This window comes from Henckelia pumila, chromosome 2 (assembly GCF_033568475.1).
Source record: "Henckelia pumila isolate YLH828 chromosome 2, ASM3356847v2, whole genome shotgun sequence".
Taxonomy (NCBI): domain Eukaryota; kingdom Viridiplantae; phylum Streptophyta; class Magnoliopsida; order Lamiales; family Gesneriaceae; genus Henckelia; species Henckelia pumila.
The window spans coordinates 107,494,151-107,555,098 of NC_133121.1; the positions used below are offsets into that span (position 1 = coordinate 107,494,151).

Sequence of the window (60,948 nt, forward strand, 5' to 3'; positions counted from 1 at the left end):
TTTTCAGGCATATGGATTATTGTGCTTATCTAATCGAGTGGTTGTACCTGATGTTGCGGAACTCAGGAACGATATTCTTTCTCAGGCTCACAGGAGTCGATTATCAGTTCATTCTGGAAGCATGAAAATGTATAAGGACTTGCGTGTTGGAAAACCGTGTTAAGATCAATTGAATCAATACCCGGTGCAGCGGAAGTTTAAAAATTTTATTTTTCTTTGATATGAAACAATTTCATATCATGGGTATCAAAACGTTTAACGATTAAATCACACAAGTAAAATAAATAATAATTAATTAAATATTTTACCTCCAATCTCGAAGCGAGATTATGGACACCAACAGAATTTAATCTGCTCTTCTTGTATATCCCGGGAACCGATGGCGTCACGATCAATCACCGGAATAAGGTCCACGAACAGAAAACAGAAACCCTCTGATTGACTGCACTAGAAATCAATCAGAAGTTTTGCGTAGAGAATAAACAGATATGATCTGTTAATTCAGAATTGTAATTTTTCACAAAAATCACAAGTCTGAATTTTCTTCGGGAGGGACAAGGATTTCGAAAAACCCTTAGAATATTTATATTGTAATTTCGAAAATTATAAGACACACACGTGTTTGATTTTCGAATCCAACACCTCTATTTATAGATAATTTCTAGTTATAATTGTATCAGGACTCTAACTCCTTAAAGCCCACAATCCATAACTTAAGCCCAACAAGCCAAGCCCGTTGTTATAGAAATTAATATAAAATTCATCGTGACTCCGATTGATAAACTGATTTTACCAATGTGCACAGAAACCATTTCTGCATCTTTTAGAGTCAAGATAATTTTTCTGAATCCGAATTCAGTGATTTCCAAAAATGCCCATCACTATGTCATTTTAGGAAATTCCACTCTCTTTAGTTGAGAAATCCAATTTCTCTTTCATTAAATTTAACTCTTTAAATTTAACTATCTCTACGGGGTTTTAGTAATCCATTACTTGTGTAACCCTCAATGGTTCAGGAATACAGCTAGCCGTGGGCTCACAACTCCTTGTGACTCGGAACAACAATTTTCGACTTACCCAACGAATCATGGTAAGAGCGTCTAGCAACATCGCCCCATGATTCCCTAGGTATTGCTGATAGTGCCTGCAAGAACCAGTAGATTTTGGTTAGCGTACAGTACGGTCTCTTCAACCAAATATCCCGATCGAATCAACAACCATTGGTACATCGATAGTCGTTCGAGATTCGATAACTATGCATAACATCTTGGAGATCTATTAGTGACATCGCATGTGTTACTAGGATAACCATTAACCTAAAATACATCATGTACTCTGGCCAGAGATTCGTCACACTAATATCTCCTCAGATCGCATAGGATATCCACACTCGCAAGTATGTGGTGAATCCTTGACAACAAAGCATTGACTCCTATATGCGTCGTAACTGTACCCAATCCCGACACCTGATGACCCCCATAGAGTCGGTAAACGAGTCAAAGCACAGTACTAGCATATAGAGTCTCAATGATGTTTCAAGTAATAAGGACTAATGGTATACAACCAAAACCGCGGACTTTATCCACTCGATAAGTGATAACCACTTGGAAAGTCCGAATAGGGTAGTTCGATCATTCATCATATGAATATCCATTTGCATGCTTCGAACATCTCTATGTTCCTTACCAATGAAACGTGGTACTCTGCATCGCAAATGCTAGTCTCAAACTCGAGCGATCCTTATTCTTATTTTCGGACGGCTCAATCGACTAGGAACTGTTTAGAATATACAGTGACTATAAGATGTGTTTCATGATAGTCATCCCCATGTACTACCACATCTTACATACACTATAGTATATTCAAGGTCTTTATCAAAACAACAATAGTATATCACAATATAACAATATGAAGAAAGATAAAGTCATTGCCATTAATAAAATGTAAATTATATTAAACAAAGATTGTTTACACAAAGAGTCATAAAAGCCCTTAGCCACAAGTTGGCTATCCGGGCACCCACTCTTTCAATCTCCCACTTGCCCTAAAGCCAACTATTCATATTACGTAATCTCATTGCTTCGCGATGTTTGTCAAACAATGGTCCTGGCAAGGGCTTCGTAAGCGGATCAGCGATATTGTCTGCAGAGGCCACTCTCTCGACTGTAATGTCTCCTCTTTCCACGATCTCCCGGATGATGTGGTATTTCCTCAGTATGTGTTTGGATCTTTGATGAGACCTTGGTTCCTTTGCCTAAGCAAAGGCACCAGTGTTGTCGCAGTACACCGGGACTGGACCAACAGATTCTGGAATCACACCCAACTCTTGGATGAATTTCCTCATCCAAACCGCCTCTTTAGCAGCAGCTGATGCTGCAATGTATTCTGCCTCAGTGGTGGAATCCGTTGTGGTGTCTTGCTTGGAACTCTTCCAAGAGACAGCACCGCCATTGAGCACGAATACAAATCCAGAGGTTGATTTCGAGTCATCCATGTCACTTTGGAATCTAGAGTCGGTGTAGCCTTCCAACTTCAATTCTCTTCCACCATAAACCATGAATATATTCTTAGTTCTTCTCAAGTACTTAAGAATATCCTTCACGGCTTTCCAATGCATTTGACCTGGATTGGCTTGATATCTGCTCGTGACGCTCAGAGCATAGGCCACATCCGGTCTAGTAGATATCATCTCATACATGATACTACCTATGGCTGACGCATATGGTATATGTGTCATTTTCTCTATCTCTTCGTCAGTCTTGGGACACATAGACTTGGATAGAGAAACTCCATGACACATAGGTAGATGTCCTCTCTTGGACTCATCCATTGAAAACTTTTTCAATATAGTGTCGATGTAGGTTGCTTGAGTGAGTCCTATCATTCTCTTAGATCTATCTCTATAGATCTGTATCCCTAAAATATAGGATGCCTCACCCAAATCCTTCATCGAGAATCTACCTGATAACCATATCTTTGTTGACTGCAACATCCCTACGTCATTCCCAATGAGTAGGATGTCATCAACATAAAGTACTAAGAATGTTACCGCATCCTTAACTACTTTCTTGTACACGCATGGTTCCTCCGGGTTCTTGATGAAACCAAAATCCTTTATTGTTTCATCAAATTTCTGGTTCCAACTTCTTGATGCTTGTTTTAGACCATAAATTGATCTCTGAAGCTTGCATACCTTATGCTCGCTTCCCATGGAGGTGAATCCTTCAGGCTGCATCATATAGATTTCTTCCTTAATGTTTCCATTAAGAAATGCAGTCTTCACATCCATTTGCCATATCTCATAGTCATACCACGCTGCTATGGCAATTAGGATTCTTATGGACTTGAACATTGCGACTGATGAAAAGGTTTCATCATAGTCAACTCCTTGTCTTTGAGTATAACCTTTTGCAACCAATCGTGCCTTATAGGTCAACACCTTGCCATCAGGCCCAATTTTTCTTTTGTAAATCCATTTACATCCTATTGGAACAATTCCATCAGGAGGATCTACTAAAGACCAAACTTGGTTTGAATGCATCGAGTCTATTTCCGACTGCATTTCTTCAAGCCATAAATTAGAATCCGCATCAGAAATTGCTTCCTTGAAGTTTCTTGGATCACATCCAATATCGGGTTCACTTTGATCTCCTTCAAGAAGAAGAACATATCTAACAGGAGGCCTAGAAGTCCTCTCGGATCTTCTAGCAATAGGCGTGTTTTGTGATGATTCTTGAGGTGTAGGATCGTTAATTTGTATTTCGGGTTCTTCTCGAATTTCTTCGAGTTCCATCATCTTGCCTTTCTTATCCAATAAGAATTCCTTCTCCAAGAAGGTGGCATTCCTTGAAACAAACAACTTTGTTTCAGCAGGATGATAGAAATAATATCCGATTGAATTCTTCGGATACCCCACAAAATAACATAAGATGGATCGACTATCCAACTTATCTCCCACTGTCTGCTTCACGTAAGCAGAACATCCCCAAATCCTCAAGTACGAATACTTAGGAGCTTTGCCATTCCATAACTCGTATGGTGTTTTATCTACTGCTTTAGTGTGAACGTTGTTCAACAACAAAACCGCCGTTTCAAGCGCGTAGCCCCAAAACGATGGTGGGAGCTCAGTGAAGCTCATCATGGATCGAACCATGTCCAACAAGGTTCTATTACGACGCTCCGAAACACCATTCAGCTGTGGTGTCATAGGAGGAGTCCACTGAGAGAGAATCCCATTCTCTTTTAGATAGTCCAAAAACTCGGCACTTAAGTATTCTCCACCACGATCCGATCGAAGTGCCTTAATACTTTTGCCTAGTTTGTTTTCTACTTCAGCCTTGAATTCTTTGAACTTTTCAAATGCTTCAGACTTATATTTCATTAAATATAAATACACATACCTTGAATAATCATCAGTAAAGGTAATGAAGTAGGTGTGGCCAAATTGAGTACCAATTCTAAATGGACCACAAACATTTGTATGGATCAAATCCAACAGATTTTGACTACGCTCAGGTTTCCCCTTGAATGGAGATTTAGTCATTTTTCCTTTTAGGCAGGATTCACAAGTAGGTAGAGAGTTAATATCAGACATATCAAACATGCCCTCTCCCACTAGCTTGTTCATCCTCCTTGAGGAAATATGACCTAGCCTAGCATGCCAAAGATTTGCCGGGTTTTGACTATCGTTTTTCCTTTTATTTGTTGTTACCGGTTTATCGACATAATTCATTGAAACGTCTTTTAATTTTAAGTTATATAGATCGTTTTCAAGTTGTCCATTTCCAATCAAACATTCATTCTTGTAAATATTGCAAATCTCATTCACAAAATTGCAAGAATAACCATCTCTATCAAGCATAGAAATAGAAATAATGTTTTTGACCAAATCCGGAACATACAAAACATCTCTCAAAAATAACTTAAAATTGTTTTGCAAAATTAAATAAATGTCTCCTATCGCTTTGGCTTCGACTCTTGAACCATTCCCGAGTCTCAGTTGGGTCTCACCCATCCTTAGCTTACGACTTCTTATCATCACCTGCAAATCATTGCAAATGTGAGATCCACATCCGGTATCCAATACCCAAGAAGAAGTATTAAGAGAAACATTTATTTCAATGTAAAACATACCCTTTTCAGTTCGCAACTGATCGAGGTATTCCTTGCAGTTACGTTTCCAATGACCGGGCTTCTTGCAGTAATGGCAAACATTTTCATCCTTCTTCTCATATGAAACCTTGGCCTTCCCCTTCTTATTCGGTACACTCTTCTTGGGCGGGGCAGAACGCTTCTTACCCTTTCCACTTGGCCCCTTCTTCGAGTTAGAAGAGGACCCAACCAAGAGTACCGGTTTATCCTTCTTTAGTGTGGCTTCATATGTGACAAGCATATTGACCATCTCTTCAAGGGTGGCCTCTATCTTGTTCATGTTGAAGTTCACCACAAAACCGTCATACGATGAAGGAAGTGAAAGGAGTAACAAGTCCAAGCTGAGTTCATGCTCCAAAGTCAAGTCGAGTGTTACCAACTTTTCAATGAGCCCAATCATGTGCACCCCATGCTCACGGACAGAAGTCCCCTCTCGCATGCGGCTTGTCATGAGCTCTCTGACAGTGGCATACCTCTCTGACCTTGACTGAGCTCCAAATAGCTCCTTGAGTGCTTTGTGAATGTCAGCAGCATTCACGGCATCCTCAAATCGCCTCTGGAGTTCATCAGACATCGAAGCCTGCATGTAGCATTTGGCCTTGATATCATGGTCCCACCATAAATCAAGTTTGGCCAACTCTTCCGGACTTGTATTAGCCGGGGCTTCCTTCGGGGGCGGCTTCTCTAACACGTAGAAAGCCTTTTTCGAAGTGAGAATAATCTTTAACTTACGGAACCATTCCGTATAGTTTGCGCCAGTGAGTTTGTTTTGTTCGAGAATTGCAAATAGTGGATTACGCGAATTCATTGTAACGATATACTGAAAAGGAAACAGACAATAATCAGTGATTGTTTAATTAATTTACTAAGACATAAAATATGGCGAATTTTAATTTTATGAATTACACTCCCACTATTTTAACGATTTCACCACCCTCTAGTGAAAACGGGAAACTTTTTCCTTAGTGAGAACATGGAGTCCAATTGACAAATCATAGTCTCGAATAATATCAGCCAACCATAATTTTCAAAAGATAGAGCCCAATTACTTCCAAAGTAACCCCCATGTATTTACCTCATGTCCAATAAGGGCCCAATAATATGACGCCGTTTATTGTGACATGTCAAGATGACCCATCAATATTAAGTTGTGATGGACGGTCGCCATGTGGATCCCCCAATAATATGAGCCGATCCCATGGGAGTTCCACCCAACTTACAACATTTGTCGATCCAATGTACAGCTTTTCGACGAACGGGCCCCCCCAATAATATGAGCCGGACCATATCCGCGGGTAGCATCTCATACATTGATCGTTGATGGAAGGTAGGAAAATTTAAACAATATTTAAATTCTCTTTTATTAATCTTGATATAAATTTTAAATCATATTTAAAATGAGGGATTTTTAATTTTGAAAATTTGTCTCATCATTCATTTTTATGTATGCTTGCGGGATTCATACAATTTGTTCTAAACATGCATACATCAATAATATCATATATTATTTAAGGATGATCGATCCCATTATCTATTCGACCTGTGGTTGCCAATCACGAGTCTAAGTCCAATCCTAGGTAATATGCAGGTATGCAATGCAATCCTATTACATTGAGCTTCCAATTTACATTTCTTCAGTCTTCATTGTCTGCTGGGCCCACCATTTCTTCAAATCTTTGTCTCCCACTAAGTCTAATAAATTTACAATAAATTTTGATGACAAATATGGGATACATTTGTAGGGGTGGAAACGGGCCATAAACCAGGCCCACTTTTATTACATATGACAATCATATTGGGCTATAAACCAAGCCTATTAATAAACACCAATAACAATAAGACAAATGTAAATTCCTAACATACACCTACAAAATTGGTTATGGCAATCGATCATCCCATTATCCAATTTTAAATTCAAAATTTAAATAATTGGATAAACATGCTGTGGCATCATAATTTAAAAGATAAAATCATATTTTCTCTTATCCATCCATAAGATCACATCTTATCATCAATTGTACCAAAATAATCAATTTTCAAAATTCAATTTAACGGATAAAATATTTAAATTTTCCAAAAATTCAAATTTATCCAAAAATCAATTTTAAAAATTTCGAACTCGAACAATTCGATCCGATGCCTCGTGATCTTATCAAAAACATTTTTCGATCGGATCAAACACTAGAATTTCAAAAATTCAAAATTTTCAAAAATCAATTTTTAATTTTTCCGGGCTGCCCGGGACAATCCCGGGCAGCTCGTGCCCTGACCGGGCGCGGGCTGGGCAGCCCGCCGCTGCCCTTGGATCGCTGCCCTTTTTCTTGCCCGTCAGAAAAATAAAATTTTTGATTTTTAAAAATATGTTTTGTTTCAAAAACCCGAGGCCAAAAAATTTTTGTACAATCGATTAATTTAATCGTTTGATCTGAGCAACCTGGCTCTGATACCACTGTTGGAAAACCGTGTTCAGATCAATTGAATCGATACCCGGTGCAGCGGAAGTTTAAAAATTTTATTTTTCTTTGATATGAAACAATTTCATATCATGAGTATCAAAACGTTTAACGATTAAATCACACAAGTAAAATAAATAATAATTAATTAAATATTTTACCTCCAATCTCGAAGCGAGATTATGGACAACAACAGAATTTAATCTGCTCTTCTTGTATATCACGGGAACCGATGGCGTCACGATCAATCACCGGAATAAGGTCCACGAACAGAAAACAGAAACCCTCTGATTGACTGCACTAGAAATCAATCAGAAGTTTTGCGTAGAGAATAAACAGATATGATCTGTTAATTCAGAATTGTAATTTTTCACAAAAATCACAAGTCTGAATTTTCTCCGGGAGGGACAAGGATTTCGAAAAACCCTTAGAATATTTATATTGTAATTTCGAAAATTATAAGACACACACGTGTTTGATTTTCGAATCCAACACCTCTATTTATAGATAATTTCTAGTTATAATTGTATCAGAACTCTAACTCCTTAAAGCCCACAATCCATAACTTAAGCCCAACAAGCCAAGCCCGTTGTTATAGAAATTAATATAAAATTCATCGTGACTCCGATTGACAAACTGATTTCACCAATGTGCACAGAAACCATTTCTGCATCTTTTAGAGTCAAGATAATTTTTCTGAATCCGAATTCAGTGATTTCCAAAAATGCCCATCACTATGTCATTTTAGGAAATTCCACTCCCTTTAGTTGAGAAATCCAATTTCTCTTTCATTAAATTTAACTCTTTAAATTTAACTATCTCTACGGGGTTTTAGTAATCCATTACTTGTGTAACCCTCAATGGTTCAGGAATACAGCTAGCCGTGGGCTCACAACTCCCTGTGATTCGGAACAACAATTTCCGACTTACCCAACGAATCATGGTAAGAGCGTCTAGCAACATCGCCCCATGATTCCCTAGGTATTGCTGATAGTGCCTGCAAGAACCAGTAGATTTTGGTTAGCGTATAATACGGTCCCTTCAACCAAATATCCCGATCGAATCAACAATCATTGGTACATCGAGAGTCGTTCGAGATTCGATAACTATGCATAACATCTTGGAGATCTATTAGTGACATCGCATGTGTTACTAGGATAACCATTAACCTAAAACACATCATGTACTCTGGCCAGAGATTCGTCACACTAATATCTCCTCAGATCGCATAGGATATCCACACTCGCAAGTATGTGGTGAATTCTTGACAACAAAGCATTGACTCCTATATGCGTCGTAACTGTACCCAATCCCGACACCTGATGACCCCCATAGAGTCGGTAAACGAGTCAAAGCACAGTACTAGCATATAGAGTCTCAATGATGTTTCAAGTAATAAGGACTAATGATGTACAACCAAAACCGCGGACTTTATCCACTCGATAAGTGATAACCACTTGGAAAGTCCGAATAGGGTAGTTCGATCATTCATCATATGAATATCCATTTGCATGCTTCGAACATCTCTATGTTCCTTACCAATGAAACGTGGTACTCTGCATCGCAAATGCTAGTCTCAAACTCGAGCGATCCTTATCCTTATTTTCGGACGGCTCAATCGACTAGGAACTGTTTAGAATATACAGTGACTATAAGATGTGTTTCATGATAGTCATCCCCATGTACTACCACATCTTACATATACTATAGTATATTCAAGGTCTTTATCAAAACAACAATAGTATATCACAATATAACAATATGAAGAAAGATAAAGTCATTGCCATTAATAAAATGTAAATTATATTAAACAAAGATTGTTTACACAAAGAGTCATAAAAGCCCTTAGCCACAAGTTGGCTATCCGGGCACCCACTTTTCATTGCGAACTAGTTTCTGGTGGAAAGGGATGAAGCAGAGTGTGTATCAATTTGTTTCGAGATGTTTGGTTTGTCAACAGGTCAAGGCTGAACACCGACGACCAGGTGGATTACTGCAGAATCTTGAGATTCCCGAATGGAAGTGGGAGCACGTGACTATGGATTTTGTCACCCACTTGCCTATGACGTCATGTCAGTGTGATGCTATCTGGGTCGTTGTTGACCGTTTGACGAAATCAGCACACTTTATTCCTTACAACTGTGAGTATTCTTATGATCGCATGTCACGCTTATATGTCCAGAAGATAGTGCTATTGCATGGAATTCCAGTGAGCATAGTCAGTGATAGAGACCCGCGATTTACCTCATGTTTCTGGGGTAGTTTTCAGCATGTGTTGGGTACCACTCTGAGTTTGAGCACTGCATATCATCCGGAGACTAATGGGCAGTCAGAGCGGACGATTCGTACATTAGAGGATATGCTACGTTCTTCTGTCATGGACTTTGGCTTATCTTGGCAGGATCAGTTACCTTTGATTGAATTTGCCTACAATAACAGTTATCATCGTAGTATTGATATGGCACCTTTCGAGGCATTGTATGGTCGATGGTGTCATACTTCGTTATTCTGGGATGAAATAGGAGAACGACAAGTCGAGGGTCCTGAGTTGGTGCAGCAGATTGTAGACAAGGTAAATTTGATCAAGCGGAGGATCAAAACTGCTCAAGATAGACAAGCCAGTTATGCTAATATTCATCGCAGGCCATTGCAGTTTGATCCTGGTGAATATGTGTTCTTGCGAGTATCACCTTTCAGGAAGGTGATGAGATTCGATGTGAAAGGCAAGTTATCACCTCGTTTCATTGGGCCTTTTCAGATACTGGAGAAGATTGAAGATGTTACTTATCGTTTGGCGTTACCGCCATCTCTTTCCAGTATACATAATGTTTTTCATGTGTCGCTACTTCGACAGTACATAGCTGATGAATCTCATATTATCCAGCATACTGATATTCAGCTAGAACCAAATATGTCTTTTGTTGAACGACCACTCCATATCCTAGACAGGAAGGAGAAAATTCTTCAGAACAAGACTATACCACTTGTGATGGTACAGTGGCAGCGCCGAGGCGTTGAAGAAGCAACTTGGGAAACCGAGAGCTATATGCGGGCTGCATATCCTGAGTTGTTTGCTTTGTACTTTTGATTACCATGTAAAGACGTAATTACAGTTGTTGTAATAAAACATGGTTTGATGTTTCATATTGTTATCTTGATTTGTCTTTGGATTTTATTTCGCGGACGAAATATCTAAAGGTGGGGAGAATGTAGTAACCCATAACCCATTTTAAGATAATAATATATTAAACATGATTAAGGGTTAATATTTAACTAATTCGAGGCTTAATTGGACTTCAGAATTACCAGATGGATCGCTACATCTAAAGGTAGTAGCCAAGTTCCACTTTACATGCTATGATATGACATATAATTTTAAAAGTGGCAAAACATGATTAAGGAGTTCTTATTTGGTGAAAATAAGTGGAAAATCAGCTCCGGAACGTCCGAAAATGGTAGAAAGGGTACCGGGGGTCTCGGACAGTTCGGAGGCACCAAAATGAATTCGGACCATCCGAACTCAAATACCAAGTTCGGACCATCCAAACCTGGGTTCGGAGGATCCGAACCCAGCTCTTAGGAGGCTCCGAACTCAGCTAGTTCGAAGGCTCCGAACCCAGTTCAGAGGCTCCGAACTCCCCCAGACAGCAATGCTAGATGACTAATCCGCGATTTTTGACAAGTGTCGGGCATGCAGGTTTGGAGGGCCCGAACCCCAGTTCGGAGGCTCCGAACTCCGGCAGATTTTGCCTATAAATAGGGCCATTCGGACGAGAAATTAGATATAAATCAAGTATTCCGAGTGTTCAGTTTATAGTAAGCGTTATACAGAGGACCCTATCGGTAAAAGTGAGATTCTGGAATAACAAAGAAGTTGTTATAGTCATTCAGAGTCAGCGACATCAAAGGGCTTACTACGGACGAAGGTATGGTCCGGGAATCTGTTTAAGTTTTGGGAGTACTTATTAGCTTAGTTAAGACTTATAGAACTTGTGTAGTGATACGGTGAACTTCTGAATATAGGCTTGGAACCTAGGATCCTACTATACTTGAACTAGCTTAGAGTTACGTACACATTGACTGAGATTGCCAGCGAGTATACATGTTTATATGTTGCATTTATTTGGCATTATTATATGGCACGATATATGATTTACCGCTTTCTATATTCATATGTCATGTGCATATACACGTTGAGCCTATACCATTATACCTGATTATAGAGCCGCTCAGCTCTATACTCGATAGTCTGTCACTGAGAGTACCGCGACGGCGGAGACATTTATGTCTGACTACTCTGGTGTACTAGACGAGTGTGGTTGCACCCAGAGGTTGATCCGTGAGGTGGCAGCACTCACATGGCGCCGGTACTGAGCATGACTTTTCAGATGACCATTTACCAGTTATCATGTTGCATGCATTATATACATATGTTTACTCATGTTTATGTACTGGGCATTAGCGCTCACGTCCTAGTTGTTATCTTGGACACCCTATTTCACGGGGCAGGTCGCAGGATGAACGGAGCTGGTAGTTCAAGGCAGGACTAGGGAGCAGAAGCCTTGAGAAGTTTATTATACAGCAGAATTCGATATAGCTGTATAATGTTTACTTTTAAGTTTTTCGATATGCTTGTATCACTACAATATTAAGCCTGGATTTATTACTAAGCTGATATGTAAATTATGGATTTTGTTTCCGCACGTTTTACTCTGTTAAGCATTTTGCTTTATTAAGTTATTGCATGCTATTAGTTGCCAGTTAGTAGGTGATTCTATGCAGGGTCACTACAGATACCGAACCAAAATATCGACTTTTCGGGATACCGTATCGAAATTTTTTCGATATATAAACATTTTTTTTGTATATCGAATTTTTTTTCGGTATCTGTACGATATCAGTATGGATTTTTTCCATATCAAAATTTCGAAATTTTGATATCGTTAGCGGTATGAATTTTTTTTTATACCAATATTTTGAATACGGTATACTGAAAACCCACCCCTAGATATAAGTACACGTACAAAATCAGAGGGAAGAAATCATGAACAAAACAAATTACAATGATGTAATTATAAATTATCCTAATTATTTAATTATATATTTACATATCATGTTTATCGTTTATTGTAATTCTCATAAATGAGTAATTAGGACCAACGATGCGTCTATATATGCATAAATTAAAGCAGAGAGTGAAAAACGTTTTAACACATGAATTATTGCTAATTTGATACTTGTAAATTTTTTTTTTCGTTGCTAATTTCAGCTAAAAAAATTATTTTATTCTCGAATTGATTTGCTTCTAAGTTCAGTTACTTTATTTTAATTCGACTAGGCGTACGTATTTTAGTTTTAAGATTATTTTATTAATTATATTTCTTAAAAATATATATTAATTAAAAAATATATTTTTATAAATAAATATAATAATCTTTGTATTAAACTAGCTATAATTATTAATCAATACTCACACATGTATATGTACATACATATATCAATCGATCATTATAAACATAGACAAGATGAATGAGTGAGATTATAACACTATAATTATATATTGCATATGTATTAATCTTAATTCTTATATATATATATATATATATATATATGATAAAACAATATTTTTTCTCTATTAGTTCAAAAAGAAATATTTTTTCTCTATTTACATTAATATAGTAGTATAATACAGAGAATAAGTTTTGCATATATAGTAGTAATATTTCAAAATGAATAAATAAATTAAACCAGTTAATTATTGCATAAAATAGTATTCATGTGAAGATAAATAATTAATGATTTGATTGATGTAAAATAAATAGTAATATATGGATAAATAATATGATGAAAAGAACGTGAGATGAGATGATATGACTTATACATATATTAGTAGTAATACGGTGAAAAGAACGGTGCCTTATAGTTTTAAACAAAGAATACATACTCATGTACTCATATTAATTTTTTTAAAAAATTAATCAATAAAATAATCATAAAAATAAAAAATATATACCTAATTGAAAATTAATATTTTATTTTTTAAAAAATAAAATGTTATTTTTTTGAAAGAAAAATAAATATAAATATTATGAAAAAAACTGAAAATATAATCAGATATACCTGTGAATTTATATAATCTCGTTACATAGTAAGCCACGTGTATTTTTTTAAAATTAATCAATAAAATAATCATAAAAATAAAAATATATACCTAATTGAAAATTAAGATTTTATTTTTTAAAAAATAAAATGTTATTTTTTTGAAAGAAAAATAAATATAAATATTATGAAAAAAACTGAAAATATAATCAGATATACCTGTGAATTTATGTAATCTCGTTACATAGTAAGCCATGTGTATTTTTTTAAAATTAATCAATAAAATAATCATAAAAATAAAAATATATACCTAATTGAAAATTAATATTTTATTTTTTAAAAAATAAAATGTTATTTTTTTGAAAGAAAAATAAATATAAATATTATGAAAAAAACTGAAAATATAATCAGATATACCTGTGAATTTATGTAATCTCGTTACATAGTAAGCCACGTGTATCTTTTTAAAATTAATCAATAAAATAATCATAAAAATAAAAATATATACCTAATTGAAAATTAAGATTTTATTTTTTAAAAAATAAAATGTTATTTTTTTGAAAGGAAAATAAATATAAATATTATGAAAAAAACTGAAAATATAATCAGATATACCTGTGAATTTATGTAATCTCGTTACATAGTAAGCCACGTGTATCTTTTTAAAATTAATCAATAAAATAATCATAAAAATAAAAATATATACCTAATTGAAAATTAAGATTTTATTTTTTAAAAAATAAAATGTTATTTTTTTGAAAGGAAAATAAATATAAATATTATGAAAAAACTGAAAATATAATCAGATATACCTGTGAATTTATGTAATCTCGTTACATAGTAAGCCACGTGTATCTTTTTAAAATTAATCAATATAATAATCATAAAAATAAAAATATATACCTAATTGAAAATTAAGATTTTATTTTTTAAAAAATAAAATGTTATTTTTTTGAAAGGAAAATAAATATAAATATTATGAAAAAAACTGAAAATATAATCAGATATACCTGTGAATTTATGTAATCTCGTTACATAGTAAGCCACGTGTATCTTTTTAAAATTAATCAATAAAATAATCATAAAAATAAAAATATATACCTAATTGAAAATTAAGATTTTATTTTTTAAAAAATAAAATGTTATTTTTTTGAAAGGAAAATAAATATAAATATTATAAAAAAAACTGAAAATATAATCAGATATACCTGTGAATTTATGTAATCTCGTTACATAGTAAGCCACATGTATCCCAAAAAAGATGATAGAGCTCAAAGGTCTATCCTGCACACGTCATTTGGACCGGGCCCACTCCAAAAATATCCTCTTACATTTCAGATCCATCAATTTCCCTTCCTCCCAAATTTCGCTCCATTTTTCAATAACAATAATAATAAAAATAAAAATAAAAATAACTAATAAATATATAATATATAATTATAATCACCGCCTAACCAATTTTTCCGTTTTCTAATGTTGCCGCTCTCTTCGTGTAACCAGAAAAGTAAAACCAATCGCCAAAAACCCTAATTACTCCTTTATACCTTTCAACTTTTTCCTTCTTCCCCTGAATCGACTCTAGATCTGTTTCTGCGTGCTTTTGAATCGGTTTGTGCGTTTGAAAATGGAAGGTTTGTATGCCAAATGATCATTGTAGTTAGATCTGGGGGTGCATTTTTGGAGGTACGTAATGGTTTCGATTTGGATTCGAGGTATCTTTGATTGAATTTATTAGATTTTGTCGTGTTTTTAGTGTTACGTTTGGTTTGGGTTTGGATGGAGTTTTGGAAATGCTCCGGGGATTTTTGGATTTAAGTGTGTCCAATTTTCGTTTTTCTTACCGGGGTATTGTTTTCGACTAGCATAACCACTTTCCACCGGTTTTACATGGTGCAAACTGAGATTCTCATGTTGTTGTTTCTGGCCATGTATTTTTAATTCACAAGACTGGAGTTGAGCTGCATGAAATTTATTCGAAAACTTACGCGCTTGGTTTTTGAAAAGTTGTATTGTTTAGATTTGATTCCCTTGGTGTGGAACATGCATTGTGTCTGATTATTGATTTTGTGATAGTGGTTGCGGGGTACTTGATGATGGAAGGAGGGGGTGGTGAGGACCGTGTGATGGGTAGTGCGATGGAAATGGACGATCAATTGAGGCTTGTATCCGTGGATAATTCTGAATCAGTGTCATGTAGAAAGAATATGGCAGAGGAAGTTCTAGTTGATTCTGAAATGGAACATGTTGATGCATGCCAAGAGATGGACGTTTGCAATGATTTTGAGTTAGGAACATCTACTGGGAGGGAGGAAAGAGATGTCATTATGAATAAAACTAAAACAGACTGTTTTGCGGCTGGTGAGACAAAACAAATATCAGATAACACTGAATTGTTGCAGCCTTCAGTAACTATTAATGCCAGGGATGTTGCAGATTTGGCCAAATCCAAACCTTGCTCTGAAACACAAGTGCAAGGAGCTATGGGATGCACTGGGGTTTCGAATAGTAGTCTGCCGGAGCCATTTTGCGAAAGGCAAAATATTGAAGAGTCTGATTGCGTGAAAAGTTCTGTTAAATTAGTCTTGAATAGTGAAAAGCCAGATCCTAATGAAGTATTGTATAACAATTCAACAGGGCCTGGCGCTGAGAATCATGTGATCGGATCAATGGACAGTGGTGACTTGGAGCAATGTTGTGTTACCGTCGAGGTGAAAGAAGCATCGAATGACTTCATGTCAAATCATTGCCCTAAGGATAAAGTGGAAGAAACCTCCAATGATGATGTACACTCTGAAGTTTCAAATCCAAATCCCTCCCCAAAGCACTTGACTTCGAGTTTAACCTCTTGCAGCCAACCGCTTGATGTACTCGCTAGTGAAATTGGTGGTTGTGGAGAGATTACATCTGCTTGTTCCCAAACTTCAAGTGCTGATGGAAACTCTTGCAAGGAAAAACATGTTCAAACATCGGAATCAGTTTCCACATCTTGTGTTGCGATTGAGATTCCCAAAAATATTAGCACCACTGGTATTAGAAAGATCACATTCAAGTTTAGCAAACGCAAGGAAGATTATGATAGTAAGATATCTTGTCCTGGTAAACCCATGGTTAACAATGAGTTTCAAGAGGACCATAATGACATACAGTCATGTTTGTCTGCTGCTCAACCTTCAACCTGTGCCGACTCTCACAAATGGTCATGGAATACTAATGAAACCATAATCGGAAATGAGTATGCAGACACACCCAGTCCATTGTCATGTGCACCAAACAGGGAAATGAAGATGTCTAAAAAGATAATCCCAGAGAATTACCCGACAAATGTTAAAAAGCTTTTGTCTACTAAAATTCTGGAAGGAGCCAGGGTGAAGTATGTGTCCATATCCGGGAAGGTGTGTCACCTCTCATTATTTTACTTTGTTACAAATCAGATTTGATTGTCGGAGGCTTGTGACTATGGCTTTGAACTTTGGTTTCTTTATGGTGATCAGAAAGAGATTCCGGGCATAATTAAAGACTGTGGCTACTTATGTGGTTGTTGCCTCTGTAATTTTTCCAAAGTAAGTTCTACCTAGAAAGCTAAATTATTTTTGTCAGCCACCCTGTTGTAATAATTGTGATTAATACATGAATGAAACCCACAGGTGGTCAGCGCCTATGAGTTTGAACTTCATGCTGGCACCAAGACTCGACACCCCAATAATCACATTTATTTGGAGAATGGGAAGCCCATTTGTAGCATAATTGAGGAGCTGAGAACTGCCTCTCTCACTTCACTAGATGATGTGCTAAAAGCTGTGGCTGGTTCTTCTGTCAACGAGGAGTACTTCCAGGTCTGGAAAGGTAAATCTGATGCCTGTGTTTGTTCATTCAGCTGTCTTTATGTCCGAGTTGCTTTGAGAATGATTGTAACGAGCATCAGCATTGATTTCATACAACTGGAATTATGATTTATTTGATACTTCAGTGGTACCGGGGCAGTTACTCTGCCATTTGATTTAGCAAATGTTTGGTCCCCTGGGTTGAGGCCATGAATTGTCATCTACTTTTGCTAGAGAAAGCTTTGGGCACCCTAGTTACTTGTCCGAACTTTGAGTGTACAGCTGTCTTGATTTGGATAGTAGTTGATCTGATTTTTAAACGTCAAGGTTATTCTTTACAGCTTCTGAATTTTAAATTATATTTTAGCAGACAACTCTTTCTTTGGTGAATCCCTAAAACCAGAGAGTTTTACTTTTCTACCATCATTTTACTTGCATACATTTAGGTGGGTTTCATTTTCATGTTTTTTTAAAGAATTTTCTGTTTGGTAACTTAAGGATTGTATATTACCTCTATTTGTGTTGCTGCCAAAGTACCGGTAGTGTAAATTAGAGTTTTTTAGTGTGATCTATGCTTGTATGGTGCACACAAACGTTTTAGTTCTGACAATTTCTTGAATTGTGACAGCAAATCTCCACTGTGGAAATACAGTATCTTGTGGAGATGGTCCTTATTTGAGCAAGTCTTTTTGCCAGAATGGCTTCATCAATAGGTACGGTATTTTTTAAAGATGAACCTTTTCCTGCAGTCTCCTTCCCACCACTCGTTGAGAGTGCTCCTCTACGTGATAGAGTATTGGAGGAAAATCATAAAACTGGAAGGTCATAGAAGGTGGTGCATACACTTCAATATGTTCTGTTTGTGCAAGCTGAAAGATCATTTTCTGTTGACTAATTCTTTGTGAATTGAAGCTAGTGCCAAATAATTGGTCACTTCTGTTGGTGCTTTTAGAACTTTTGATTGATTCTCCTGTATCAATTATTTAATTTCGGTGAAATTGAACTCTCTACTCACTTATTTTCTGAAAATTTCTACTATAACAGTAAGCCAATTGAAGATGGACCCTGTTCTGATTCAGGCATTTACTATCATGAAGTCCCCGTCAATCAGCAAAGCTACACAGAGGCACTAGTGGAGCAGAAGCGTCTGATTAAAAAGTTTGCTCTCTGTTGCTATCTCTTATTCTCTGGTTAATCATTTTCCTTGTGCTGATGCATTTCTTGTGCAGACCAAGGAACAATCAATCTTTCTCAGGTTGGGAAAAGAAGAAAGCAACCAAAGGTGGCTCTAAAAAAAGGTTGTCTTCTTTTTCCTTAATAAATTGTCTTCTTTCAGCAAGTTTTCTTTCTTACTTTTTTGGGGTTTTTATGGTAATCTACCTATGTATCTGTGTATTTATACATATATATACATGTAACTGCGCATATATATATAATGTGAATAGTTCGGGCCTTATTTACTTTTTGTACCTAATGAACCCCTGATTGGAGTACCTTTGATTTTGTGGGTCTGATATATGATAGGGACAATGATTTACATAAATTACTTTTCATGCCTAATGGACTGCCTGATGGGACCGATTTGGCTTATTATGCCAAAGGAAAGGTTAGTTTTGGCCAGTGATGTTCCATTTTCCCAGTGGTTTATTATCTGCCCCTGTCGATAACTATTTAAACCCTTTCATTTTCAGCGCATTCTTGGGGGTTACAAGCAGGGGAATGGTATAATCTGTAGTTGTTGCAACACAGAGGTAATAATTTCCATGTACAAATATGTATTTTACTTTTTTTCTGATGCTTTGCCTCTGGTGAAGATACCCCGTGTTATCTTTTTGCTACCTTCATCTTTTTGTTTTCGGCAAGTTTCCAATTTTTTTTTTCTGGCTCAGCTTAGTCCTTCCCAGTTTGAGGCTCATGCTGGATGGTCTGCAAAACGTCAACCGTAAGTTACTACAGAGAGGGAGTTAGCTATTTTTCTGTTTTAACTGTTGCTCAATTGTTTTTTGTTCCTTGCAGCTATCGTCATATTTACACGTCCAGTGGCTTGACACTTCATGATATTGCCTTAATGTTGGCAAATGGGCAAAGCCTTGTCACTAGTGACAGTGATGATATGTGTGCTGTATGCGGAGATGGTGGCAAACTTATTATATGCAATGGATGTCCTAGAGCCTTTCACACTGGTGAGTTTTTGCCCCTCCCACAGCTTTTAACTTCTATGCTGGTCATTACAATCTGACTTTTGTTCCTCGTACACTTGCAGCTTGTTTGGGTTTGCAGTCCCTTCCTGGTGATGACTGGCACTGTAATTTCTGTACTGACAAGGTTGGCTCTGGTATCAAAACTTCTAGGGAGTCAAAACCTATTATCCTCCGGCTAACAAGAGTTGTCAAAGCATCAGAATTTGAGACTGGTGGTTGTGTTGTCTGCAGGTCTGTTGCAGTAGTTGCATATGATTTCTGTTGATTCCTGTTCTTATGTGTAGTTTTTGTTTTTGAATTCCCTCGATGATTTGTTTCTTTTTCTACTCATTAGTTTATCTTTCTTTATTCTCTAGGTCTCAAGACTTCAGTGCTGTTAAGTTTGATGATCTGACAGTCATCCTTTGTGATCAGGTATTTTTTGCCTACATTTTAGGATCTATAATGTTCACTCTTATCATGTTGAATTTAATTTAGTTTTTGTGATGATTTGAGTCTGTTATTTTGGCAATTGACATTCGTTTTGGTTCCATTATCTAGTGTGAGAAGGAATACCATGTTGGTTGTCTCCGTGAGCGTGGAATGTGTGATCTGAAAGTAAGTCATGCTTTATATTTAAAAAAAATGATTTTTTTAGCCGCACGGCTATTCACTGGTGTAACTTGTTGCAGGAACTACCAAATGATAAATGGTTTTGTTGTGATGATTGTGACAAGATCTTTAGCACACTTCAGTTACTGACTTCCAGTGGGCCCGAAGTAATTCCAACATCGGTGTCTGCTACAATATTTAGAAAGCATGCGGCTGTAGGCCTAAACAACATTGCATTGCAATGGCAGATTTTGAGTGGAAAAAGTCGCCAACCTGAACATTTGTTGCTGCTTTCCCAAGCTGCAGCTATTTTTCGTGTAAGTGCAATTTTTGGATAAGGTGTTGGACATAGATAGTACATAGTCTTGCAATAACCGCAGTTTCAAACTCAAGAATATTATATTATATCAAAAAGTATGTGAATAATTTGCCGTTGATCATAATTTTTATATGCTTTAGTGGGCTAAAAGTGTTATGACATATATTGTATGTATTCCTGCAATAGCTGCAGTTTCAACACAGGAATATTAGATATGAAATATATTAATGATATGCTGTTATATAATTTTTTATACTTGTACTTTTACTTTGTCAAAGAGCTCATCAATTGTGTCTGCAAGAATCATCACATGCGAAGCCAAGCTGTTGAATAATCTATGCTACTATTTCATTGTGGATAGTTTTCTGTTGTTAGCACCTGTACCAAGTTCTTTAGGAAGATACATTATTCTAAAAATCGGCCTAGAAGCGGGCCGACCGCACCAAGAAAGTGCTAGTCGGCCAGCCTAGGTCGCCTTAGGCGGGACTAGGCGAAAATGAATTTTTTTTTGGGCTTTTAAATCATAAGCCCATTAAAAAACTGACAGAAAAATTTTATTAACCTTCCACGAAAACCCTTTCAACGTTTTTTCCAAAGAAAAGAGAGGAAAAAATATGGAGAATAATAACTAGAGAAATTTATGGGGAAGAAGTAGAGTAAATTTGTGGAATTTTATTAGTTATGTTATACCGTGGAATCCGCTTAGCTGCTCCTAGGCGCTGGTCTAGCGTCCGACTAACGCATAGCGAATTTTAGAACCTTGGGAAGATATCTTTTCGCAGTATGTTGCTGGACATTTTTTCATTTTCTATAAATGGTTTTATTCAGGAATGCTTTGATCCTATTGTTGCCAAATCTGGTCGTGATCTCATCCCTGTCATGGTCTACGGGTGAGCTGTCTCTTCTCCATTATTTTGTTTCCAACAGCTGATTTAACTCCGTCTGTTAAAAAGTTGGGGGTTTCTTTAAACATTGTAAACTAATTGAGGGTTTCTTTAAATATTGTAAACTATGCTTTATTATTTTTTCATGACTTGCTTTGGTGCACTCGGATATTGATCTAGCAGTTTACTTCCTGATGCCATTGAGCAAGAAATGTTTGGATCTTGCATTAGTGAAGATTTATTATCTATTGTTGATGTGTTGCATGTAAAATATCTAATTATTGAAATTTACGTAAAATCCTTACGAGTAACCATACTTTGAATTCTTATGATTATGACCTGCTTCAGTATGTATCTTCTGTAGATATCCCTGTAAGTTCTGAAGTAGATATCCCTGTAAGTTCTGATCTATCAGTTGGTTGTTTCTGCTTACTAGTTTTGTTATTGAACAGACTGTATGTACTTGAATGTTCTAAGCCATGAGTGGAGAATAAATACATAACATGCAGTGAGAACGCAAAGATAAAGTGATGGTGCAAAATTAGGGATGATAAACTCTTATCTGTTTCTTTTGGGGAGAAACAAATTTAAGCCTTATTTTTTGAGCTTTATTTTGCTTTTTTTTTTTTTTTGACATGTGTATGTATGATGATAAATTGAATATGTATAAGAGAATAATAACGTAAAATAAGGCGACAATTTGTTCATTCTATGCTTCTTGGGATTATAAGAGATGAATCCTCTTTATTGTTTCTTACTCGAAGTTATTTTTTTTTTTTTAAATTTTGATGCAGGAGGAATATTGCTGGTCAAGAATTTAGTGGAATGTATTGTGTGGTTTTAATTGTGAAGTAAGTCTCAGTTTTTTTAATAATCATGGTGATTGTTTTTTGCTTTGTGAGTAGGAGGCTACATTTTATACGATACAAGTGAACATATGAGTTTCCATTTGTGCGCAGTTCTGTTGTCATATCTGCTGCTCTTCTCAGAATATTTGGACGAGAAGCTGCGGAACTGCCTTTAGTGGCTACCAGTAAAAACAATCAAGGAAAGGTAAGGTCATGTTTGACCACGTTTTAGGGAAATGATATTTCCGAGATGTGAAAACAAACAATTTTCTTTGATCTCCATTTATTTTTCGCACAACGCTATCACATTCTGTTGGCTGTACAATTGTTTTTTGAATTCAACTTTTCATCAGCCAATTTATTGATTATTATATTATTTTCAATCTCAATGAAGTATATTTACAATTTTTTTTATATGTAACTCGAACAATAAAAATTGAATTATCTGACACATTCTTACACAATGTGAAGTGACTTATCTGAAACAGAAAATGTCATTCATAAAATAAAATCGAATATTTACTGCATTGTACATTTCATTTTCTGAAAAGGTTTTCATAAAAACTCACCATCAGCTGTCTCTCTTATCTGTCATAAGTTAATCATTTCCCTCAAGCCCTTAGTGAGTGTTAGGCCATGTGTGATGTGAAGCAATGCAATTCTTGAAACGCTTCTGTTATGGCTTGCACCTTGCTGGGATTTCACACTGATGAATGTTTTTGCTGAACCATAAAACTTGAGTTGAGATCCTTGTTCTGCATCTTTTTTCCCTTTGTTTTGTTAATTTGAGTGCAATTGCCGGAAAGATTCCTCAGTGTCAAAATGTTTGAGCTTTGTTCTTTTATCTCCGGGTGGTGGTTGAGCTTCTTGGTTAATCTAAGAAGAGGCGATTTCCCTTAACTTGCACTGACAACTTCTTATGTGTGTAGGGTTTTTTTCTAGCACTATTTTCATGCATTGAAGGGTTTTTGTATTCAATGAATGTGAAACACATTGTACTCCCTGCTGCTGAGGAGGCTGAACCTATGTGGACAAAGAAGCTTGGCTTCACAAGGACGAGCCAAGAGCAAGTAAGGACATTTTTTATTTTTCTTTACTTGTTAGTGGGCCTAACTTTTTCTGTTTGCTTATTTGACATTGAAGCTCTGTAGAAGCAGAATTCAAGTGGTAGTTCTAGAATTGAATGTTGACCTTTTTTGCCAATTTGAATTTTGAAATGAAAATGGTTATGTTCATGATTGTTTTTCACATGCATTACCTTTCAAACATGTGCTGTTTGTTGTCCTTCGAATGATCTTTGTTTATGTGTAGTTCATTGCTTTTTTTTTTTTATACGTATCAGCCTATGAGCCAGCTTGTGTTCAGTGTGTTTGGTTTGATTGAATGTTCTCAACTTTTTTTACATCGTTCTGTTGAGCAGTTGCTCAGGTACACAAGGGACCTTCAGCTGACAATCTTCAAGGGGACGTCTCTCCTAGAGAAGGTGGTGAAAGAGCAAAGGGGCTAAGTAAGAAAGTCGCTTCATGATGTCTGTTAGATCATGAAGGACCTTCTCTTTCTGAAAAGAACATTTGATACTACGAAAACCGCCCCACGATATCAATTAGATCATGAAGGACCTTCTCTTTCTTAAAAGCACATTTGATATTAACCAAGTCGCCCCATGATATCTATTTTTATCGTGGACCTCTTTCTGCAAATCACTTTTCTTACCAGAGACTTGAACAGAGCAGGTCACGGAGCATCACGATCTTTTATCACTCAAAAATATATGCCGGCTGCAGTTTGCTGTTCGTTATGGAATTTCATAATCAATGGTCTGCCAATATTTTGGGAGAATCAAATCCGATCAGATTTCCCAGACTCTGAAAGGGAAGCAGAACATTCCATTTTCTCAGTTGCTGAAGCATGGAGCTTCGTTTATTTTCTTGCTTCTATTTCTAGTGGTTTGCTAGATATGGACCCCTACAAAGGTGTCGGCTTTGGGCTTACGGTGAAAGTTGATGTATAGACAAAACGTAGATGTTAAGATGGTCTAGAGTTATCCTATAGGCATGTTATTATCCTTTTTTTTAAACCTTGCATGTTTAAGATTTTCGTTTTTTGTTTTTGTCCGTGGAAATTTATCAGTTGGTTTTTCAATTCTTTGTTGCAAAGTTTTCTTGGAACTTATGAATAAAGCATATCTGCTGGTCTGAGCTTCTTGAGCGGGTGGAATATTTTTATGCTTATGTTTCATACAAGAGACCCGTTCGTTCGGTTACTGATTCTTGGGAAAATTAAATTAGTTCGGTGACCATGATTGGGACAGGTTCTTTCGATGATCGAAAGAGGTTCTTGTCTTGTAATCTCTTCATAATACTGCAAGTTTTCTTTCCCTTCTATCTTGGAAAGGGGCATATACTGTACTGTTAAGTTTTAATTAATGTAAAATATAACTTGGAAGTATATTTATGTTTTTGCTTTTCCTATAAGATAAGGTATTGTGTGGAGAGTTATTTTGGAGAGAGGGATTGAAATTTGAAACATCTTTGTAGATACAAAGGGAGATATTTCTTCCGCCAAAGGTGCTTATCCCATGCGCACAAAGCGTCAATAAAAAATTAGCAGGCTGGCGAACGTTTATTTCTTAAAATATGCATATAGCCATATTTGGGAAAATGGATTTGGTCAAATCATTTTTTTCCAAGTGTATTTGAAATACACCAGAGAGTCAAATTTTCTAAATAATAATGGATTAAATTACCTTTTACTTTTTACATTATGATACTCATCTAACATTTTATATACATATATAAAATAGATTGTTAATATTAGACATGATACGGAAAATCTCTGCAAACCAGTCAAACGCGGCCACCAGGTTTCCTAAACATTGACCAATGTGCCTAATCTCGATACTTATCATCAATCATTCCATGATTTTGTTAGGTGTCCTCCAATATGCTAACTTGCCGTACCTCAAATCTTCCCATTAAAAAAAGGTAAAAACTCCTATAAGTCGGTATCATGGGTCATTTTTTTTAGACGGGTTTGTTATTTGGATAACCCATAAAAAAATATTACTTTTTATGCCAAAAGTATTACTTTTTATTGCAAATATGGGTAGGGTTGACCCGTCTCATTTGTGAGACCGTCTCACAGGAGACCTACTCAAAAAAAATGATCTCATTTTTATCTTTTTATCAAAATTTTATATATAATTAATTACTCAAGTATTATATATTTACACATGTATATGTTTATGTACTGCTATAAATATTATTTTTTTAATAATAATTATCGCATGTGATGCATAGAAAATATGTATTGTTAAACAAACGTCTCTTATTTTTCTTTATTTTTTCTCCCAAATTATAAAGATACATACACCTATTCGAATAAATAGTATTTTATTATTTAATTCCACATACGAAAATAACCACTATTGCATTTTGGAGAGAAAAAAATGTACTTTTTTTTATAAATTATTTTCGTTTCAAACCATAATACGTATTTAAATTTTAAGCCGCTGTAGAAATTTCTTAAAACTTTTTACTGCATTTTGTTTATATACGAGAAATGCATAATATACATATAGGCGTTCGTATATATATACAACACTTGTCCAATGGTACTTGGATTGTCTGTCGCTTAATCAATAATGGGGAATATTTTTAATCCTTTGAGTCTGCCACGTTTATTTTATTTTATTTTATTGCCTAAACGTACGAATTATTCATTACAATATGAAGGATTTGCTTAAATCACTTGTATTTGTGAGTCAAACGTGTTCGTTTAAAAAATTGTAAACAAATATTACTGCATGGACAAGTGTACGTTGTTACGGGATGAATTGGCTCACTGATACCTAATTCCCAACATGATTTGTTGGATTAAAAGAAAACAGATGAGTGATCACAACAATTTATATTGATAATCAGCAAATTTTTTATAGATTTCTGGGATATTGAATATATATAAATTCAATTGCTTGACTTAATTTGAAAAGGAATATAATCTGTATAAATCTAGGATAACTTGAACTCAATAATTGTTTCTGCACCTAATTAAGTTAAAAGGTTACACACATACAATAAGCATAAGCCACAACTTTTTGTACCTTAATTATTAGATATTAACTAATCATGTGGGCCTAAATATATGTTCTGAATACCACATGATTTTTTTTTGGAGTTTGGAAGAGGAATATTTTTTTGTTACAATCGGGGCTCGAACTCAAAACATCGTTCAAAATCTAAAACTTTAATGTCAAATGAATTATAAGTCATCGAAAATATATACCAGATTTTATGGCCTAAGTAAACTACCAAAAGTGATTAACTAGACGTAGCATATCGGGTAGATAGATTCAACCAAACTTTAGCAATTAATTGTAGTTGTTTATTATTATAAAATTTAAGATGATGATTGTAATTAAAGACAATTCAAACAAATCTCATAAACTTCACTCTTCACAAACGCACCATCGATTAAAACATTTCACTGTCCACAAAAAACACTAGAATACATAAATGTATATAAATTATAAATTTATATGATTGATTCTCAAAGATTAATCTTATTGGAAAACGGGTATTTTAAAACATTCGCGTCCTAAATAAATAAATAATAATAATTTTTATTAGGGAATTTGAGATTTAATAATTTGAAGCGTTCCGAAATCAATGATTATCGTTTGGAAACACACACACAAATATATCTATGGATCCAAATACTTAAATACGATATTAATTAATTATAAAATTTCATTAAAGTTGAACTTTTAAATATCCCCCAAAAGAAGTGACACTTATACCCCTCCCATCAATGCCTAGCTCGTGTGTTTTCTTATAAATTAATAGTAAACTGTGATCTAATATTAATTTGTTTTTCCAAGGAACCTTGAGTACTTTAATTTCTTCAATCTGCCAAGTTTACCATCCGCAGATTGAAAGAAAATTATTGGAAAAAGAGAGATATATATATCAAGCCAAAGGAGAATAAGGCTCATACTTTTGCAGAACATCCGTCTCATTTCACCATCAAAAGTAGCTATTAATTAGCTAATATTGCCCGTAAGACAACTTTTTTTCTTATGCAAAGTCCTCGATTTCATTTTCTCGTGTCCATATATTTGCCGAAAGTATTGACATTAGAAATATAATCAGTATATATTTTCTACTTACACTTATTTCATTAATCTACTGCTCTGAATCTTAATGTTTGCATTAATTACAGTGTTTTCTCCGTTTTGATCCTCAGAAATGATCGATCGAGCTTCTATACTTTTCATGATGTTTACATTTTTAATTTGATAATCTATCTATAGGTATATATTGTTTCTCTTAAAAAATCAACTCTTTTTATGACTATTCGCCATGATTTTTTTTATTTTGTTAATAATATTACAAACCTTGCACCTTTTTCCTTTATTCATTTCTTCATGTTTTTAGAGTATATAATATAATATATGTCCTCTCTGTAAAGTCTGCAACACCCCAAACGACTCACTATAATTCTTCCAAGGAGAATGAATCACTTTATTATTATTTTTAGTGTATTCATGTTATTATTATATGTTGTTGCATGTTTATATATATATATATATTTTTTTATGTTAATGTTAATTTAGTCTTTCTGTTGTTCAAATTTAAATATTGTTATATTGTACAACTAATTCCCATGTATGACGTTTATGGATTGTGTTTTTTCCTACGTTTCATATTATATATATTTATATCTATATATATATATATATATATATATATATATATATATTCATGGAGTACTGTGATATTTTTCTCCTACACGAGTTTGATATATATATATATATATATGAACACACAATCATATATAACGTATGGGATGCATGGTATTTGTTGCAGTGTTGATTGCCAAATAATGGAGGTTCGGAAATGGTTCAACATAAAGAGTGGCACGAATGAATTTCATTCAGATATTTGCAAAACAGAAGGTATTTTAAGTTGTAATAATTATATATATCGTTTTAAACTTCAATATCAATCTTGTTTTTTTCTTTGATTTGTATGAGAAATTATAAACGGGTGAATTATATTTATATAGATGTATTAGTGTTAAATATTAACTTATACTACTGAACCAGTTCATCAGAGAGGCGAACTAGGGAGAAGGAAGAGTTGCTCCGACGGTGGATCACACGTCGTCGTGCCCGAAGAATTATCCGGTAAATTATTTTTCATGAACACTAAATTTTTTTCCTATAATTTTTTTTGGATGTATGATATATGATGTTTTTTGCTTCATCCAACAGGGTAAATTAATTACTTAAATTTAGGCAATAATTATTTATTGGCATTATTTAGCTTTGTACCTAAACGTTCCCTAGGTGGTCATAATTAATTTAATTATTATGTGGTATAGGAGAGTGGCAGATGGAAGCAAATGGTGCATTTGGATTGAAACAATTCCCACCATTTGTGTCCAAGAAAGTCAACCTCAGGTAACCTGAGAACGATTTTACATTTTTACTTTCACAGGCTTTGACTATAATTTATTGCATATATTACTTGTGAACACAATTTAATTATTCTGATTATATATACCTCAAAAGTCCAAACATTATGGGTTATGGCCGGTCCAATTACGTACATGCATGAAATATTAATTTAAATTTATCTTCTTCCACGTTGAAAGATTTCAAATATTTTATTCGAATCAGCATATATTATCACACACGTATATATTTATTTTTGACATAAAAAATAATTTTTTTAACTTGATCAATATATATTAGAAAATAGTTTTCATAACATAACTCAGAAAAAAAACGATATATTTGTAGTGAAAATAAAATTTTAAACATAAAAGGAAAAAAAATTTCATGAGTTCCATATTTTTAACTCAGATCAGCATATAATATACAAGATTTCTTCATAACATTATAAAAAAAATGCTGCTCTTGGAGTGAAAAATAATATTTTGGGTCTAAAAAAATAAAATTTTCACGAGTCGGTTAGTTTGGAGATCCGTCTCATAAAGTTAACTCATGAAATAACAGTTTCACAGGTCAATTTGTGACACGAATTTTCGACTCATGAAAAGTATTACTTTTTATGTCAAAATATTATTTTGAACTGCATGTATATATATATAGTCTGGATCGACTTATTACACATATATAGATTCGTAAAATTATCTCCCATAAAATTCACTCTAACAACCATTCAGGCGGTAATCGTCGATTTGGATGGGGGATTTTTAAAAAAATTATTACAAAGGGAAAGGAGGTCGGAGGACTCAAACTCGAGTATCCGCAAACTCACGAACATGTGATTGAGCTACAAGATCGGTCTCAAGACGGGGGCTTCAGTTAAGATGTACTTTCACTAGAGTATCATCCAAGAATCCGCATTTTGGTTGCCTAAATCATTGACCACACTTTTACATTTTAAATGACAACTCATTCAAATTTTCCAAAAAATAAACATAATAGGCAACTCATTCAACTTGCATTAGTCAGTTTGCTTGGGGGATTCAATGAGTATTCCAAGTTAATTGTAATAAACTAATTTGTGTTTTAATTTATAGCATGGTGGTGGGAACGTGGAATGTAGGAGGCAAATCACCTCATGATGGCTTGAATTTAAGTGATTGGTTAGAGATCACTAATACACCGGCTGACATATATGTGCTCGGGTAAGTCCCATGCATTAATTTACTATATATCACCTATAATCCTTCTGAATTTGGAATTAATTTTAAATTTTTTTATGAATCAGGTTCCAAGAAATAGTGCCATTAAACGCAGGCAACGTGCTCGGGCCCCAAGACTGCGGCCCGGCTGCAAAGTGGCTTTCCTTGATCCTCCAAGCTCTAAACGTCACGTCCGAACCCGAACACGAGCCCGAACCGGAGCAACGAGAGAAATTATATGAAAAACCCATAATCAGCTCATTTGATCCAATTTCATCGGAAGAAGAATTTACATCTGACGGACTCGATCTGTCCAATTCTTGTTCCAGCCAAGATAGTCCACCTACTCCTCCAACTCGGTATCACCGTAAGTACTGTTTGGCTGCCAGCAAACAGATGGTTGGGATCTTTTTGTGCGTTTTTGTTGCTGAAGATTTGTGCGAGTACATCACGGGCTTGAGGATTTCTTGCGTGGGGAGAGGCGTCTTGGGACGCCTCGGAAATAAGGTAAATTAAATTGAGATAGTTTTGTAATTGCAAAAATAATATAATACAACGTGCAACTTTCATCGTGCGTTTATTGTTTCTCCGAAATTAAATATTGCATGGAAAAATTGTATGCAGGGGTCCGTTTCGATTAGCATGGCCTTGCATGGGACGACATTTTGCTTCGTGTGCACGCACTTGGCATCGGGAGAGAAAGAAAGCGATGTGATGAGAAGAAATTTGGATGTTTTGAAAATATTAAATTCAACCACTTTCCCTGATTCACCTTCCACCATTTTGGGTCACAAGTGAGTATTGTAGTCGCTATCTTCGAAATGCACTGGATAGAATCCGGGTTAACACAATACCCTGCAAACTATATGTTAGCGATAGTTTTTTTTCTTCTTTAATTGAATTTGGCTCTATGGTGTGATATTGTAGCAACATAATTTGGCTGGGGGACTTGAACTACCGTCTTGCATCAATCAGCGAGGATACATATGAGCTACTACGAAGGAAAGATTGGCAAGCGTTGCTTGAGAAAGATCAGGTGTGTTCATTTAACTATCATCAACCTGCATTAATATATATAATAATTATTATTTATTTCCAAATAATTTGTATTTATTTATATATTTTATATAAATTGCAGTTGAAGATAGAACAAAAGGCTGGTCGAGTATTCGATGGATGGAAAGAAGGGAAAATATATTTTGCTCCGACGTACAAATACCTCGCCAACTCCGACCATTACGTCGTGCAAACCTCGTCGCCTAAGCTCAAACGTAGGACTCCTGCCTGGTAAGACTAACTAAAAATTTATATTATGCAAAAAAAAAAAAAAAAAAAAAAAAAATTGATTTTTATGCTTATAAAAACTTTAGTGGATATATGTTTTCATCATTCAGGATTTTTGCGATTTACCAATTGATTATATAGGTGCGACAGGATTTTGTGGAAAGGCGAAGGGCTGAAACAAATGTGTTATGTTAGGGGTGAATCAAGATTTTCAGACCACAGGCCTGTGTATTCACTCTTCTTAGCCCAAACAAAATGACTTCAAAATTAGCATCACATTACCCTCTGGATTAAGTTAGTTATTGCGAATCATGAATCGAAGAATGCCTTCAACAAAGTGTTTCACGCGGAACATGCCGAAGTTGCAAATTATGGATTGGTTCGCAGTGACAGCCATAACATAGATGAACTAATGATGTTTTATCAAGAAACGCAGCAAGCCGATTTTTGGCCTGCTTTGGGCGCAGTCCCTGCTGTCTGATCCGGTTGCGTGATCGTAACAGTCTGCGGCTGCAATAATTGGAATAAACACATGGAAGAGTCTCCAGAAGCAAGTGCAAACAATCAAATTAAAGTACCTCATCAGAATTTGAGTTTGCTTCAGCAGCAAGCCTTTGCTTTATGTCGCGGGCTATATATTGAGAAGAAAACTTCCTCCACGTTAACGTTTGTCTTGGCACTCTGTTTTCACATTGTTTTTGTTTTGAGTTGATATTTCAGCATTTATAATTGCAACACAAGCAACATTTGCAACTCACTGTCTCAAAGAATTTGATCCCATATTCGTCGGCAAGTGCTTGGCCTCTCGACGTAGGAACAAACAGCCTACGAAGAATGCAAAGAATGTGGATTTTATTTAACTCATACTGATCCCTCTGGCTGTATATGTGTGCTTTTGTGTGTCTGTGTCTCGGTAAAACAGATAAAAAAAAAAAAAAAAAAGACGGGGACGGACCCTTTTGTTTTCATCCGCTTCGGCCTTGTTTCCCACCAGAATCTTGTTAACACTGCCAGAAGCATGCTGTTCGATAGTTCCAATCCAGTTCCTAATATCTATGTACAAGTAGCTCACAAATATTGTATATCAAATTTAAAATATAATGTGTGTAAGAGAGAACATGGATCCAACAAATTTAAAATGAATAGAAGACAAGAAAGTGTGATTACTGTTAATGAAACTTGACTCGTCTGTCACATCATACACGAGCAATATACCCAATGCTCCACGGTAGTAGGCTGAAAAAAGAAGTAATCAACAGAAGATATGCAGCTAAATAATGAACAAATTCCAGTAAACAACACATACATACATACATACATACATACATACATACATACATACATACATACATACATACATACCGGTTGTGATGGTCCGGAATCGCTCTTGTCCAGCAGTATCCCAAATCTGCAACTTAATTTTTAGCCCATCAAGCTCTATAGTCCTTATCTTGAAATCAATGCTGCATATATAAGAAAAAAAAAAAACAGAATCAAACACGAACCAGGTCGTGTTCTTGAATATTTGAAGGTAACATACCCGATTGTGGATGAAACTAGTGGTGAAAGAGCCATCGGAGAAACGCAAAAGAAGGCAACTCTTACCTGCAACACCTGAAATTCACATGACCCAAAATATACAACACAATTTTCCCAACAAAATTTGATGCTTCTTATAATTTCTATTGCCTAAGCCGCAACTTCTTGAGAAAGGAAACATCAAGCAGTTAGTGAAATAAAATCTTACCACTGTCACCGATATCAAAAGGAGCTTGGTAAGAACATCGTGATCGGCTCGGGCTCTGGCGGGTGCATCAGCCATCCTGGTTCTGCTCTTTGTTAAGAAATCTTTCCACACAAAGTACGTAAGAAAGCGAGTCTAAAGACAAAATACAAATAGCATATATAGTTATAACTGAGAATGAAGAATTCGAAACGAAGTGTCTAATTTATAAATAATGGCGTGCTTAGATAACGGAAAGCGTGTTATTTTTCATCGCAATGGTCTATGATATAAGTATTGTTCTAGGAATCATTTATCTGTTTTTTTTTTACAAAATCTCGCAAAATTTCAAGAAAGATTCTAGTAAGCATTTCTCAGCTCAAAATTTTGTTAAAAGAAGCAATGAAAAGTGTTTCCTAGAAATTCTTTTAAATACTGTATATAGTTGAATTTTAATAAACTTTTTTTTTAATCTTATGATCTAAATCATTGGAAGAAAATTAAAACTGGTAGGGAATCATCAAAAAATTACTTTATTTTATATATATATATATATATATATCTAGAAGCTAACTGAATTAAAAAATTATTCGTTAAGAAAATTGTTTCACTAAATTTTCTTATCAAAACATCAATTGGGTCAAATATTTTATGTTTTTTTTCCCCTAATTTTGTTTCAGATTGATCATTCGCTGGAAAACTTTTAATTTTTTTTTAAATGTATGACTGATCAGATTCTACTAAATTTTAATTTCCCCTAATTTTTTATTATCACAAAAGGATTATAAGTTTTTCAAAGAGATTAAACGTATGTGATTTACTTTTTCATTTTATTTGTTTTCTTGTGGCATATTTAAAATATTAATACTTACATATGATCTTCCACCAATTTTATTTTTTCGAAGCAAAAATAAAATCGGAGGATTAACTTATAAATTTTCATTAATATTTAAATATGACATTATTATATAGACAGATTGATGCGTAATATTCGACCAAAAGTCGTGATCTTGGAAAGAGTCGTTAATTTTCATGGTCTGCACCAAAGGAAAATTCGCCTCCATAGAGTTGAACAGCCTGGACCAAACCCAATTTCCTGCTGGATTATAACATGCACGTTCTAGTGTTATTTTCTAGAACCCAATTCTTATTTTAAAGAAAAGGATGAGTCCATACTTCTTTATGAAACAAATTAAGAGATAATTTTTCGAAAATATGTCGTTAAAAATAATATTTGAATAAAACTAACGTAAAGGTAACTCGAGTTTGGTGACATGGTGTTGCGACGGAAGCAAAGCTATCAAAGATTCAAAATCTATTGACGACTGAAAAATGTCGATGGACCCTTATAAAATTGGACTCTGAAATTATTGGGCTATCGCCTATCAGTCAATAAAAGCAGCCCAAATGATTAACACCTTTCATCGACCTTTTTGGCCCGATTTATTGGAAAATTACGTGGAAATCCTCGTTCTCGTAGAGCATTATATTTTTTAAATCCAATCAATCGCCAAAAAATGTTATATCAGATGTTGGAATTTTGACAGTACATGTCAGCTTTCAATTTCTTTGACAGTATTCCACAATTCCATTTTTTTCACCAAAATCGTGTAATTAGCGAAATTTCCCTTGAAATATCCTTACTAATGGGCAAAAAAAATAAAGAAATCCAGCCAGTTACAGGATATAGCAATTTTCGTCCCTAGGGGCTAGGGGTGTAAACGAGCCGAGCTATTCGTGAGTAGCTCGGTCAAAACTCGACTCGAGCTCGATCTCGATAACATACAATCGAGCTCGAGCTCGAAATTTATGTGTTCGAATAGCCCGCGAGCTACTCGATAACACATATACATATAAATATATATATAAATATAATGTATATAATATTTTATTTATTTATTTATTCATATAATTATTTATTTATATATAATTATATATAGTTTTCGAGCTCGAGCTCGAGTAGTGTGCTACTCGACTCGATTTCACCCCTGCTAGGGGCTAGGAGTCCAGGACCAGATTTGATAATTAAAACAAAATAATAAAACAAAATTAAAATTGTAACACATTAATAAAAAATAATAAATAAAATTATGTATATATACTTTAGATTACACTCAGTCAGGCTTGTGTTTTATGTAATATAAATTGCAAAATACTTCTCTTTTATTTTTTATTATTATCTATTACTTTTGAAAAGAAAAAATATATAATATCAAGCATATAAAATAATAAGGTATAAAATGAAGTAAACCTAAAAGATCTGACACGATCAGATGAGTCGGCATCAAATCCCCAGTTGGCCTAAAAGAGCACAAACCAACCAATACAAATACGCCACGTATCCAGGCCCCACAACGGCATCCCGTTCCCCCACACACAGAATCTTCTCATATTCGTTGTTCCCCTTTCCTTCTTTAAATGGCAAAGCAGCACAGACAGCGGGAACGCGTAACGCACCGCTCTCTGCAACTCTCTCCTTTACTCAACTGCTTTCTCTCTCTTCTCTAGGGTTTCCATCTCCAATAAATATTCTGTATTCGCCTCGCTGCTTTCTATTCTCTGTTTCTCTTTCGGCATCATCCGCTCGCCGTTTCAGGTACGGTTTATTTTTGGATCTCGTTTTTGTGTGTGATTTAGGATCGATTACTTGTGCTCGATTTCTATGCTTTTATGTCTTTTTCTATCCATTTCAACCGTTTTTGTTCTGTTTTCGTTTTCCTAATTTTGTGCCATCAGAAATATATGCTCATTTTTGTAAGTGTGTAGCTGAAGTTTTGATGATGTTTTTTTTTTTTACCTATTTTTGTTTCATGCTAATTTTGGTTTCTTAGACTTGTTTATGGACTCCTTTGGAATGAGAACGTACTGACGGCATCGAATTGTTAGACAGGCATGAAGTTGAGATGTCTATCTCTCTGCCTTTCTGATCCATATGTTGATACCGGAAATTTGAGGCTCCTAGATGATTATGTTTACAGTTCGGCCCTGTTTTGAGTTTTACCTCTTTTACCTCAGTACTTTGTAGTTGGCGGCTCCAATGGCATATTGAAATGTTCAAGTATTCATTTAAAATGTTTTGATTCTTGTCCAGCTTTCTTCACTTTTGAAATTCGTTTTTGTTTTTAAATTTTACTCTTGATGGCTTATTTACGGATTCACCCAGTCCAATAAACAATGGCCGGTGGTTGATGAGTGATTTATGTTTCCTGTTTATTTCGGTCCTCAAACAGCCCCGTTTCATGAATTTTGCACCTGCTAATGTTTCTTGATTTGCATTTGCTTTTTCCCATATATATTGTCAACACCTATGGTTTGGGTAGGAACTTATGTTTAACAATGTTCTTTGCAGCCTGCTGCTATGGCTCCACCTATTGAGAAGTCAATCAATTCTGATGCTAAAAAATCATCACATCCACCCCTCAACGAAAGAATACTGTCTTCCATGTCTAGGAAAGCTGTTGCTGCTCATCCTTGGCATGATCTTGAGATAGGTATGTTGCCTTAATGTCTATCGACATTAAAAAAACATGAATTTAAATAAATTTGATCTTTTTCTTTCTTTTTCTTATGCAGGACCTGGAGCACCAATTGTTTTCAATTGTGTATGGCCATTGCACTGATATTTTTTTCCCTGCATTTTCTTACTTGCCCTGATAATTTAGAGCAGAAACCATGTGAAACAGAGTTGCTCCTTTTTTCTTGAATTTTTATGCAAATTGAATATTCAAGTTTAAAAAAGTGTCTTTCACATATTACTTCTAGCCTTGAGCATATGTGAACTTCACATTTGTGAAAGAAAATTGTAAGATTTTAGCATATTGTAGATGTGATTTGAAGATCAGTTTACAATGTATTTCAACTTTTGATTTTGGGAAATTGGAACTTTCAACTTTTCAATGTTTGAACGATGGATGCCTTTTTCTGACTGCACCAACTTTGAACACTTCTTACTTTTAGCTTTGTCAACACATTCCGTTTAGGAGTCAACTTTGCATGGAGAATGGGTCGGTCTTAGTTCACTAGCCTTTTCTTATTTTTGAAGTTATTTATTGACCATCGGACTTCTGTTAATATACCATATCTTTCTCAATTCTTATTTGGAAGGTAGTTTTTCTCCACAATGTTCTCACACTTGCTCTGTTCGTGTTCATCTTTTACAACTATGCTGCTTTAGGTGCCCAATGATCAACATATCACTTTCCTTTTTTCAACCTTGGTTTGTATGTATTCTTTTGCCTCCTGCACGACGAATTTGATTGATTTTAAATATTGAAGCATTAAGTTTTAGAGTTGTTTCAAAGTTCATATATTTGGATTGAAATCATGCCGAGTCTTCATTCACCGAATAATTTGCTGTGAAGTCCATATTATTTTTATTGGAATCAGCATTCACTTGGATAAATGGGATATGAACTTATTTTAACAGTTTTTAAGTTTCAATAGCTATGCAATGTTATTGAGATTTACTCGTAACATTGAATCTAGCTCTGCACTCAAAATCAGCTCAGTTTTATGTTGGCAAATGAACTTTTACTGTGCTGGCTATACTGGAAAATCTTGACTCTTATTGCATCACATACTTATGAAACAACCATACTTAATCCGTGTAGGTGGTTGAGATAGGTAAGGGTAGCAAGGTGAAGTATGAACTCGACAAGGACACAGGTCTTATCAAGGTACTAGGCCAATCTGCATGTACCTCTATTTATGATGGGTTATTGTTATATATGTTAAAACCCAGTGGCATCTGCAGGTTGATCGTGTTCTTTACTCATCAGTTGTGTACCCCCATAACTATGGCTTTATCCCCCGCACTCTTTGTGAAGACAATGACCCAATGGATGTATTGATCATAATGCAGGTGTGCAGTTCTCTCCCGAACCTTCAGATACTATGTGAACATGTGTGGATTGTGCGGGGATTGCTTGTAATTTTCAAGGAAAATGTGACTTTGTTGCTTAGAAAATGCGCTACACGAAAGTTGACTGCATGTTTGTAAAACAATTAACATGATTTGGCTGCTTATTATCACATGCCAACTTGGTTGCACATGTATGTGTGGTTGTCGCGTCGTATATATCAGTGGCAAGCATGTTGATCATATGATTTTGATATGAATATTTTATCTTGCAAAGCTTTGCACATGTAGCTCCTCAAATCCCATAGGTTGGACCTTTAAGAAAGCAGTGGCATGTTTTAAGAAAATGTTGCACACGTAGCACCTTCATTTCCTTTCGTTGCCTACATATGAAACAATGTGAATCCAGGGCCTCTGAGCTTTTCAAGGTAGAAATGAAGATTAAGACCTACGTTAGTATGTTATGTGAAATGGGATTGCACAGCATATTTTAAAAACTTTTCGCTGGTTAATATACATCTTCGGAGTTGTGCCATCAGCTTTTATATGTTTGAATCTTCAACATGATAATACGAGATGGAAGACATAATTTCTATTTCCATTTTGGAAGCTATAATACATATTTTATCTTTTAATTGTTTCTGCAAATGTAAAACAGGAACCAGTTCTTCCAGGGTGCTTTCTCAGGGCTAAAGCAATAGGTCTTATGCCCATGATTGATCAGGTATGCTTACCATACTTTTGACAATAATTACACTGGTATCTTGAAACAAAAAAAATTGACTTGTTATTGGAAACAGGGAGAGAAAGATGATAAGATAATTGCTGTCTGTGCTGATGATCCTGAATATCGGCATTATACAGACATCAAAGAACTTCCACCTCATCGCTTGGCTGAGATCCGCCGTTTTTTTGAGGATTGTATCCTTCATGAGAATCAATATCTGTTGCAAATTTTTCTATGACCAAATGATTTCTGGTTTTTCACTATATGACTGCAAGATGTGTTCTGTATACTGGAGATACTAAACTTCATGCATTTTCTTGTTGCCTTAACTATCAACCAGACAAGAAGAATGAGAACAAGGATGTAGCAGTCGATGAATTTCTTCCAGCCTCAAAAGCTTATGAAGCTATCCAGGGCTCCATGTAAGTGATTGCTTATATACCTATAGAGGACAATCGCAACATATGTGCTAAACCCCAATGATTTCTTCAGTGTTTCGCTGCAATATTTACTTTTTCTTCAAGGTCGTGTCTTTGGTAAATGACTTAACTCCCTCGAAACTTTTCAACTCCAGGGACCTCTATGCAGACTATATCGTGGAGAGCCTACGACGGTAAATAATTTACCACTTCAAAAGGAAGAGTTGTGGATCGTTATATCAAGAACTGATTATTTCAGCTACTTTCTTTGGTTAGAAAAATCCGTATTAAGGCTATTTGGTTTTGCAAGTATTATATAATGGCGAAAATTCATCACTTGATAGATGGTTTTAGTAAAGTTCTTCATGAAGATGTCGGTAAACCCCTATAAGCATAATGTTTAGTTTTTTGCTATGTCAAGTCTGGATGCTTGACAATGGGTGTCGGAGCCCGGAGGTCCTGAATCTATAGATTTATGTGTGACAGCTTAAGCATTATTGTACTTTGATATTTCCATATACGATTATATATATAGAGTTTTTGTAAGAAATTTATGTATACAACGATGTATACTAATATGAATTATTTCTACAAATATAGCTATAGATTATACCAAAAAGGTATTATTGATTTATAATAAAGAATAAAAAACTGGTTTTGATGTTTTAATTGGATTGGTCAGAACTTGCCTTGCTCTCGAAACGAAGGAGCATTTTCACATTATTAAACCCAAATTGGGTGTTAACTCAAGCGCACCGTAAAGTTAATTTGATTTTTGATTAATTATTTTGTTGACAATTAGTTAAAAAAAATAATTAAATATGAAGATACTGGTGTCATGTTCGAGACTAAATATTGTCTGATTAGTCCTTGAATACAATGAATATGATTCAGACTTGCTTGCGTTAAATTTGAGATTTTGTTTTATATTTAATATATCGAAATTGTTGACTGAAAACAAATTGTTAGTTAATAACCTCCAGAACGACAAGGACAAGAGATCCAAGAGGTAATGGTCCAAAGATGATAGAAAGTAGGTTGTTTTTTTTGGTGCACATAGCAAACAATTAAACGATTTGAGAATAACAGCCAAAAATGGAAATTGGGAATTTTTTACTCTTGCAAACAGTATATCAATCAGCTTTATACGACAATAAATGTTCTTATAATAGAAGTGTTTACTATTTACATCTATCTATAAACAAAATAGGGTACTTCTGAACTTGATAAAATCATATGAAATACTTATGGCCATTCTTAATATATGTGATGCTGCCAAAATTAGCATCCCAAAAAGAAAGGTGATAAATTTCATTATTTTGAAAATACGACAGTAGTGGGTACTTATCCACTTGATTAAACTCTTGCATAATGATATACGACAATAGTAATTTATAAAACTTGTGTAAATTGTTATATCAATTAAATATGCAATAATTTTTCTTTTTTATCATTCACATCAACTGTGTTACATATGTGGATGTGTGTCACACACTTGTGTGTGTTTTTTTTTTATCTAAAACTTATCAGCCTTCTGCCTTGGTCCCATTTGCTTCTTTCAATTGGAATTTGGAATAAAGCCTCGGCCGAAGCAGGTAAAATGAGCTTGGGCTTTTGTATATCCCTAGTTGGTCCTAAGACAAATCCTTTTACTTGGCCTACCACGCCAGGTCAAGTGGCCCATTATAAACTAACCTCAATTGCCTCATGGAATCTAACTCTTATCTCCTCTCCACCAATCACATTTCATGTTCCACGTGAGCTTCTAAAACATTTTCCAATTTTAATCTATCATCATTATATTATCTAATTCAATATCAGGTAGCTAACTTGACTATTAGTGAGACATACAATTTATCTATCCACAATTTTTTAAAATATTTCTATTTTTAAATATATATTAATAAAAAAATGAAGTAGACTGCTTAAGTCTTTGTTTTTTTTTTAATGTAAATCAGCTGAATTTTAGTAATATTCAATAAGTGGGATATATAAAATATTGTTTAATATTATATTATCTTTACACGTACTTCATTAAAATTGAAAACATTAGATAGCCAAAATAAAAATAAATTTCTAAATTTCTAGTTGATAACATATATATATATATATAATATATATATATATATATATATCTTCTTTTTTTGTGACGTGGGAACCTGCAGTTGATATCTTTCGGTGTGCTTTGGATAAACCCCGGACTAACGCAATAGCCTGCAAACTAACTAGTCATGAGGTAAATCACACTAGGCAAGCCCTGTGTGACAGGCTAGTCCAAGTAGGTGTTGGCAGGGGAAATCAAAACCTATGACCAAGAGTTCACCTACTCCAAAAATTTGAACTCTTTATCAGCCATATATATATCTTCCTTTTGATTAGTATAAATGTGGCAGACCCTTCTCTCTCTCTCTCTCTCTCTCTCTCTCTCTCTCTCTCTCTCTCTCTCTCTCTCTCTCTCTCTCTCTCTCTCTCTCTCTCTCTCATATTTTCAATTTCATCAGTCATATTTTCAATTTCATGGTTTTTTTTAAGATTTATTGATCACTAGAAAAAAGAAATATTGAAGTTATCAAATCCATCGATCATCAGAATATAAAAGCTTGGTGTGAGGAAAATACGTAGTATGGGATCAGAATCTTCTTCTGCTCAATACATTCACATGGTGATCGATCAAACTATATATACTTTCATCATGTTTAATTTAGGTCGATTCATATATTTATTTATTTGTTGTGTATATATTATGTTTTTTGTCTGCGAGCGTGAGATAGGATATTATAGTACTACATGATCGCATGCAGGTGCATCACTTGATTGAAGTGTGCATAATATTCAAGATGGGTCAAGAAGAATGCATGGAAGCTCTGTACAAACATGCAAACATCAAAACTGTTATTACATCCACAGGTCCATCTCCTATTTTAAATTCATACATATATATATATATATATCATGCAAACCATCCATTAATTGTTATATATACGTACATAAATATATATATATATATATATGAGTTTCTTTCAAGTGTCCACCTATCATGCTCACTACCATGCCCACCAATGATGTGGCACTATTTTATTGGATGTGATAAAGATGTGGTCCAATAGAATAGTATCACATCATTGGTGAGCATGGTAGTGGGCATGATAGGTGGGCACTTGAAAAAAACTCTATATATATATATATATATATATATATATATATATATATATATATATATATATATAATGGGCATGTGTCATCATGTGTGTATTATTTGAATTTTCTGAGAATATATACTTGAGCATTCATTTGGATAAAGTATATTGTATGTGCATCGATCAATTTAGTGTATACTGATCAAACCAACTCATTGAACTTAAAAATTATGGAATGTTGATTGACCTTATATATATTCAAACGATTTTGATTGACTCGATGACTCCCCTAATTATTAATTACTACTGATTGATATTAGTCTTTTTTTTTTCCCTTATGAAATGGAATTATATATGATGGTGAACTAATTTTATTTTGAGATGGATATATAATAGTGTGGAAGGAGCTAGAGAAAGAGAACAAAGAATTCTTTGAAGCTTACACGAATAGAAGAGATGATGAGAAGAAGAAATTAGAGTCCACAAAATTAAAATTGACTTCTTCTTCGTCTTCAACACAACATATGGCCAATCATGATGAGGCAAGTTCATCAATCATCAAGATGAATTGATATTAATAAATTAAACGGTCGATATATGTACTTAATTATAGCTCACGATGAACATATGCACAAAAGGAAAAAGGGAACGTGAGTTGGTGGGGAAATGCTATTTATTTGGAATCTCCGTGTTCAATTAGTTGCTTGCCACTTTGGCCACTTGGCTTAACGTACATGCGACTCTTTTGTCTTTTTTTATTTTGTTTCTATTTCTTTTGAATAATGTTCTGTTGTGTATTGAATTTGAATGGTAGCTGGCGTGCGGGAGATTCATCTTACCAAATTTTTTCAACCAAACTGTGTACAAAATATTTGTTTATATAAAATATATTTTTGTGTGAAATATTGTTAAGAATAGTCAACCAAAGTCCCACATTGGAAGATTATTAGGAATGGTCAACCAAATGCCCACATTGGATGATTAAAAAAATCCCATATTGGAAGTTTAAGTAAAAAGATCATGGATTAAAATATGGAATGATATCTTCATTGGTATGAGGCCTTTTGGGTGGGTTCCCAAAATCAAAATCATGAGGGCTTGTGCCCAAAGTGGACAATATCATACCATTGTGGAGATATCTGAATTCCATTGACCTAACAAATATGATGTGGTTGAAATCATATATCAAGTCAATATCTATATTTGAGGTTTTATTTTATTGAATTGTATTTTTTTATTTAAAAAAATTGATGACGTTATATGGAAGGGGGGTATTTTGGGTAAAAAAAATTAGTGTACGTGTCACGAGTAGGGGTGGTTCGGTACGGTATACCCCGTACCGTACCGAATACCGCATACTATATCGAAAATTTTGGTATCGAAATTCCGATACCAATACCGTACCAAAAATTTTGTCGGTATACCGAAATTTCGGTATGACATAAATTCATACCGATACCGTACCGAATACCAAAATTCGGTACGATATCGGTATGATACCGTGTATATCGATTTTTTTAAATTGTTTTTTTAAAAAAAATATCGGTATACGCGGTATCATACCGATAACATGTATACCGATTTTTTTTCGATCTACCAAAAATTTGAAAATCTTATACCGATATCGATAACGAAAATTTCGGTACGGCGAAATTTTTGGTATATCAAATTTTCGATATATACAATTTTTTTTCGGTACGATAAAGGCGGTATGACGGCATTTCGGTATTTTTTGCCAGCCCTAGTCACAAGAGACGGGAAAATGGCCTTACTTTATGTCAAAGTGAGTAAAATCTAAATATATATTCGTTTTTACGAAAACCCGAAGTTTGAAACTTGATTGCTCTCTTTATGCCTCCCATTTTTCAATTCATGATGAATGGACCGAAAAAAATATTTTTTTATTCCAATGTATACAAACAAGATAAAAACATATATTAATCTTATTATAGTAGAGTGTTTTACAATTAATTATTAAATTTTGAAATAAAAATACGATTACATCTTAATTTAATTTTTTACAAAAACAAAATTAATAGATAAATTTGTCATTTTATATGACTTTTCTTTTAAAAAAATCCATTAGATGTTTTTTTATTTATTAAAATGACTTTCGGCCTCCAAAATGTGTTCAAGTTAGTGGCGTATGTAAGCATTTGTTCGTGGTCAAATGTTCGATTCTCCCTAATCCCTACAAACACTTTTTGGACCAACTTGTTGTACATAATTGTTAGTCCGAAAGTTTACCCACTGCGCATCGAAAGAGAACGATTGCGAGCTCTCACGTAAATAAAAAAATGACTCTCAATTTGTGTTTTTTGGTTTTTTAATTTACAAAAATATCACCCACCTTTGTAAAATTGATGTATCTGTTGCACTGACGATTATTTGTTTACAAAAACGCTACATATTTTTAAGTTTTTAAAATTTTACCATATTTTTCTTTTAAAACAAATTATACAACTATGCAATGCGTGGAACACGGAGTAAAATTGTTTTTTCTCCTATTATTGGGAAAATTAATTTGTAATAGTCATATGTGAAGTAAATTTGTTTCGAATCCAAACAACGTGGGCTGGCTGATTGAATCCAATTACAAAGAATCTGGGTCTTCTCGTATCCAAAATAAGGTGGGCTAATGGGCTTCCAAAAGAATAATATCTATCAAAACACGCTTTCCAACAAAAAGGAATGGCTTATGCGACTTTAGTTTGAACTTGACGGTAATTGAGGCACTGTAACCGGTCGGAATGCAATGCTTGCTCCCCTTTCTCCATCATTTCTCATCCAAAACTCGCACAGGGTTCAGACCTTGCTAACCAATGGCTATGGCCACTCCGAATCTCGCCACTTCTAAAGCTACCAGCGGTCACCTTCCGTTCAATCCCCTCCGTTCATCTTTGCCCTTGTCTTTCTCCTCCCTCTCCTTCAGAACCCCTCCTCCACCTTTTCCTCGCTTGGTAAATTCCACCATTAAAGCCTCTTTTCAATCATCGAACCCTGAAATTGACCCCAAGAAACCCACTCCCAGATTTCCGTTTGTTTCAGGCTTGTCTCCGGTCAAAGCCACCGTCATCGCCACTGTCGCCGCCGCCGCCGCTCTTTTCTTGTCCCAGTTTTATTTTGCGTCGAAACCTGCTCCTACTGCTCGAGTTTCGCCCCAGGTCACTGTGGAGTCCTCCGAAAATGATGTGGTTGTCGATGAAGAAAGCGAGAAATCACTCGAGGAAATTTTGGTCTCCAATCCCTCCGACATCGAGGGGCTCGAGACTTTACTGGAAATCAAGATAAGGAGCAAGAAGATACCTGAAGCTATTGGGATTCTCGATAAGTTGATAGGACTGCAGCCTGAGGATATGGAGTGGCGTACGCTGAAAGCCCATATTAACGCACAAAGTGGGGAGACTGAATTGGCCAAGAATGGATTCACAGAAGTATTAAAGAAGGACCCTTTTCGTGTGGAAGCTTATCACGGGCTGGTCACCGTGGCAGCGCGGGAGGAATCGGGCGAGGACTTGGAGAATATCAATGAGAGAGTTGTGGAGGCAATGAAGGTGTGCGAAAGGGAGAATAAAACGAGTTATATGAGGGATTTTAAGATGTTGCTGGCGCAGATTCGGCTGCTTGAAGGGCGACATGACACCGCATTGAAGGTTTACCAGGAGCTAGTAGAGGAGGAGCCCAAGGATTTTAGGCCCTACTTGTGTCAAGGAATAATTTTTACGCTGTTGCAAAACACCGAAGAGGCGGAGAAGAATTTCGAGGCTTACAGAAGATTGGTTCCACAAGGGCACCCTTATGCTAGTTATTTCGAGGATAATGTCACCGCCACCAAAATTTTCGCGGGGAAGATGGAGAATGAGAATGAGGGAGAAATTACTGAGAGTTGAGAATGTAGCAGTACAAGAGTTGCTTTGTGGAGGTATTCTTGATTTAGTGGTTGTGGTACAGTGAGGTTTTGTGCCAATTTCGCCCATTTTCTGTCGATGCTAGTCGCGTTTATGGTCTTATCCTTTTGATCGGTTTTAGTTAGAGAGGTCTTCTGGATTGTGTATTTAGTGTGATTCAGTGAGTGATTGGTAGGACTTGGTTTCGTGGCTGAAAGGATTATCTGCCTTTTTTGAAGTTCAAAGTTCTTTTACACAATGCCTTTAAGATAGTTGATCTTGTAAATGAAAAGAAACACTAATGGCATGCATGATCTGTTTTATCATAAGGTGATAAGTTATGATTAACATAATAGTGCTTTATCAGAAAGTGTGACTTGTGTTATTTGGTGCCAAATGAATATGTTTATGATTTAAAGTCACTTACCGTTAAATGATATGGCAGTACTCAGTAGTCATTTGATCCGGTGTAAATCACTTTATGTTTTTTATAAAGAAAGACCTTTTGCTGACTATCTTTGTATAAGTTGAGTATCTAACTGTTGATGCGCGAGGCCGAGCAGTTTATTTAACCACATCATCTGAAGCTGCAAATGGTTTAAATGATTTGCACCATAGCATGTCAAGGAAAAATGTTTCTTGTTTTTATGTTTTCGGTGAATCAGTCTCCCTAGTTTGGTTATATATCGTTTTTCTTGTTCTAAACTCGTAGGAGAACAAGCCCTCAAATCTATCTTTTTTCCATTATGAATACTTGCTGCAGGTGGTGTTGGTAAGTGTACAATGTCACGCTCGATATTTGATCTGTTTCAAGTACTTGTGATGCGAGACATTGTGCTGTGACTTTGTGGTCACATAGTTATAGCTACATAAATATCGATACTATACATGTTCTATGTTTTTTGAGACACTCATCGATATGTACTTGTGACCGATAGTATTCTCATGGTGTGTTTTCTAATCTTGTGTAAATTTAAATGAGGTTCGTTAGTTTCACTAGATAGATAGATAAATGGGTGTTGATTGGTAGATGAGATCCTAGCACATGGGTAATACCCAAATCATGCATTCAACGGTTCGTATTTTTACACATATGCGTAATTAATTATATATTGTTGACGTGGCAAATCATGGGACATTAGATCTATCACCCATACCCATATGCTAGGTTGAAATCTACCGTGTTGATTATCGTCTAATCATGTGATGTTTATATGTCTAATGGTTCGAGTAATTATTGATGTTCCTGTGGAGATTTGAAGCAGTTGTTGGCTATCGTTTACGATACACCGATTTAATGTGAATGGATTGATTAAACATAAAGTATGTGATAAGTTTTTCGTTGAATTCATCAATTAATAATACTCATGGTGGGACCAAAACTATATATATATATATACAAGAATATGGAGGGTGATGAACTTTTGCTTTTAACTTATGATCAAACTATTTTTCTTCCCGGTGTCTGTTTTTTATGTCACTCTGGTATTATCCAACTTGACTGCATTGAAAACAAACTTCGAGTCCATGCTAATGATCTGGATAACAGTAACTGAGTGGTAGATTTTTCACTGTGTAAATTCAATTTTCGTGTCGACTACTAGAAATTTCGTGTCATCTTTGGGCAGTAACCTAGAAGTGCATTTAAGGGTAGACGAATGATAATAAATGTCCACCACTTAAAGCACTTTTATGTTTGGTTTGGAGGTTGTGATTATTGGTTAATGAGATCCTATTCTCTGAATAATACTCAAATCATTCATTTAAGGAATTACATCTCAGTATATATTTATAATTAATATTATAGTGTTGACATGACAAACATGGGTTGTTAGATCTCTTATTAAGATAATGCATGTAAAGTAGGTTGAACTAAACCGTGATTATTGCATGATTAGTACATAAATGATAAAAAAATGTTTGATGTAGAAATCTAATGTAGGGTGATAAAAAAATATTATGCTTGGTATGATTTTTGGGTGTGGGACCAAATTACCCTTCATTCATAATAAAGTTACAACACAAATCAGGCGAGAGAATATATTATTGGGTATTTTTTGTGTAGGAGTAGGGCAAGAGAGGGTTAGTCTATGCTACACCGGGAGTGTTTCACTCCTAATTCAACATCATTAGATCATGTGGGTCCCTTGTATTTTTATGGAAATTGACATGTGTGTGGATGATCCAAGGATTAATATTTGACCACATCATGGAGGGAGAAGTACTCCAGGTGTAGCATAGAATAATCCGGCAAGAGATAAAGTTGAAAATAAGATGATTAGAAAATGGATAGATAGTATAAGATGAGATAAAGTATTATTTTATTTGATTTAATAGAAGTTTATCTCTCCTACACAGGATCAACAGTTTATTTAAAATCGTACCAAACACTGATTTAACCAGTGTAACAAACAATAATCCAGTCTAATCATTTGTGCCAAACAGACTCCAGAGTACTAGTCTAAACTTAGGGTCTTGTTACTTGACTATTACGTGATTTTGAAGTCACAAAAGCATAAAACTCCTCTTCCAAGGAAACTAGTATTTCACCCCGTGCGATGCACGGAGTATTAATATTTTAATAAATAAAAAATTATTATTACTTTTTTAGAATATATATCATAAAAAATTTATATCAAGTTTATAATTAATATATATATAAAATTGATTTACTAACAATCAATATACATTCACAACGATACTCTTTTAAAAATTCAAAAATGTAATATTATATAAATTTTTTTATATATTTAATATGATAAATATTAGTGAGAACTAAACATATAAAAGTAACACAACACTCAAAATAATAACATAAATTGAATAAAATAATACATCATTGTATATATTTTAATGCATTCTATATTTTTCAGGTGGGTCCAGCCAGAATATCGATTATCTTAAGCAAAACCTAATTATCATTTATAGCATTTATGCAAATTTTAACATATATAGGGGCAAAAAAATTTAACTGAAATTAATTAAAAAATAATGATATATAATCAAATTTTGAATCGAAATTGATACATTATTATAAATAACATTTTTTAAATTTTTTACATATATATAACACAAAAAGTCAACCATAATTAAGAATTCGTGATAACTTTCTATCAAATTTTTAATTTTGAAACAAAAAAATTGATACATTACAATATATATAGTATTTATGAAAATTTTCATATATGTACACAACAAAAAATTGAAATTAAATTAAAAAGTATTGATAATATCTTGTTAAATTTAAATTTTGAATAAAAAATTGGTACTGCATCATATATTGCGTTTATGAAAATTTTCAAATATACGTAGACATAAAAAATTTAACTAAAACTAAAAAGTAGCAATAACTTCCGATCAAATTTCATTTTTTTAAATTGAAAAATGTTACATCGTCATATATAATATTTATCGAAATTTACACATATACATGGTTACAAAAAAATTAGAAGAAATTATAAAGTATTTATAGTATCCTTTGAAATTTCAATGTTTAAACCGAAAATTGGTACATTATTATATATAAAATTTACATTTTTTTTTTTTTACATATTTGACCAAAAATTAATTGAAATTATAAAGTAATGATAACATACTAACATCCAATCAAATTTCAAATTTGAACAAAAAAATGGTATATTATCATATATAACATTTATGAAAATTTTCACATATATATATGAACATAAAATTTAACTGAAATAAAAAAATAGCGATAATATACGATCAAATTTCAAATTTTGAACCGTACATTGGTACATTAAAAATTTTCAAATTTTGAATCAAAAATTTTAACATTTTGAAACATCGGATAAATTTTGAACAAAAAATCATGATATAAAAAAATTTGAAACCTAAAATATTGAAACAATCAATAAAATTTTAAAATTTGAAATATCCAATCAAATATCAAATTTTGAACCGAAAATTATCATATATATACAATTAATGAGAATTTTCACACACATACAAAATTGACTGAAATTAAATTAATAATATTTCAAATAAGTGTTTTAAATTTTATTGATAATATTTATTTTATTTAATGAATTATAAAAATTATTAAAGACGGATCAAATTATTTATTATAATTTTGTTATTATTTGTTGTATAGCTGGTAGTTATTATTGATAACATGTATATGCTGATCACGATTCACGCATGCAAATATATTAATATTATTTTGTTTAATATTATTTCAAAACCAATATATTCAAATAAATATATGAGAAATAATTATGAATGTTATTATTTTTTTAAAAAATACATCAATTAAATAATAATAATAATAATAATAAAAATAAGAAAACAATCGATAAACCTAAAATAAAAAAATTAATGAAATATTATAATCGATCCATATATTTAAAGTTATTTTATATTTTCAATGTTCTTAATTTCAATCTCAATATGAATTTGGAAAGTTTTGAAATTAATTTTATATTTGGTAGGTGAATATCTCTTACTATTATATTAAAGATGTGAGTCTCATACTAATTTTTTTTGATAAGTCGGTATAGCCTTTTATAATTTTCAAATAATTCTTTACTATATATTTTACAAAAAAAAAAACAATGGAAAAGTAGATAATATTAATCGGTAAAATCCACATTTCAAAAAATAACTTCCCACATCCATTTTCTTTGTATATGCAGTTATTTTTTCTCTCTTCTATTACTTAACATTATATTTCTCTTTCTTATGCAAAACAAAAAGAGAAAACCAAAACTAACTCAATTTTTGAAACACTATATCAAATATGTTTAAATTAAGCACAAACGCATTTATCACATTTTTTGTTACACACGTGTGTGCCAATATTGCTAGTAATTAATGGAAAATTTTGCATATATATAGCATAAAAAATTAGCAAAAATTATCATATTAAACTATAACACACAAATATATATATATATATATATATATATATATATATATATATATATATATATATATCATTTATGAAAACTATATGCAAGCATATATAAATGTTTTAGGTTGTGTCGTAAGTTTTTTATTAATAATTTGACATATATATACACGATATTTAAATTATTTACGATATTTTTGGTAAGATTAATTTGTATATGGACACAATAAATCAATTGAAATTAAAAAACAAACATTGATAAAAGTAGTAAATATTATTATTATTATTATTTGAACCGAAAACATTATCTATAGTTTTAACAAAATTTCATCCATAATTTTCATTTATTGTAAGTATGTTTTGGCGGAAAACTACTATATTTAGTAAAAACTCTACTTTTATATATACTAGTATTTCACTCGTACGATGCACGGATTATATCTTGTGTATAATATAATTAAATTGGATTAAATTTATATTTCGAATATAAAATTAAAATATAAACAAATTTAAAAAACTAATTATTTGTATGTACTAAAAGGTATTAATTATCATCATAAGATAAGAAATATATAAAACATTATATTTAAAAAAATGTTACACTTGCTTTAATATTTCCAAATATTGTATTCTTTCGAACATCTTTAATCAAGGCATCCAAATTCATTTTAAAGATTTTGGAGACAATATCCGGACGGTCTTCGGCTCTCAATCCTTGAGCCTCGATAAATCTCATAATTTCTGGCCATTTTGGATTACACGTAAATGTAATGAACAAATCTGGATATCCAGCCCACTTACATATAGCTTTGGCATCTTGGTAATTCTGAATTATATATCTTGCACTCCCAGTAAAAGAAGAAGGCAAGATAATACGTTTTCTTTGTGTAGATGCATTTGTTTCATCACGCAAAAGCGCATCATGAAGACCTTTGTGCATTTCACATCTCAATTATTTTTTATGCATCCGAACATATGTCAACCTTCCAGATTCAACCATTGTGTATGCATCAACAATAAATTGTTGAAAAAGTTTTCTCGAAGACAAAATACTTGAAAATTCGATGTCCCTATCATGCAGTCGATAGGCAAAAATTCTCTTATACTCAATTTTTTTCTACCTCCAACACTTGACTTGGATTCTGAGAATGGAATATCTTCTTGATAACCATCCTCACCATAGGGAGAAAAGTATAGGATACTGGAGAGATATATGCAGGATTCAACTCATTGATATGTTTTAGTTGACCAATTTGTGTTTCTACTAAAATATCTCTGTCTCCCAAAGCCTCATTAAAATATCCCACGATTAATGCAGCAACCTCGAAAATAGAAGGAAGATTATATCGTTTTCCATCCTTATCTATTCTCCCAATCAGCTGTAATTTAATATCGGATTGTACTTCTACCATCATTCTTTCTTTGATCATCCGAAAAGACTTGACCAAAACATTATTTTCATCTAACATGATCTTCAAATCAGAGATTATCTCCAGATGCAGATTATTTGTGTCACTGTTTTTTCTGAAAAATATGTTTATTCGATATAAATGAATATTTTCTAATAAATTGACAAATACGATAAATACAAAATAAGACATATTTTAAGGCATATCTGACAGTAGAAATTCGATTAGTAATTTCATTTTCTGTGTTGTAAATATATAACTGCGCAAACTTCGGAGATGCACCTTCACATGGAAGTATGCTTCCAATTAAATGATAATTTTGACCATGAAGTTTAAACACTGAAGCGGAGCCACCTTGATTTAAACTTGAATCTATCTTCCCTCCCTTCGACGTGAAATAAAACATACTAATGTACGATATGATATTCTCAAGAAAATGTTTGCTTTTATCATCCACTTCATTTAAAAAATCATGCAATACTTCATGATGTTTTTTTTAAGGAGGAAGTTGTATTTTTCCTTGCATACAACACATGGAGTATTTAGGATTTTGAGATTTTTTAAAGGAGAAAGTTGTATTTTTCCTTGCATAACCTTTCTTCATACCAGAATATCGCACCACAAAAATCACATCTGTATATTGGATTTCCTATATCCTAGTAATCTATATAAAAAAGGACGTTGTTAATAAACACATATTCCAAAAAAAAAATGGAAAATACGTAACATAAAAAAATTAAATATGTTATAACTGAAAATTAAAAAAAAATTCTTTTATAAATTTGAATAAAACAACATAAACTTGTTTTAAACTAAAACAACATAAAACCAATATAATATAATTTTACCAATGGATGATTTTGAGATATTTTTGTCGAGATTGTCATGACTATGTTGAATGTCCAATATGTTAACTTAATTATTTAAATTGAATCAAATTCAACTGCAAAAAAAAAAAATGTTATTAATTGATGATTATACTTATATCTTAAATATAATATCTTAAAATTAGGAAAAAAAACACGTGTAGTTATTAAAAAATTATATTGATAAACAAACGATAGTTTGTCGCCAGCATTAACAGCAGAGAGAGAAATCATCATCAATCGTTAGATCAATCATATCTGATTTATTTTTAGTTGAGCTGCTAGGCATTTAAGAAAAAGAATTGTTGAATCCGACATTTTGGTGATAACAAACAACAACTCATTGTATAGGAATGTGCTGCCAATCTTTTGTATTTCAGGAATCTACTACAACTCCTACCGCAACCGTCTAAACCCTTCAAGTTATCTACCGGAAGCTTGTCAACCGCCTTTGTCTCTCGACCGGTTGCAGTCACAAGCCTATCGACTGGTTATTCAAACCAGCAGAGGATAAATCTATCTACCGGTAGAATGCCAACTGCTTATCAAGATATCTCAAGACAAGTACTTATGACAAGACGTTCATTGCAAAATCTTTATCAAAAGCAGAACCGGCGTATCAGAAGATCTGTTGACTCTTGCATCGAGACAACAGGTTGCACTAAAATGGCAAAAACGCAGAATGGCTACAGATAAAGCATTCGACCGTTTATACCAGTTTTGGACCCTGGAAGTTGTCTGCATTTAAAGAAGTGTACGATCTTCATGCAGAATCATCAATGCATTTATGAAGCATTAAATGTGCATTCAATGCAGCATCAGAACGTTCAAAATAAAGACGTTGATGATTGACCTATATAAAGGGAAGATTGCTCAAGAAGTGGAGGGTAGACAAGCAACTCGAAAAATCTCAATCAACTCAATCACTTGAATACTATCAGAAGTCCTCATCTGATATACTGAAGCAATACTTGAGCACACTTACAAGATCATTCACTTGCTGCTCAAATAAACCCTTGCCTACAGTTTACACATCTGATCTTCAAGGATCATCCTAGGGTTTCCAAGCCTCTCGACCGCTCTGCAGTTTGAGAAGCTCAACCGGACTGTACTCATTATTGAAGAGACTTGAAGCTACTCTGAAAGCTTCCACCAGTCTGATAAGAACTGCAAATCTTATCTGTGTAAATCTAGGAGTTTCGGATTAGGCATTGGATAAGTCCTAAGTCTGAAGTGGGTGTATTGCAAGACGTTGTAATAACCAAAGTCTTCTAGTGAATTCCTTCCTAAGTGGAAGAAGGGGAGACGTAGAAGGATTAAACCTTCGAACTTCCATAAATAGTGCCTTAGTCTTTACTGCTATTTATCTTACATATTGCTCATACATTGTGTTATAAACTTTGCATCACTAAAACCTCTGAACTATTTCCGCACTATTTAAGTTGTTCAAACCATTTTAGAAGTTGAGAAAATAGATTAAGTGAACTAAACTTTACTTAATCATTTTGAAAAGAAAGAAGAAAAGTTTCAGAGTGTATTCACCCCCCCCCCCCTCTACCCTCTGAACCGATCCCAAAAGTGGTATCAGAGCGGGTTCCTTTCTCAACTGCTGATCTAAAGTTTTAAAATCATGACTTCTTTCAACAAAATTCCTATGTTTTCTAAAAAAGATTATGATGACTGGAAAATTCGCATGCAGGCACATCTTGCAGCACAGGACGATGACATGTTATATGTCATAACAGACGGTCCTATCAAAATCATGAAGGTCAACCCAGCTCTAACCGATGGTGCAGGACAAATGATTGAGAAACCAAGAGCTGAGTGGACTACTGAGGACAAAAAAAAGGCCAATCTTGACAATGTGGCCCGGGACATCCTATACAAAACACTGGACAAGAACATGTTCAGCAAAATCAAGTCATGCTCCACAGCAAAGGAGATTTGGGAGAAGCTCACTCAGCTGTGTGAAGGAAATGACCAGACCAAGGAAAACAAGCTCACCATGGCCATTCAAAAATATGACAATGCCAAAATGAAGCCAGGGGAAACCATGGCTGAATTTGATGAACGGTTCAGTAGTATCATTTGTGACCTTATTGCTTTAGGAAAAACTTATACTAACCGTGAAATTGCTGTGAAGGTTATGAGAGCTTTGCCCAAAGAATGGGAGATCAAGACAGTGGCCATGAGGGAGTCAAAAGACTTAAGCAAGGTTGAACTGCATGATCTCTTTGCAGATCTCAAAGCCTACGAGTTCGAGCTCAACATGAGGACAGAAGATGAACCATCTAACTCTCAACCAACCAAGGCCTTAACCTCAACGGTGATGCGTCCACCGGTCGAGGAAGCTCCAAAGAGATCAGCTGAGCAAATCAGCAACGAAGCCATGACACTCTTTGTCAAGAAATTTGGTAGATTTATGCGTAAAAACAATTCTAAATTTAAAAATTATCATAAATCGGACCATACAGACGATGGTCCTACTTGTTTTAACTGTGGCAAGCCAGGCCACTTCATTGCAGATTACACCAAGCCTAAGATCAATGATCAGAAGCAAGTCTTCGAAAGAAGAAGGGGCAAGGAGGACAAGAGGACGTTTAGAAAAGGAAGAGACCAAAGGGTTCTAGTAGCAGACGAAATCAAAAGCAAGTGGGCTGAGTCTGACTCTGACAACCCCAATACCGGAAGCTCTTCAGATGACAGCGATGATGAAAAGGTGGAATGCCTTATGGCTGACATCGAAGAAGAAGCTGAGGAGGTATTTGACTTCGGTTCACCTGAATTTACTCACAGTGATCTAGTTACTGCTTTACACGAAATGACTAATGAATACAAAGCATTATCCAAGGAATTCGAGGAGGTAAAGGCAGAAAGAGCTGACCTAAAAGATAAGTCAAGAGAATCAAGCTGCATGCAGCGAAAAGAGCTTGATGGTCTTAAGGTCAAGCTAAGTCTGCTGGCTACTGAGAATGACACCTTGAAAAGAGTGTTCCAAGCAACCTTGACTGAGAACAAAAAACTACTTGAAACAATTAAGGCTTGGAATAAATCTTCTGTAACCATTGACAAGATTCAAGAAATCCAAAGACCGGCACATGACAAAACCGGTCTAGGGTTTGGAACAAATGAACAGTCTATGGAATCTTGTATTCAGTCAAGCCTGGACAAAGGCAATCTTAACAAAATAAGATTTGTCAGGTCCAGCACGATATATGAACATGATGAGTGCAGCTTTGACAAAAATCAGAAAGTATCTAACGAACAAAGCTCTAAGCATAGAGGACTGGGATATGTGGATCCCCAGATCTCTAATCAAAGAGGAACTTGGGTCAAACCAAAACCTAATGAAAGAAGAAAGGGAAACCAATCTAATTTCAAAAGGCCATGGAATGAGTCTAACTACTCTAAGAGAAGATGGTCAAAGGAGAAGCCTTACCAGTACTTTAATTGCAGGCCAGTTCAAAAGAGGTACATGCTAACTGATAAAGATCAAAAAGGCAAGCAGCACACAGCAACCTCACAAGCACACACATTTACTGCTTATCGACCGCATAGATTTCTTGACACACACACGGGCAAACCTGTAAGGGTGTTTCAGGTGTGGGTCCCGAAAGGGCTAATCCGATCTGGACCCTACTAGATATGGGTACCAAAAGTTCTTCACTCTTTGCAGGTACTAAAAGTCCAAATGGGCGAGAAGACCACTTCTATCAAGGACACTACCTGGTACTTAGACAGTGGTTGCTCACGGCACATGACAGGGAATCCAGAACTTCTAACAGAAGTTGTGCTATGCAAAGGACCAAAGATCAGCTTTGGAGACAACTCCAAAGGTAAAACCGTGGGTAAGGGTAAGATTATCCATGGTAACATCATTATTAAATATGTGTTGCTTGTTGACAAACTGTGCTATAATTTGATAAGTATTAGTCAACTATGTGACAATGATCATTCGGTCGAGTTTCACAAACACACTTGCATCATCAAAAATTACAAAGGTGAGACTCTTATGACCGGTATAAGAGACCTAAACACCTACAAGGTAAACTGGTCTTGCTCACATATTTATTCACCTACTTGTCTTACTGCTCATCATGATAAACATTGGTTGTGGCATAAGCGGTTAAATCATCTAAATTTTAAGTCCATTTCTAACTTGAGGAAGCATGATTTGGTTTCTGGTCTGCCTGAAGGAGATTTTATAAAAGACAAAGTTTGTCCTGCTTGTCAACTAGGAAAGCAGGTGAGAGCAACCTTTAAAAATAAAGGGTGTATGTCTTCTTTCAAATGCTTAGACTTACTTCACATGGACCTATTTGGTCCTATACCAGTACGAAGCATAGGGGGAATGAGATATGCTCTTGTTGTTATAGATGACTTTTCTCGATTTACTTGGGTCATCTTTCTCTCTTCAAAAGATCAAACTGCACCTCACCTGATTAAGCTTTTTAAACGCTTGAAAAATGAACAATCTACTGTGATAGATAGAATCAGGAGTGATAGAGGGACTGAGTTTTTAAACACCACTCTTATGACTTATCTAGATAATCAGGGAATCAAGCATGAGCTGTCAGCTGCTAGATCCCCACAGCAAAATGGGGTGGCTGAAAGAAGGAACCGTACTTTAAAAGAAGCAGCCAGAACTATGATTGCTGATTCAAATGTTTCTCAAAGGCTTTGGGCAGAAGCAGTTAACACAGCTTGTTATACTCAAAACAGATCTATGATTAATAAACGATTTAACAAAACTCCATATGAGATCTGGAATGGCACAAAACCTGATATTTCTTACTTCAAAATTTTTGGGTGCAAATGCTTTATCCACAACAATGGCAAAAATCATTTGACAGCTTTCGATGCCAAAGCAGACGAAGGAATTTTTATTGGTTACTCAGCCGTTAGCAGAGCTTATCGAGTGTTCAATCAAAGATCACTAACGGTCGAAGAAACCATTCATGTTGTTTTTGATGAATCTACTCTCTGTACAGAACAAACTCAAGGGAGCATAAATGATCTGAGTCATAGACTGGAAAACACAAATCTACAGGAAGAGAGTGACAGTGATCCATATCCTCCAAAGAAGGATGATCCAGTTCCCTCTACCGTGTGTGATCAAACAAGGCCAGAAGAGGATCCACCGGTTGATAACGATCCTCCTGCCAATGATGATCCAGTAATCGAGGACGTTTGTCAACCAATTGATGACAACCCTTTAGGAAATTATTTTAGGTGGAACAAAGATCATCCACCTGGGTTGGTCATAGGTGACCCTTCTGCTCCTCGAAAAACACGTGGTCAAATGATTAATGAATTCTTACATGCAGCTTTCATATCTCAGGTAGAGCCAAAGAAGATAGATGAAGCTCTATCAGATGCCAGCTGGATTGAAGCTATGCAAGAAGAGTTGAATCAATTCACCCGCAACAATGTTTGGCATCTAGTTCCTCGACCGGAAAATCAAAATGTGATTGGAACTAGATGGGTGTTTCGTAACAAGCTCGATGAACATGGCACTGTTGTGCATAACAAAGCTCGACTTGTTGCACAAGGATTCATACAAGAAGAAGGCATAGACTTTGAAGAATCCTTCGCGCCAGTTGCAAGACTAGAAGCAATCCGCATCTTTCTTGCCTATGCAGCTTTCAAGGACTTTAAAGTTTATCAAATGGATGTCAAGTCTGCATTCCTCAATGGTCTACTTCAAGAAGAGGTGTACGTTGAACAACCACCAGGTTTTGTCAATCCTACTCATCCTCAATATATCTATAAACTTGACAAAGCCCTCTATGGATTAAAACAAGCACCGCGTGCATGGTATGATACATTACTAAAATTTTTACTGGAACATGATTTCCAAATTGGAACGGTCGATAAGACCTTGTTTAAATTTGTAAAAGGTGATCATGTGTTACTAGTACAAATTTATGTTGATGACATTATATTTGGGTCAACTAACCCTAAGTTGTGCTCAAAGTTCTCTAAGATGATGCAGGAGAAATTTGAAATGAGCATGATGGACGAACTAAATTTCTTTCTTGGATTGCAAGTGAAGCAACTTGAAACTGGAATATTTATCAATCAATCCAAGTATGCTAAGGAATTGGTAAAGAAGTTTGGAATGGAACAGTGCTCAACTGTATCTACCCCCATGAGTACATCAATCAAGCTTGATAAAGATGAAGGGGGAATCCCGATCGAGGTAACAATGTATCGAGGCCTTATTGGCTCATTGCTTTATTTGACTGCCAGTCGACCGGATATCATGTATTCAGTTTGTTTATGTGCTAGATTTCAAGCAGCACCTAAGCAATCTCATTTCATTGCCGCCAAACGAATAATTAAATATATTAAAGGAACTACTAATGTGGGTCTTTGGTATCCCAAAGATTCAAATCTTAATCTTATTGGCTATTCAGATGCAGATTATGCAGGTTGTAGAATAGATCGCAAAAGTACAAGTGGCACATGTCAATTCCTTGGAGATAGACTAATTTCGTGGTCAAGTAAGAAGCAGACATCAATTGCTACCTCGACCGCCGAAGCAGAATACCTTGCTGCTGGCAGCTGTTGTGCTCAAATACTATGGATTCAACAGCAACTTAATGATTATGGAATCCGGTCGAGTAAAGCTCCAATCTACTGTGACAATACAAGTGTCATAGCCATCACTCACAATCCAGTGATGCACTCTAGAACAAAGCACATTGATGTCAGGCATCACTTTATCCGAGACATGTCTTAAAGAAGGAAATCAGGCTGGAATACATCTCCACCGATCAGCAAGCAGCAGACATATTCACCAAGCCTTTACCGGACGCTAAGTTTTCATATTTTCGAAATATTCTTGGCTTAGTATATCTAAGTTAGTATGCATGTTTTTAGGGGGAATGATTGCTAGTATGACGTTAATAGCTTAGCTGTTACATTGCCATAAATATTGGCATATCATCCGCCTTTAGCTAGCCTCTGACAGGCTCCGTACTAGCAGCTTTGTGCTTTGAACCAAATGACATTAATTGGGCGCGGTGATTATACTCTTCAAAACTTTTTGAATTTCAAAAATACTTTTCATGACGTCATCCTATGGCCCATAGGTTCCTATATATACTTCTTTACACTCGAATATCAACCTTTCACCGTTGCTAAAGCTTTCATATTGCATTAAAAGTTCTATCGTATTACTATCAAGCTTTTGCTTACTCTCTGCTCGAGTTCTTATCTACAGCTATCATGTCGATCCAGAAGACTTGCCTTGCAATCAACTTTGATTCCGTTATTGAGGCAAACAATGCAGGAATCACTGAGGTCTTCACCATGCTTGAAGCCTCTGGACTGAAGAAGTTTTTGGGAAGCAGCGCCATTTGCGATTTTCCCGTCTTGAAGGAGTTCTTTGCAACCGCTCAAATCGAGCATGGGACTGTCAAATGCTTGATCCGGACAGAGTCCTACTCCTTCAATCAAAAGTTCTTCGCCAGCACATTTGATCTGCCCTCCAGGGGTTTGACAAAATGCGCGGATCTTCCCGATGGTAACTGCTCATATTGGTTGAAGGAATTCTCAACCACTGATGCTCCGATCAAACTGCCGGCTCAGAAGACATCTCTTAAAGCTCCATTCAGGCTATTGACCAACATCGTGGCCAAGAATATTCTTGCCAAGGCTGGATCGTATGACAAGGTGACGATGGAGAAATTCCAATACATGGCTTGTATCGCCTCCAAAATCAACATCAACTGGTTAGA

The 60,948-nt window shown here is 34.7% G+C and overlaps 5 protein-coding genes and 1 pseudogene across 7 annotated transcripts; 5 read left to right on the plus strand and 1 right to left on the minus strand.

Annotated features, from left to right (window-relative positions):
• The first annotated feature begins 15,172 nt into the window (after positions 1–15,172).
• On the plus strand, positions 15,173–24,509 carry LOC140880234 (uncharacterized). Of its 2 annotated transcripts, none has more exons than XM_073284509.1 (20): positions 15,173–15,415; positions 15,777–17,095; positions 17,195–17,263; positions 17,348–17,546; positions 18,153–18,237; positions 18,569–18,682; positions 18,754–18,822; positions 19,049–19,130; positions 19,216–19,275; positions 19,414–19,466; positions 19,541–19,707; positions 19,788–19,956; positions 20,082–20,139; positions 20,266–20,322; positions 20,397–20,633; positions 21,464–21,525; positions 22,314–22,370; positions 22,479–22,572; positions 23,297–23,437; positions 23,788–24,509. In XM_073284509.1, the coding sequence occupies exons 1-20, from the start codon at positions 15,394–15,396 to the stop codon at positions 23,872–23,874; spliced, it is 3,201 nt and encodes a 1,066-aa protein (XP_073140610.1). In that variant the 5' UTR covers positions 15,173–15,393; the 3' UTR covers positions 23,875–24,509. The 2 variants fall into 2 exon arrangements, with proteins under 2 accessions (XP_073140610.1, XP_073140611.1); XM_073284510.1 differs by having other exon boundaries at positions 15,173–15,386.
• Positions 24,510–27,378: 2,869 nt separating this feature from the next.
• On the plus strand, positions 27,379–31,979 carry LOC140879638 (type I inositol polyphosphate 5-phosphatase 8-like). Of its 2 annotated transcripts, none has more exons than XM_073283441.1 (10): positions 27,379–27,424; positions 28,235–28,323; positions 28,474–28,554; positions 28,752–28,830; positions 29,919–30,026; positions 30,110–30,530; positions 30,648–30,817; positions 30,951–31,059; positions 31,162–31,310; positions 31,449–31,979. In XM_073283441.1, the coding sequence occupies exons 2-10, from the start codon at positions 28,251–28,253 to the stop codon at positions 31,564–31,566; spliced, it is 1,308 nt and encodes a 435-aa protein (XP_073139542.1). In that variant the 5' UTR covers positions 27,379–27,424; positions 28,235–28,250; the 3' UTR covers positions 31,567–31,979. The 2 variants fall into 2 exon arrangements, with proteins under 2 accessions (XP_073139542.1, XP_073139541.1); XM_073283440.1 differs by lacking the exon at positions 27,379–27,424 and adding an exon at positions 27,570–27,678.
• LOC140879639 (ras-related protein RABE1a-like) lies at positions 31,612–33,129 on the minus strand (annotated as a pseudogene).
• Positions 33,130–35,449: 2,320 nt separating this feature from the next.
• On the plus strand, positions 35,450–39,610 carry LOC140877389 (soluble inorganic pyrophosphatase 4). The gene is made up of 9 exons (XM_073280921.1): positions 35,450–35,626; positions 36,380–36,521; positions 36,604–36,632; positions 37,641–37,706; positions 37,784–37,891; positions 38,547–38,612; positions 38,689–38,809; positions 38,956–39,037; positions 39,190–39,610. The coding sequence occupies exons 2-9, from the start codon at positions 36,389–36,391 to the stop codon at positions 39,230–39,232; spliced, it is 648 nt and encodes a 215-aa protein (XP_073137022.1). The 5' UTR covers positions 35,450–35,626; positions 36,380–36,388; the 3' UTR covers positions 39,233–39,610.
• A 1,938-nt stretch (positions 39,611–41,548) lies between these two features.
• On the plus strand, positions 41,549–42,982 carry LOC140885431 (uncharacterized). Its single transcript, XM_073292388.1, has 3 exons — positions 41,549–41,696; positions 41,836–41,941; positions 42,568–42,982. The coding sequence occupies exons 1-3, from the start codon at positions 41,658–41,660 to the stop codon at positions 42,741–42,743; spliced, it is 321 nt and encodes a 106-aa protein (XP_073148489.1). The 5' UTR covers positions 41,549–41,657; the 3' UTR covers positions 42,744–42,982.
• A 1,932-nt stretch (positions 42,983–44,914) lies between these two features.
• Positions 44,915–46,516, plus strand: LOC140883526 (protein SLOW GREEN 1, chloroplastic-like). The gene has a single exon (XM_073290031.1). The coding sequence runs from the start codon at positions 44,994–44,996 to the stop codon at positions 46,059–46,061; it is 1,068 nt and encodes a 355-aa protein (XP_073146132.1). The 5' UTR covers positions 44,915–44,993; the 3' UTR covers positions 46,062–46,516.
• The last annotated feature ends 14,432 nt before the right edge of the window (positions 46,517–60,948 follow it).

What these genes read in the sequence shown, in the direction of transcription:
- LOC140880234 (XM_073284509.1), top strand. Translation starts at nt 15,394, where the DNA reads ATGGTTTCGATTTGGATTCGAG. An exon ending in CAGAATGGCTTCATCAATAG is followed by an intron (nt 18,238 to 18,568) that starts GTACGGTATTTT and finishes CTACTATAACAG; the next exon opens with TAAGCCAATTGAAGATGGAC. An exon ending in CAAGGACGAGCCAAGAGCAA is followed by an intron (nt 23,438 to 23,787) that starts GTAAGGACATTT and finishes TCTGTTGAGCAG; the next exon opens with TTGCTCAGGTACACAAGGGA.
- LOC140879638 (XM_073283441.1), top strand. Translation starts at nt 28,251, where the DNA reads ATGGAGGTTCGGAAATGGTTCAACATAAAGAGTGGCACGAATGAATTT. An exon ending in GCTGACATATATGTGCTCGG is followed by an intron (nt 30,027 to 30,109) that starts GTAAGTCCCATG and finishes TTTATGAATCAG; the next exon opens with GTTCCAAGAAATAGTGCCAT. An exon ending in TGGGACGCCTCGGAAATAAG is followed by an intron (nt 30,531 to 30,647) that starts GTAAATTAAATT and finishes AATTGTATGCAG; the next exon opens with GGGTCCGTTTCGATTAGCAT.
- LOC140877389 (XM_073280921.1), top strand. Translation starts at nt 36,389, where the DNA reads ATGGCTCCACCTATTGAGAAGTCAATCAATTCTGATGCTAAAAAATCA. An exon ending in TTATGCCCATGATTGATCAG is followed by an intron (nt 38,613 to 38,688) that starts GTATGCTTACCA and finishes TATTGGAAACAG; the next exon opens with GGAGAGAAAGATGATAAGAT. An exon ending in CCGCCGTTTTTTTGAGGATT is followed by an intron (nt 38,810 to 38,955) that starts GTATCCTTCATG and finishes ACTATCAACCAG; the next exon opens with ACAAGAAGAATGAGAACAAG.
- LOC140885431 (XM_073292388.1), top strand. Translation starts at nt 41,658, where the DNA reads ATGGGATCAGAATCTTCTTCTGCTCAATACATTCACATG. An exon ending in CTGCTCAATACATTCACATG is followed by an intron (nt 41,697 to 41,835) that starts GTGATCGATCAA and finishes GATCGCATGCAG; the next exon opens with GTGCATCACTTGATTGAAGT. An exon ending in AACTGTTATTACATCCACAG is followed by an intron (nt 41,942 to 42,567) that starts GTCCATCTCCTA and finishes GATATATAATAG; the next exon opens with TGTGGAAGGAGCTAGAGAAA.
- LOC140883526 (XM_073290031.1), top strand. Translation starts at nt 44,994, where the DNA reads ATGGCTATGGCCACTCCGAATCTCGCCACTTCTAAAGCTACCAGCGGT.